This window comes from Amblyomma americanum, chromosome 3, assembly GCF_052857255.1.
Source record: "Amblyomma americanum isolate KBUSLIRL-KWMA chromosome 3, ASM5285725v1, whole genome shotgun sequence".
Classification (NCBI taxonomy): domain Eukaryota; kingdom Metazoa; phylum Arthropoda; class Arachnida; order Ixodida; family Ixodidae; genus Amblyomma; species Amblyomma americanum.
In genome coordinates this window covers 102,867,698-102,939,786 of record NC_135499.1, presented here as the reverse complement: position 1 = coordinate 102,939,786, position 72,089 = coordinate 102,867,698, and the positions used below count along the sequence as shown (strand labels likewise).

Sequence of the window (72,089 nt, the reverse complement as noted above, 5' to 3'; positions counted from 1 at the left end):
AATAATAATCACTCTCACTAATCAGGGTGCATACCTCGACGCAGGTCAGTCGTACAGTCAGGTTTTTATGACAAAAGGTTTCAGGTGATGGATTTGATGGTTGTGTAAAGGGAAGTCAGGCTTTTAATTCAACACATGAATGAGACTAGAAGGTTGGCTCAGGTACGTTCATATCCTCTTTTGAACAATAAGGCTCACTAGCCTATCTTTCGAGTGGCCGCTGTATTTCAAAAAACTTTTCATTCACTTGAGTCATGAAAGAAAAGTCACTTACTGCTTCATTGTTCACAAGAAAAAAATAATAAACGTGGGTAAGTCACCTCTCTGTTGCCTTGCCTGATGCAGAGCTGCAGATTCACAGCAAGCGATCTGTGGATTGTGTTTACAGTCGAAGATGCAATATACTAATTACGTGATGTTCGGATGGTACATTTCTAACGTTGTTTACTTCATCTGCGCGCGAACGACACCGCCGCATAGAGGTTGTTTCACCTAAGATTTTACACAATCTTCAAAGGTAAGCTCCTGGAGTTCAAGAGCGCTTTTTTCGGCATAGCAATGTCAGCGATTTACGGCATCCGAATACAGCTAACACGTGCTAACTAGAAAGCTGGTTAACTGATATTGAATAGTTAACCTCTTCAGTGCACGTAACTCGTCGAAATTGCCGGAGTTTGTTGTTGAAATTACTTAAGGCGGGCTACACGCCTCTCTATTATTAAGGAGCGTTGTAGTTATAGTGAAAATGTATCTATTCAATATCAGATAAGCAGCCTGGTGGAAGCACGTCTTAGCTGTATATTGATGTACTACACCGCTGAAAATGCTATGTCTAAAAAATGCGATTCTCTAACGATTCTCTAACTCAAAAATCCTATTTTTGGAAATTGTATCAAAGTCTTAGGTGAAACAGCCTGTATAATTATTGTATCAGCCGCCGCGGTGGCTCAGTGGTTCTGGGGCTAGGCTGCTGACACGAAAGACGCTGCTTCGCTTCTGGTCGAATTTTGATGGAGGCGAAATTCTAGAGGCCCGTTAAAGAGTGCACGTCAAACAACCGCAGGTGGTCAAAATTTGCACAGCCGCCTTCATTACGGCGTCCCTCATAGCCTGAGCCTCTTTGGGATGTTAACCCCTCTTAAAAATATAAAACAGTAATTACTGTTTCGTTCCTCTGAATAGTTTTTCTAATGCGTTAATGATTTTTATCAACACTCCCATTCTATACTTTCAGGATCTTCGGAGCTATGGTAGGCCTAATTGATTTCTTTGTATTCAAGACTCATCAGATAAGTTCGAGACTGCGTTCTTCGGTTAATACACATGTAATAGTCGTGAAGTGTAGCATTGCGAGGAGGTAATTCATCCACGAAAATGCGCATTTTTGGGCCGCTAACGCTGTATTCTCTATGAGAAAATAGAGATGAAGGCCTGCAATCAATAATTTTTCAACACAATTGTTACTATGAACCAGAAATAAAGGTACAGAAGTTTTTATTAGGCAGGCCAGTCATGATACTCCACATTATAAAGCATTTATTATGAATTAACGTGTTTGTTCATAATTTTAATTTATGGTAGCAAAAAGTTCCCCATTTCAAATTATTCTCCTATTGCAAACTTCGGTTGGGAGCGGTTTTAATAATCGTAAATACACACATATTGGGCTTAGGTACGAACTAAGAGGGTGGTATACAATCAGCATCTCTGTCGTTGGCTGAGTGCGAGGGTACAAATACCCTCCCGTATTTTTTTGCTATGTTTTTATAACACGAAGAATCAAGCAGTAGCAAATGTAAAATTGTACTATAGCTCAGGAACAGTTAGATTATTCTCCTGAAGAATTCATAGAAGAGCAAAAATTGAAGTCTATATTACAAAAATCTTATTCAGCGATAAAGGATTATCGCTTATTGTATGACTCGCAGCAAACCAGTCTGATTAACTCAGAATTGCTGTACAGTTTATGGGGCGCACCTCGCAAAAAAAAAACGGTTTCTTTGCGTATCAGCAAGTTCTTGTTTTACATACTGCGTGCTTCAAAGGCGCACAAAATGTGTGATGGTAGAAACTTTGCCTGCATACACAACACATTTTTGCTCGGTTGCGACTTAAACTGCATAGAATACACCGAGTCGCAAAAACGCCTTCAGTGATTGCACACAGGAAAACGGAATGCTCGAAAGAAGTTAAATTACTATCCGCTAGTTAATAGAATAAGCTACGCAAGAAAAACAAAAGCTAAGCTTAAGGTTGAAATACCCAAAGGGAAGTATATAGATAAAAATAGTTTTGCGAACCTTCAGGTTTTGCAGAAGTAGTGAGATGTCATGTAATCGGTAAAATAAAAAATAGGCGAATGTGAAATTTTGAGTGCCGATAATAAAAACCGACAGCTGGGGCTGCCTTTGTCGCTTTTATTATCGGCACTCAAAATTTCACCTTCATGAAAACCTTCTTTCGCAAACGAGAAAAATGGAAGTGGACCTGGAAGAGCACCAATGGTGAGAATAAAAATGAACTAGACTTCATATTATGCGCTCAACCTGGCATCGTTCAGGATGTTCCCGTCCTCTGAAAGGCGCGCTGTAGCGACCACATAATATCAAGGTCTCGAATTAGCTTAGACTTGAAGAGAGAAGGGAACAATCTAGTGAAGAGGAAGTCCATTAACGAGTTAGCCATAAGAGGGAAAGTACAGGAATTTAAGGTAGCGCTGCAGAACAGATATCCGGCTTTAACTGAGGAAGACTATCTTGATGTTCATAGATTGAACGAAAAACTGACAGCCATCATTACGAAGAGCGCAGTAGAAGTAGGCAGGGGGATATATCGACAGGATACCGGAAAGCTATCTCAGGTGACGAAAGATCTGATTCAGGTACGCCAAAGCATGAGGGCGTCTAACCGCACTGGCAGAATATAACTGACAGAGCTATCGAAGTTAGTTAATAAGCGGAAGGTAGCCGACATAAGGAAGGAACGGAGGTAGCCTAAAAACAGTGAAGAGGACACTAGGCATAGGGTTAAACCAGACGTATGCGTTAAGAGACAAGCAGAGCAATGTCATTAGCAACATAGATAAAAGAGTTAACGTAGCCCAAGTGTTCTACACAAATCTGTACAGTAGCCAATGTAATCAGAGCGTTAATGAGAAAGTCACTAGTGCACAGCAATGGGTCATCCCGCCAGTAACGAAAGAGGAAGTAAAAAAAGCCTTACGAGCAATGGAAGGGGGAAAAGCGGCTGGGAAGGATCAGGTAACAGCAGATCTGTTGAAGGATGGAGGGGACATAGTGCTAGAAAAAGTAGCCACCGTGTATACGCAAGGCCTCATTACCTCGACCGTACCAAAAGATTGGAAGAATGCAAACATTATCTTAATTCTTAAGAAGGGAGACGCCAAGGATTGAAAAATTACTTACCGATCAGCTTACTATCCGTTCCCTACAAAGTATTTACTAAGATAATCGCTAATATAGTCAGGGCTACATGAGACTTTATTCAACCGAATGATCAGACAGGCTTTCGTAAAGAATATTCCGCAGTAGATCATATTCACACTATCAATCACACTATCAATCTCCTGAAAAGAAGAGTTCGGAGAAGAAATTTCACTCTGTCTAGAAATAGCAGGGTTAGAAAACAAACCTTCCAGGAATCACCAGCCTCATTAATTAGATGAAGATCTGGTCATGAAAAAATTCTGACCTTCAACTCCAAAGTTCTTCTCTGCTTGTTAAAGACTGAAAAACTGGTCTGTGAATGTTGCAGCATGGGAAAGGCAAGAAGCATTGCCGCGGCGCTTGGCATATACGCTGAAGAGAATGAATGCTTAACATATTCCTTGAAAGTAGTTAGCTAACACGGCTTTTCCCTCTGCGCTGAGCGTCCAGGGGTGAAATTGTAAGAGGTGCAAATAAACATTACGCTCTAACATTATGCATGGACATGGTGAATGCTACCGCTTTACATCTAAACTCGGCATGAATCCTTCTCTTTATTTCTTTCTCTTTTTTTTTTGTTCCTACAGCTGAGCTTCATCATGAAGACCTGCCTGTGGCTCACCCTTCTCTCTGTCATTGCCGTTGCTTGTGAGTATGCTAGGATTTTTGTGGGATTCCGAAAATTCCAATTTTTGCTGTAGAGGTCTTGCAAATTATCCTGACTATCTAGTAATGATGAAAATTAAACAATTATACGCAGTGATCATTTAGTGTGGAAGCTTTGCTTTTTTTATTATAAGGCTACCATGCACGTGATAATCATTTGAGCGACCCGAAAACCGGATTGCATACACATGCAGATTGATAAATTAAACAGAAACAACCGCCAAAATTTAAAACGTTAGGAAACGTGCAAATTCTAGGATGCTCGCCATTATAACAACTTGTTCTATATTTACTATACTGTTATGGCGTAAAAGCTTCTAATGAATGAAAAGGGACGACATATTTTTGGACGTTTGAGTCATACAATAATTGGCATGCTTCGCAACGAAGGTGCGCCGTCAGATGATTTAGAAAAACTTTAGACGCTCTTTGTAATCGCGAATGACGCTTTATTTATCCATGCATCCAGCATGGACTAATGACTGTGTAAATTGTGGTACTTAGCTGTTAAGACTGAATACATAGAGGAGGGAAAATAGTTTGCATTACGTCCTCATATGCAGTCAACAGCCCAAAAAGCATATATCTTATTTCCGACGGCACTCAGGCCTAGATATGCTGAAAATATATGGAAATAACCTACGCGCAGTTTGTAACCTCTTTTTAAGTACTTAAGAAATTCCTGTTTTCATGCAGTATTCGATAGTTCAAAAGCATGCGGCAATATTGTAATTTACTCTCTAAAGCTATCACCAAATCAGATTGAAAAAGTGCTTAATATGAATTTTCAAAACTTCTGCTGTGCTTAGCGATGTCGTAATTGTTTACAATAAAATGTCTTTTTTTCTCATATTTCTCTCATGGCTCATGAAGATGGAGCTACAGTGAATTAAACAGTTAAAGTACACTAGTTATTATAACAGATGGTAGAATTTCTATTCTTAGTATTCATACACTAAATATCGGAACTATTGTCTTTTTCCCTCCAATCAACAGAGTCCCGCAAGTGGACCTGCAAAAACCCTTTCTATCTAAAGGTGAGAAATCCGGCGGTCTAAACCGAGCCGTCAAAATTTCACTAGCGTATAAATCATCTTCAACTGGGAAAGAAACATTGACTTGGCTGCACGATTAATTGGGAGTGCGATCATATCTCGAGCGCGGTTAGGTTGGCACCAAAGTGATCATACGGAATTAAACTGAAAAGCCTTTCCGGACATATCAGTGCTGCTAGTTTTAATAAAAAAATAAGCGCATACAATAACGCTATACAAAGAACACTGCCATTGATGTTATTTCTATTGAAAAACCCAAATAACACAGAATATAGGAACCCTGTTGGTGCCACGTGGGCATCTGGGACTGCGGGAAACCTCTCTATTATCTTCGTTTGCCTCCCATGGGAAATATTTGGGCCATCCCAAATTTGGCTCGCCCTTGATGATTATACCTGCGTCCCATATTAGTTTTTAGAAGGGCTAACTTCGGTTCAAATTTTATATGAAGCTTGAATGGGTCACTTGTAGTGTACTGCAGGACAAACGCAACGAAGATGTGGGGTTTATACCGAACAAATCTGGGATATCCCAAGTTTAGCTCCACGTAAAAAAGTGATATAAGATCTTCAGGGGCATTGGTGGCGCTGGAAACCGGGGAGGCCTGCTTGATGCCCACAAAGGCCACTTGTGGGCTACTGAGGGCATATACAGCGCAAATGTGGGCTTTATGCAGTAAGAACTTTAGTTAGCGAAATGAGGCTGGCCAAATCGAAAAAACAGCAGGTTCCGTATGACCAGGTGGGGGGGGGGGGGGGGGCGGAGGTTGTTCCTACGTGGTGCCCAATCGCTCCCATATGGGTTTCATGTGGGAGGATTCCACGAAAGTTCTTGGCTTTATGCAAGAATAATCGGGGCTTGGCATAGCTGGGCTGTCCGAACAAAACCGCTATAGGTTCGAAAGTTACCACAGAACCCGGATCGGTCCCATTAGGCAATGCGAGCGAGTAGCCCCATAAAATACCCACCTCAGCACCCAAAGGATAATCTTAGGGATGTTCAAGCGTGGCTTGCTCCTGAAGAACCCGCATCGGTTCCCTTCGGAATTCGAAGGGCTTTCGACTCTCCACGTGGGTCTGAAAGGGGCTCGATCGGGGTCATCTGTTGGCAGCTAACGCGAGGCCCATCTGGGCACCAGTTGCAGAATCCGCATGTTTCCCACATGACCGGCCAGTGTTTTGCCGCACAAGGGCTGCCAACATGGGTCTCCAGACAGACCTTTTTAAGAACCGTATTGCGATGCTTGGGAATGCTTGTTTCTGAAGGCAATGCCGGCATTCGTTTCAGAAACTAGCCTATTTTCAGGTAGCACCAACACGCGTGGGAACTGTCAGTTTCCAAAAAGAACACCTTTGGATGGCATCTCTGCACTATTCTAAAAAATGCCTTCCTGAGGAGAGAATGCTTCGAAATAAATAGAAACTGTGCTTGTCACTGATGCATACAGAGTAATCGATTGTTGAGTGGCACGACGTGTTCTTTCTGATATTGGAGCCAACTTCACAGCTACGTGGTAGTTTCTTTTTCTTCTCTATTCCCCGATATTTTCCGTGGTGTTAAACGTGAATAACCGGATATTGCTTGTCATTGTTCAGATTGGACAATCGATCTAATTGTGTAGAAAAACAGGCTATTCTGAACGGGGATCATCCTAAATGCCTTATGCGCCTGCACGAACACAATCACGTAGTTGTGTGTTCTCTTTTTTGTTCGAAAAGGAGTACTTATGAACTTTCAGTTTTTATTAACTCCGAATCAGTATCACAGGATGCCCGTTCGGGAGTATCAGTTCATCTCTAGCGCAGAGAGGTGTTCTTTACGTTGGAATATACATATTTGCAGCGGTATCTGTAGGCATGAAGTAACTGTGCCTAACGAGAGCGTGTATGTGCGGTAAATTGTCTTGACATCACGTTTGTTCTCTGTCTTAAGCTTTCATTGTCCTGCTATTTTATTATAATATACACATCGACCATTTCCATTTTCCTCTTTTGCTTACCGCTCGATCTTCACTTTGTGACTAAGGATTAGAATGGAAGACGCACTGTTCCTTCTGCGACATTCCCGCGGCTGGTCAAATTCGTTTTTAGGCCTATTTTCTAGTGGAATATTGCGATAGTTTCATGTTGACATTGGAAATATTCTGTTCCGACTCACATTGATATTACATTTTTTAAAACAGAAAACGTTGCTGACCCGTTCAACTGAAACGAATTATTTCGGTAGAGAAATCCGCAATGAAAGTAAATATATACCCATACCTAAGCCCCATGTCCTAATGAATCATCGAGCGCGTAATGACTTTTCGCGGTATCTGTTTCCAGACTGAGTAATTCGCTTGTGCAGAAGAAAAGCTGCCTTCAACGGAATTGCAAATAAATATAAAGGTAATGGTAACTTTTCCTCCAGAGGACGCAGCTGCAGTGATGCTGAAGGCTGGAAAAAGTCTTGAGAGTGTCGGCCGGCTGCTCCAGGGTGATGCATCCCTGACTAAGGAAGAGCAGGAAGAGGTTCTTCACGTCTTACGTGCTCTGACAAATGGGGAAGCTGTCCTGAACGGTGAAGACGCTGAGTACTTCTGGTCACATATCATCCGTGGCGTCATCTCGGGAGCCACCTCTCTCGGAATCATGGAGTTGATCAACAAGCTGGGATAGGCGAAGTTAGTCGGAAATGCCCCAGTCTGTCCCAACCATGTTATTTTGACATAAATATAGAATTGCACTCAATGCTTCGAACCTGTTGAGAGTTCCGCTAAATATACGGCTGTTTTGCCAAAAATGTTTTCATGTGGATTTCTCTCGTGTCTCCAGGTAAATGTTTTTTAATGTGAATTCTAGTCAATGAGAAAAGAGAGAGGTACTTATGAGCATTGACCTCCAAAAACTTGCGTCATGCCGGGTTTACAGGATCTCTCTTAGCCCTGCCGCGTTGCCGCATGGTAAAGGCCAGACATAAACATGAAATGAGCTGTCAGTTGAAGAAACCATGTCAACCATGACGTTATTCAATCGCAGATACGCCGGAGCTTTACTGTCCCCCTTCTTGTTTAACATATCAGTCTCCGACATTTGCTAGACGAGATAGCAGAATTGAACTAAAGCATCTATGCAGATGATATCAATTTATGGGTTAGTGAATTTGCCACCTTCATGTCAAGATCAAAATTAAGAAATTTAATAGAGGTGGTAGACATAATTATCAAATACGCCAAAAAAAAGGACTAGAGTGCACAGCACTCAAGACACAACTTCTAATATTGGAGATGTGCCGTGCGGCTGACGATCAGGATAACAGTGGGTAGGCAGGAGGTCCCGAAAGTCAGTGAAATCAGGATATTAGGATACTTCATCCAGGAAAGAGGAAAAAACACAAACACACTAAAGAAACTATAAGTGGGAGCCAAGATGGTCGCAGGTTTAGTGAGAAGAATTTCGCTGAAGAGGCATGGCATGAAGGAGAGTAGCCTTCCCCGAGTCAAGCAAGTTTTCGTAATGAACAGAATTAGGTACGCCACCCCATATATGAAACTCAAACAAGTAGAATTTCAAAAACTAGAGAATAATCAGACTGCACCAAAAAAGCACTCTAAACCTGCTGAAAAAATCAACTCATAGACTAGAGAAGTTGGGAGTTCATTATTGATGAAGCGAAATTAGAGAAAGAGTAAGAACAGCACAGATGAAGATGCTGAGTGGCACCGGAGCAGGCAGGGCCATCCTAGGGCCATCCTAGCACCGGTCGCAGAAAACAAGAAAGTCAGCCTGGACTCCAGGCGGAAAGAAATACTCATTATCCCCCTTATACCTTAAACATGCGCCTGGAATTTAATTAGGAAAGACGAAATGGAAACGTCCGAGCCCTAGAAAAAACATTAGAGCAAATGCCGGCACAAGACGTCCCCCACGTGGATGCCACAGTAGGCAAGGACGGAGCCGCCGTAGCAGTAGTTGTAGACGGGGAGGGCAATCCAGTCATCACCGTATCGAGCGACACGCAAGACATTGGAATCGCAGTCGTTGCAGCAGCGCTAGCCTGTAGAGAAACTCGCGCAAGAGAGATAATCAGCGACAACAAAACAGTACTACGCAACTACTGCCAAGGCCGCTTCTCGAAGGAGCCAGAATGCCTCCAGAGAGGTCTGGATAGTTAGGGAACCAGGACATTAATATGGCCACCGGCCCATCAAAACATCAGAGGGAACGAAGCAGCGCACAGCCTTGCCGGAGAAACTTTTCTCCTGGCAACGATGGAGCTACCAGCATGAGAAAACCTAAGAGAAGCGCCGGTCACATAACGAGAAATCACGGAAGGCTACAGACTCAACACACGGAAATTACTATCCCCTCACAAATTGCCTTCACCAAAGGAAGCAATGGCCTGGAGGAAGACACAAACGAGCTCCTACTTTTCGCCAGTAATCTTAGGCATATGCAATTCGCGCCTTCCCTTCAAATCAATTTTCAGAGAACACTTCTCTACCGCGGCGGCTGCGTTTTTATGGAGGAAAAACGCTAAGGCGCCCGTGTGCTGTGCGATGTCAGTGCACGTTAAAGATCCCCAGGTGGTCGAAATTATTCCGGAGCCCTCCACTACGGCACCTCTCTCTTCCTTTCTTCTTTCACTTCCTCCCTTACCCTTCCCTTATGGCGCGGTTCAGGTGTCCAACGATATATGAGACAGATACTGCGCCATTTCCTTTCCCCCTAAAAACCAATTAAAAAAAAAAAAACGTAGAAGACATGCAGGGTATGCAATTGCTGTGCTGCTAAATATACTTTGGTGCACATCACTATAGAATGTGGCAGCTTCCCAGAGGCTGCGGATTTCAACCATTAAACAGCCAGAGACGATTTGCTGCGAAGCGACGATCCGGCTACGCAGAAAAAAATCATCAGCCCGGCGGCCGAGGCTGTGACCGACCCACGGTACCGTCCTCAGCTCGGTAGCCCAACCCCAGGGCCCTCGGCTTAGGCTGAGGCCCATGGGGGGGAGGGGCAAGCTACTAATTTTTGGATAAATTACGTTTATTGACTGAGTGACGCCGCAGCCACGCACTCGCTCTGTCTGATAGCCTGCGCTGCCTGTCAGCAGGTTTTTTCGCTTCGCCTCCATCAAAACACGGCCGCTGCGGTCGGGTTCTTGTGGCAGAAACACGGCACTGAAGCTATAGGCCGCCGGCGTACATTGTATTCATTGGAGATGGCGTTAACAACGTTCTACACTTCGATGATTTCCAGGAAAGGAATGGCGCATAACTGCATTCCTGGTTGAGTGGACGCCTCAATCACGCTTTGAGGTACATGACGGAGAGGGGAGAGAGATGTGAGCTGCATTGCATGCGTTACCGCTCACAACGTCACAACGTTGTGACAGACACGCGGCGCTTCAGCAATAGGCCGTAGCGTTTATTGCAGCTTTCGCTTGCATAACCACGGTTAGCTGAGCATCGTCGAAAAAACGACAGCGGGTGTCATCGGAAATTTGAGCCAACATTGAACAATTGCTCTTAATCTTTAGAAAGAATTTCACTCATTTCAAATTATTTGGAACAGCTACACTTTCATTCACACGACAAATTGAATGCAGGCATATCTGGTCTGTTGATCCAAACCTTGCACAACTCGCACACCTATTTAGCGAGTGCGAGTGGTCGAAATTCTCTGGAAATAAGTGATAGGAAATGACCTTGGTTTAATTCGCGGTGACTTTGCTGCTTCAAAGCGAAGCTTTTCTAGATAATGAGGCCGGAATACTCCTTGAGAGTTTGTAACTCATTTTCCTCTTAATCCCTTATTTTTGCTTCTGCTTATCAGTTCTATTCCGTATCCATCAACTTCTAACTAGGTATTTGGGTATTTGCTCACATCTAAACATAAAGAAATCAGTTCCTCTTCCCAGGTACGTGTGGAAAGACGAGCCAATATTTTCGGAATCCGCAATGCCAAGCAATCTGATATAATCCAGAGGACCTCATTGGACAAAATTTTATTTACATATGTACACAATCCAAGGTTACCGGATACATTGACATTAACAAGTAGACATGACGCTAAGCATGTAAGGCGAGCCATTTAAAGAGGTACGATAAGCATTTTTGAGCAAATAACAGGAAGTGCTTGTGAGCGAATTAGGACAGTAGAGAATACCTATTCACATCACAGAAGAGTGAAACAGAAGAGTAACACAGCAATAATCTGACACGCGAAAAAAAAGGGACCTTAGCGCCAGTTTGCGATAAAGACCAGAAGAAGACGATCGTTTTTGACGGAAATGAATGGGCACGACCACTGCCGGAGGAAGTCTTCGTCTCCCAAGAAAATAGCTCCACTGACAAGAAGCTGATCAGCTCCCTTCGAAGACGGCCAAGTATTGGCCACTCAGCGCGGCGTCGAAAGCCACCAGCGACCGCGGTGCATCGACTGCGCCATAAAATAAAAAGACCCGAAACAATTAACAAGAGAGCAAAACGGCCGATGGGGAAGCGGCCGCGGGAGAAAAAGCTCGAAATGCCCTGCCCACGGAATCCCGCATGAACCGCGCGACAAAAGATACGCGCTACCAGGCAGGTTACTGTAGCGTGGCGATTAGATTCCGGAAGCGGGCAATTCGGACAGGTATAGAGCCTAACACCCCACTGCTTTAGCCGATCGCAAGTAGGCAGCACTGCCCGACCAAGTTTCCAGACAAAGTCTCCTAGATGGTCTGAGAGAGTTGTCGACGCTATGCACGCATATAGAACGCGGCGCATCGGTGAGCGGCGAGCCGCCTGCACAACAGGCAACAACAGCGAGCCCATAATATCAGCCACACGGCCTGCAACGATGCTGACATCAGGTGCTACTGCGCTTGCATTTCAGGAAAAGGCCACTGACGCAGCATAGAAAGCGGTACGCTGCTCTGATTGAGGTCCATGATTAACAGGGGCCGATAGATTCATAAACCGCAAAGAAAGGCCCAAAATGTACCGCGCTAGGGTTCGCGCTGGAGACTCGTCGCCCACGAAGTCACAAAATGCTATTCAAAGTTTACAACTAGGTCGTGATGGAGAAACTTGGAAAGGCAAAACCGCCTCTCTTCCGTGGTTGTCCAAGAACAGCACGAGCCACAAGCTCGGTTCCACCTGACCAAAAAAAGAAAAGAATTGTAGTCTGCAACCATCTTATGACGCACAGGGGTGGTTTACCGATGTGGCAAAGGTACCAGAAGGCAACCAGCAGGACCGACCGAACCAGGTAGAGCCTCTTAAGCAGAGGCAGGTCAAACGTCTGTGCCGTCCGCACACGAGCTGTAATGCCCTCTACGACCGAAGACCACATACCATCCCATATTCCAGCACAGTCGAAGGTCACGCCTAAAATGGGCAGCGGCTCACACCACTTCAAAGGTATTGCAGATGTAATACGTCTCGGAGGAGACCGCACAAAAAGTAATGACTATTTGAATAATTAAGAGCAGCCCCCGACAAGGAGGCGTACTCACGAAAAACTTTTAAAGCTTCGAGCAAGGTGCGTTGATCAGCTATGTAGAGTGTGATGTCACCTGCATAAGAAGTGAGAGGTACTGCCTCACTGCCTGGCAACGTAAGACCTCTTATAAGAGAGTGGTGACTGACTGCTAGGAGGAAAGGCTCTAAAATGCTAAGACAAACAAAAGGGGCAGGCCGGACCACCTTGACGGACGCCGCGGCCAAAATTAATGCGGTACTTTCCCAGCCGTCGAGGAACGGAGTGCTTGATATGTCTCTGTACATCTCTTTAATGAGAAGCACGAAAGAAGGTGGGAAACCGAAAACATCCGGTGTACCGTAAATATACTCATGCTCTAAAAAGTCGGACGCCTTCTCTTGAACAACGGAAACAAGAAGACCCTGTGTGCGCCGCCTTATAGTATACTCTAGGATATCTCTCGTCACGGAAGATAAAATATGTATTACACGACCAGGGATGGAGCAAACCTCCCGGCAGGAAATGAAGGACGGGAGAAGAGACCGAAAAAAACGAGTAATTTTGCTAATACTTTTATAATCTGAATTTAGTATGGTGATAGGGCGGCAACCTTCCGGACATGTCGAGGCAGGAGACTTTTTAGGAATCAGGATAGTGCGGCTTCGTTTAAATGAATCGGGAAAGACATGCCGAGTGAAACAGAGTTTTAACACTTGCGCGAAAATAGGGCCGACAATATGCCAGAATGGTAAATAGAACTCCACAGGTATACCATATGGCCCAGGCGCTGAACCTCGTTTCATGGAATCTAACGCCTCCTTGATTTCACCTTGTGTCCGCGGAGCCATAAGGCCACCATGAAGTTAAGTGGCAACCTGCTGCAAGCCAGCAAAAAAATAGGTGTGCGGAAACGTCATCGCCATCAACCATAAAGAGCGACTGTGCAATATTCCGGAATTGGACGAAAAACGAACTGATCTTTCTGCCAACTGATTGGGCCACAGGCCTGGTGGAAGATGTATAAGCAGGGGCTCCTTGAGGGGTCCACAGCTCCTGGCGTGAAAACCGAAGCCCCTCAGGATAAGCAGTTGGAAAGCGTCGACTACGCCATGCCGCCACTGTCAAAGAGGATGACCCTAAAAGACGCTAGAGACGCTCCCACAGCTCCTCTTTCCATGCGCACATAAGCGACGATGGGGACGGGGTGCGCTGAGCTATACGCAGCTTCGCCGTCACTACACGCACCTCAGCTGAGACGCGAGCCCTAAGGGCTCGACCACAAGCGGCGCAATGGAGACGCCACTGCTCCTTCGGACGGTCTCAGGTACCAGGCACGGCTTCAACAACAAAATAACGCAATGCCCGCGTTATTCTTTCTGTCGTCGTGAAGGATGCGTACTTCCAAACTCAATGGTCTGTGAGGAGACACTGCAGCCGCCGGAACCCCGAGTGAGAGATGAAATGGGCGATGGTCTGATATGTGTACCGGCGAGGATGGCAGCGTCATTTCTTTAGCAACACACACTGTCGTCGAAAGGCCCGTTGGTACATACGCCCTGTCTAACCTGCTGGAACACAATCCGCGACGCTAATTCCACACAAAGACACCGCCATACAGGAGCTCATATGCGCCTGTGAGCACAAACTGATTGACTAGGGGGCGCAACTCGCGCGCTGTTGGGTCTCAGGTAGCAGCATCCCACCACTGCCACCAATTGTTGGGATTAAGGTAGCGTTACTGGGCTGGAGAAGAGACGAGGACGATCGGAGGAAAAAAATTGGGAAAACTTTGTACAAGGACTATCTACATAATGTACAAGTAGGGCAATTGAGAGTGCTTCTCAGTAAAGAGAGCATCTTAGCAGTCGGGAGTCTCTGGTATCTCTCAAGAGGGGGGCTCTCTCTGGTACCAAACCAGCAGCTCCTTTAATACTCTTCGTATTCCCCAGATCCCTAGCTGGGGAATACAGTTCGCAGAATGATGTCCAATCACACGATGGCACTGATGGTACCACCCCCGGCTGGGCGGTCCTGATGTTCCCTCGCAGCTCGGTCGAGGGAAAGGAAACAGGTCCCGGTCACGTTGTCGTCCCCGCGGACTCCAGGCGCGCGTGCGCACGGTTATCTGGACCGCGCCCATGTGTAACTGGAAGGCGCCTGCGTGACACAGGTATGCAGACTGTCTCCCAGCAGGGGTTGAAAGAACTTGTACTGATGGCTGGAATGCGGAACCTCTGTCGAAGGCGCGGCACTCGGGCAATTGTTCAATCCCAGCGTGAATTTAAGAGAGCAACACTGATCCTGTACTTCGTCGCCTGATGACCGGAACGAATTCGTGGGGACGCTATGGTCGTCGCGGCTTCCGGCATTCCTGTTCGAGCACGTGGGGACACTATTATCGTCGCTGCTTCCGGCATTCCTGCAGCCCCGTCTCCCCCAGAGGGGTCACCCACCCTCGCGGTGGTCCTCAAGGATTCCTCCCCATGTCCAAATTCGCCGAACTCAACAGCAGGAACGAAGCGAGAGCACAACAGCGCATTGCAGCCTGGTCAGCCCCTACTAGGGCCCTGCACATTAGCGCCCGTATCGAGCGCGGAATTGAAATCGCCCAACACCACAATGTTACGTCGTCCAAAAAATTACACATCTATATCTTTAAAGAATGAGTTTTACCAAATTAGAATGCGCAGGCGCATAGATGCCAAGAGTTCTCAGGCGAAGTGTGTTAAACATGCAGTCGAACACCAGGAGGCGTCCAAGCGCATCGTAGGCATCATGATGGTCGCGCACGAGGATGCGGTTCAAAACAAGAACGCCAACGCCGCTGAAAGCGTGCTGGCGTACGGAAAGAAAGCATCGGTGCCAAACCTACGGTTAAATTGCAACGTGTCACTGAGGCGAAAGGGATTGCTTTCTTGCAGGCAAAGGATATCCCCGCCAGCATGAACGAGCGAAAGCGACCACCTCGTCCTGCTTCATAACATTATGGAACCCTTGCACGTTAAGAGTAATGATGTTAAGTGTAGTCATTTTGGAAATAAAAAACAAGACTAGGAGCTGTGATGTCTGTTTAATACAATCCGCGTCGCGATCGGCGCCAAACCACGTCACTTTTTCCGTAGGGTCGGACCAGAGGAGGCACGAGGCGTTCTTGACCGACCAGCAGAATTGTTCGAGTCCGTAGTCGATGCATGCGGACGCTTTAAGCTCAAACTGAAAGCGACCATCTCGACATTCGAAGACAGGGTACTAGATGTGCTAGCGGTCTATACTACGTACCAACATGTAATCAACTTCTCTGCGAAACACAATCTCTATTGATGCCACGTACGATGGTCAGCAGTACGCCATAGGTATGCATATATACATATGCCACGATGAAAAACTTCCTCGACCGCTGGTATCACAAGAAAGGAGTTGAAGTACACTTGAAGAAACTTTTATTCACCAACGGTTCCGAACGGTGGACCGTTCTTTATCAGGGTAAAATAATTCTGACCCTGACCCTGGGTAAGATAACTCTAACCCTGAATTATCTTACCCTGATGAAGAACGGTCCACCGTTCGAAACTATTGGTGAATAAAGGTTTCAAGTGTACTTAAACTCTTTTCTTATATATATATATATATATATATATATATATATATATATATATATATATATATATATATATATATATATATATATATATATACATATTAAAGAAGCCAACAGTCACCGAAACGAAGGTGCATAGGGGAATGTTTTTATTTTTTTTATATATATCTAGTGCCAATCAATTAGTTTTTTTTTAAAGAAAATTTCTTATAAAGCAGCAGAAAAAACAACCATGCCGCCGGTGGGATCCGAACCCACGACCTCCGAATATCGCGTCCGGTGCTCTTACCAACTGAGCTACGGCGACGGCCGTCCAATCTGCTGCTTTCGTGGGTATTTATGTTTTGTGTGTAAGCGAACCTTGAGAGTGTTCACCAGCGCCATCCTCGTCCATAGCGGTGGACGTAGCACGTCCTGTAATACCGCAAGTGTGACGTAGAACGTCATCTAACGACGAGGGCGGAAACTGTGCGAGAGCCCTCTTATGCTACCTATGGCATCAAGACTGCCAGAACCGAGACCCCCGTTAAGCTATTAGCAGAGAAGGCAAATGAAGTGAGGGGCTCGTTTGACAAACATATTAAAGAAGCCAACAGTCACCGAAACGAAGGTGCATAGGGGAATGTTTTTATTTTTTTTATATATATCTAGTGCCAATCAATTAGTTTTTTTTAAAGAAAATTTCTTATAAGGCAGCAGAAAAAACAACCATGCCGCCGGTGGGATCCGAGCCCACGACCTCCGAATATCGCGTCCGGTGCTCTTACCAACTGAGCTACGGCGACGGCCGTCCAATCTGCTGCTTTCGTGGGTATTTATGTTTTGTGTGTAAGCGAACCTTGAGAGTGTTCACCAGCGCCATCCTCGTCCATAGCGGTGGACGTAGCACGTCCTGTAATACCGCAAGTGTGACGTAGAACGTCATCTAACGACGAGGGCGGAAACTGTGCGAGAGCCCTCTTATGCTACCTATGGCATCAAGACTGCCAGAACCGAGACCCCCGTTAAGCTATTAGCAGAGAAGGCAAATGAAGTGAGGGGCTCGTTTGACAAACATATTAAAGAAGCCAACAGTCACCGAAACGAAGGTGCATAGGGGAATGTTTTTATTTTTTTTATATATATCTAGTGCCAATCAATTAGTTTTTTTTTAAAGAAAATTTCTTATAAAGCAGCAGAAAAAACAACCATGCCGCCGGTGGGATCCGAACCCACGACCTCCGAATATCGCGTCCGGTGCTCTTACCAACTGAGCTACGGCGACGGCCGTCCAATCTGCTGCTTTCGTGGGTATTTATGTTTTGTGTGTAAGCGAACCTTGAGAGTGTTCACCAGCGCCATCCTCGTCCATAGCGGTGGACGTAGCACGTCCTGTAATACCGCAAGTGTGACGTAGAACGTCATCTAACGACGAGGGCGGAAACTGTGCGAGAGCCCTCTTATGCTACCTATGGCATCAAGACTGCCAGAACCGAGACCCCCGTTAAGCTATTAGCAGAGAAGGCAAATGAAGTGAGGGGCTCGTTTGACAAACATATTAAAGAAGCCAACAGTCACCGAAACGAAGGTGCATAGGGGAATGTTTTTATTTTTTTTATATATATCTAGTGCCAATCAATTAGTTTTTTTTAAAGAAAATTTCTTATAAAGCAGCAGAAAAAAACAACCATGCCGCCGGTGGGATCCGAACCCACGACCTCCGAATATCGCGTCCGGTGCTCTTACCAACTGAGCTACGGCGACGGCCGTCCAATCTGCTGCTTTCGTGGGTATTTATGTTTTGTGTGTAAGCGAACCTTGAGAGTGTTCACCAGCGCCATCCTCGTCCATAGCGGTGGACGTAGCACGTCCTGTAATACCGCAAGTGTGACGTAGAACGTCATCTAACGACGAGGGCGGAAACTGTGCGAGAGCCCTCTTATGCTACCTATGGCATCAAGACTGCCAGAACCGAGACCCCCGTTAAGCTATTAGCAGAGAAGGCAAATGAAGTGAGGGGCTCGTTTGACAAACATATTAAAGAAGCCAACAGTCACCGAAACGAAGGTGCATAGGGGAATGTTTTTATTTTTTTTATATATATCTAGTGCCAATCAATTAGTTTTTTTTTAAAGAAAATTTCTTATAAAGCAGCAGAAAAAACAACCATGCCGCCGGTGGGATCCGAACCCACGACCTCCGAATATCGCGTCCGGTGCTCTTACCAACTGAGCTACGGCGACGGCCGTCCAATCTGCTGCTTTCGTGGGTATTTATGTTTTGTGTGTAAGCGAACCTTGAGAGTGTTCACCAGCGCCATCCTCGTCCATAGCGGTGGACGTAGCACGTCCTGTAATACCGCAAGTGTGACGTAGAACGTCATCTAACGACGAGGGCGGAAACTGTGCGAGAGCCCTCTTATGCTACCTATGGCATCAAGACTGCCAGAACCGAGACCCCCGTTAAGCTATTAGCAGAGAAGGCAAATGAAGTGAGGGGCTCGTTTGACAAACATATTAAAGAAGCCAACAGTCACCGAAACGAAGGTGCATAGGGGAATGTTTTTATTTTTTTTATATATATCTAGTGCCAATCAATTAGTTTTTTTTAAAGAAAATTTCTTATAAAGCAGCAGAAAAAACAACCATGCCGCCGGTGGGATCCGAACCCACGACCTCCGAATATCGCGTCCGGTGCTCTTACCAACTGAGCTACGGCGACGGCCGTCCAATCTGCTGCTTTCGTGGGTATTTATGTTTTGTGTGTAAGCGAACCTTGAGAGTGTTCACCAGCGCCATCCTCGTCCATAGCGGTGGACGTAGCACGTCCTGTAATACCGCAAGTGTGACGTAGAACGTCATCTAACGACGAGGGCGGAAACTGTGCGAGAGCGAGAGCAGCGGATTGGACGGCCGTCGCCGTAGCTCAGTTGGTAAGAGCACCGGACGCGATATTCGGAGGTCGTGGGTTCGGATCCCACCGGCGGCATGGTTGTTTTTTCTGCTGCTTTATAAGAAATTTTCTTTAAAAAAACTAATTGATTGGCACTAGATATATATAAAAAAATAAAAACATTCCCCTATGCACCTTCGTTTCGGTGACTGTTGGCTTCTTTAATATGTTTGTCAAACGAGCCCCTCACTTCATTTGCCTTCTCTGCTAATAGCTTAACGGGGGTCTCGGTTCTGGCAGTCTTGATGCCATAGGTAGCATAAGAGGGCTCTCGCACAGTTTCCGCCCTCGTCGTTAGATGACGTTCTACGTCACACTTGCGGTATTACAGGACGTGCTACGTCCACCGCTATGGACGAGGATGGCGCTGGTGAACACTCTCAAGGTTCGCTTACACACAAAACATAAATACCCACGAAAGCAGCAGATTGGACGGCCGTCGCCGTAGCTCAGTTGGTAAGAGCACCGGACGCGATATTCGGAGGTCGTGGGTTCGGATCCCACCGGCGGCATGGTTGTTTTTTCTGCTGCTTTATAAGAAATTTTCTTTAAAAAAAACTAATTGATTGGCACTAGATATATATAAAAAAAATAAAAACATTCCCCTATGCACCTTCGTTTCGGTGACTGTTGGCTTCTTTAATATGTTTGTCAAACGAGCCCCTCACTTCATTTGCCTTCTCTGCTAATAGCTTAACGGGGGTCTCGGTTCTGGCAGTCTTGATGCCATAGGTAGCATAAGAGGGCTCTCGCACAGTTTCCGCCCTCGTCGTTAGATGACGTTCTACGTCACACTTGCGGTATTACAGGACGTGCTACGTCCACCGCTATGGACGAGGATGGCGCTGGTGAACACTCTCAAGGTTCGCTTACACACAAAACATAAATACCCACGAAAGCAGCAGATTGGACGGCCGTCGCCGTAGCTCAGTTGGTAAGAGCACCGGACGCGATATTCGGAGGTCGTGGGTTCGGATCCCACCGGCGGCATGGTTGTTTTTTCTGCTGCTTTATAAGAAATTTTCTTTAAAAAAAACTAATTGATTGGCACTAGATATATATAAAAAAAAAATAAAAACATTCCCCTATGCACCTTCGTTTCGGTGACTGTTGGCTTCTTTAATATGTTTGTCAAACGAGCCCCTCACTTCATTTGCCTTCTCTGCTAATATATATATATATATATATATATATATATATATATATATATATATATATATATATATATATATTAGCAGACAAGTTAAAGGAAATGAGGGGCCCGTTTGACAAATTTATGAAGGGGGCCAACAGTCACCGAAACCAAGGTGCATAGGGGAACGTTATTTTTTTTTTTAATGTGTTATGCTTATGAGTGGGATAATAATACTTAGATTAATAAATTGCTTAAAGAAAATTATTTATAAAGCAGCAGAAAAAACAACCATGCCGCCGGTGGGATCCGAACCCACGACCTCCGAATATCGCGTCCGGTGCTCTTACCAACTGAGCTGCTTTATAAGTAATTTTCTTTAAGCAATTTATTAATCTAAGTATTATTATCCCACTCATAAGCATAACACATTAAAAAAAAAAAAAATAACGTTCCCCTATGCACCTTGGTTTCGGTGACTGTTGGCCCCCCTTCATAAATTTGTCAAACGGGCCCCTCATTTCCTTTAACTTGTCTGCTAATAGCTTAACGAGGGTCTCGGTTCTGGCAGTCTTGATGCCATAGGTAGCATAAGAGGGCTCTCGCACAGTTTCCGCCCTCACCGTTAGTTGACGTTCTACGTCACGCTCGCGGTATTACAGGACGTGCTACGTCCGCCGCTATGGTCGAGGGTGGCGCTGGTGAACCCTCTCAAGGCTCGCTTACACCTAGTAAACATAAATACCCACGACAGCAGCAGATTGGACAGCCGTCGCCGTAGCTCAGTTGGTAAGAGCACCGGACGCGATATTCGGAGGTCGTGGGTTCGGATCCCACCGGCGGCATGGTTGTTTTTTCTGCTGCTTTATAAGTAATTTTCTTTAAGCAATTTATTAATCTAAGTATTATTATCCCACTCATAAGCATAACACATTAAAAAAAAAAAATAACGTTCCCCTATGCACCTTGGTTTCGGTGACTGTTGGCCCCCTTCATAAATATATATATATATATATATATATATATATATATATATATATATATATATATATATATATATATATATATATATATAATATATATATATATATACTATATATATATATATATTTTTATTTGCGAAAACATGAGGTACTTGACTGCTTAAAATAATATACATCGAAGTATATGCTTTATATAAGGAAACATTTTCATTTTACTCGACATTTCGATCGGAGGACTCTTGGAAAAGATCAGTCCTCCGATCGAGACGTCGAGTGAAATAAAAATGTTTAATTAAATGATACGTATACTTCGATATATATATATATAATATAGACACAAACCATCAATACCCACGAAAGCAGCAGATTGGACAGCCGTCAACGTAGCTCAGTTGGTAGAGCACCCGGACGCGATTTCGAGCTCGTGGGTATGTTTCTCAAGAAATTATATATAGCAGTATTACATTTTCAACAAACAAAAAAGGTGCAGGCGCCGAATTGGCCTTGTATACGAAAGTTTACCGCTGTTTTTTGAACACAGCTAAAAAAACCGTATTTAAATATTTATTCCTCTTTAGAGTTGATGAAAAAGGGAAAGTCATGAGTGAAAAAGGCCCGGGAACCGCAATAGAGAATGAACACAGCTAAGCATTCCTATTTGAGAAACAAGCAGGCGATATTTCGAACTTCAGAAAAAGAAAATGCTTTTATTTAGCAAAATAAAATGCCACAGTGCCAATTGACTCCAAATGAAAAAGAAATATGCAAGAATAGTCCGCTTAAACCATAGTTGCATGCATTAATAGAATTATGGATTTGTGACATGAAGCTTTAAAATGCTTTTATTAGCAAAATAAAATGTCCTCCCGTACACTGCCAGTTGACTGCAGATGAAAAAGAGTTATGCAAGGACAATCAGCATAAAGCATAGTTGCATGCTTTAATAGAATTATGTATTTGTGACACGAAGCTTTAAAAGCTCTGCGTCATGTCCATTCTCTCCTTCGTTCTAGGGGCGTATTTCAGTTATCTACCTGCACGTCCGGTCGTGTGTCGGACAGCGACATTTTCTCTCAGCTGTTCTACAAATATTCGTCTAGCTCCTCCTTTTCATCTGTTAATGAAGGTACTAACAGAATGTCTGCCTCCCCTCCTTGGCCTTATTCCTGCGCATAAGCATATTATCCGGCTGGCACAGTGCATGTAAATGGCCAATATTAATGCATGCCGTTCATGGTGTGCGTTTACGAGAAGCTAAAAAAGTCGACAACTGACATTATTGCATGAAGGCAAGATATACAAAAATGCAGATAGTGAGTATAAAAAGAGAGCAGAGACGCGACTCTACACAGCGGCTGCTGCGAAGAACTCTGGTGAGTAGAACGCTGTTGCTAGGAGTTATAGCATAGCGGACTGTATTTCCTTTCAGAAATTGGTCAAAAGGCCGCTCAAAAATGTTCCTCTCCAAATGAGCTACTGCCTTAGTGTTTTATTGTGGCCACTATATTTCTGTTCCTCTGTTTTTCCTTTTTGGATCGCTGCTATACGACTTGAAGGTTTCCCTCTTATTGGCCCGTTTATTGTTCTTTTCTGATAATATTAGGTTCATTTGTCTTCGGGTATTTGCGTTTTGTTTTCTCGATATTTTAAAACAAAGGTAAAATTAGTGTTTGAGTAGATTTCGAAGAATGTGTTCTGTGTATACTGCTACGGGCCCTGTAAAGCCAAGTTGCTTTAATTTGGTCGAGATATAGATTTTTAAAAAGATGTTTTTGTTGCACCTTGTGCGCAGCCAAAGGAGGAGCTTGTTAATAAATGTGCCCGTTAGTGGAAGCAATTTAAAGTCCTCTGTGTCCTATGGTGGTTATGTATAGGAAAGGAAGTAAATGGTGCTCTTTAAGAGATCATGTTATACTACGCTGGAAAGACTGTCGATAATAAAAATTAAATCGGCTAATAAACCGCACTGCACAAGTGGCAACCAACTTACGACATTTAGAATTTCAATCGAATATACTTCATGCGATGGCAAAGTATTATAAATCATATAATACAATAAATCACAGATGTGATAAATTAACCCAAATATATTGCTTCAAATTGAGTAAAACCAGACGATACTTAGTGTTTTTCTGCACAGTTAATCGAATGGAATTAATAAAAGCATTTATTTAGAGATGTATTATTTTCATTTATTTCTAGTAGTACGAGAATATTCGTTTCTAATCTGCAGTGCATCTCCTGAAAGAAAAAGTTTGGACAAGAAATTTCATTCTGGCTAAATTGCAGGGTTAGAAAACAGACATTCCGGGAGTCACGAGCTTCATTTATTAGTTGGAGGTCTGGTCCTGAATAAATTCCGACCTTCAACTCCAATGTTCTTCCCTGCTTGTTAAAGATTGCAAGACTATTCTCTGAAGGTTACAGCATGGGAGAAGCAAGAAACAGTGCCGCGGCACTTGGCATGAACGCTGAAGAGAGCGAATGCTTAACATTTTGCATGATAGAAGTTAGCTAACACGGCTTTTCCCACTGCACTGAGCGTCCAGCGACGAATTTGTCACAGGTGCAAATAAACATTACGCTCTAACATTGCATGCGCATGGTAAATGCAACCTTTTTATATCTAACCTCGGTATGCATCCTTCTCGCTGATTCTTTTTTTTTGTTGGTCCCTACAGTTTAGCTTCATCATGAAGACCTGCATGTGGCTCACCCTGCTCTCTGTCATTTTCGTTGCTTGTGAGTATGGAATCATTTTTGGGCGATTCCGAAAATTGCTATTTTTGCTGCACTTGTCATGCGACTAATTCTTACCATCTAGTAATGATGAGAATGACACAAACATTTATCCGCAATGAACGTTTACTGTGGAAACTTTGCTTTTTTTCATTAGAAGGCTACACTGCATCTTAGAAACATTTAAGCGTCCGCAAAGGCGGATTACATACATATGCAGATTGATAAATTGACCAGAAACAAACGCCAAATGTTACATCCGTGCAAATTTTAGGATAATCGGTATTAGAAGAAGTTGTTCTATAATTAGTATACTGTTCTGGCGTAAAAGTTTCTAATGAATACAAAGGGACGACATATTGTTTCGATGTTTGCGTCGTATTAAGATATGCATACTTCGGAGCGAAGGTGCGCCGTCAGATGAGTGAGTAAAGCTATACACGCTCTTTGTAATCACCACTGATGCTTTATTTTACTATTCTTTAGCATGGGTTAATGACCGTTTAAATTGTGGAACTCAACTGTTATGACTGAATACATATATGAGGGGGAACAGTGTGGCCTTTCGTCCTCATATTCAGTCAACAGCACAAAGAGCATATACCTTATTTCCGACGGCACTCAGGGCTAGATATGCTGAAAATATGTGGAAATAACCAACGCTCTGTGAATAAGCTCTCTTTGTGTACTTAAAAAAATTTTTGTTTCATGCAGTATTGGCTAGTTCAAAATCAAGCAGGAATTTTGGAATTTACCTTATAAAGCTATTATCAAATCAGATTGGAATTCTGGCTAATATGAATTTTCAAAACTTCTTCAATGCTTAGCGATATCGTAAATGCTTACAATAGCAATGTCTTTTTTCTCATATTTCTTTCATGGGTCATGAAGATGGAGCGACAGAGTAAGTACACTAGTTATTATAACAGATGGTAGAATTTCTATTCTTAGTATTCATAAAATATTTTCGGGAACTATTTTCTTTTTCCCTCCAATCAAAAGAGCCCCGCAAGTGGACCTCCAAAAACCCGTGCTCTCTAAAGGTGAGAAATCCGGCGGTCGAAACCGAGCCGTCAAAATTTCGCTAGCGTATAAATCATCTTAACTGACAAATAAACATTGACTTGGATGACGGAATAATTGGGAGTACGCTCAATTCTCTAGCCTTGTAGGTTAGCACCAAAGTGATTATATGGAATTAAATTGAACAGCCTTTCTGGACATATCAGTGCTGCTAATTTTAATGAAAAAATAAGCGCATACAAGCACGGTTTAGAAAGAACACTGCCATTGATGTTATTTCTAATAAACAATCCAAATAACACACAATATTAGAACCCTGTGGTGTCATGTGAGCATCTGAGACTGGGGGAACCGTCTCGTATCTTCGTTTTCCTCCCATGGGAAATATTAAGGCGATACAAAATTGGGCTCGCCCTTGATGATTACACATGCGTCCGTATAAGTCTCTAGAAGGGCTAATTTTGGCTCAAATTTTATATGAAGCCTAAATGGGTCACTTGTAGTGTACTGCAGGACAAACGCAACAAAAATTTAGGATTTATACCGAAAATATCTGGGCTATCTCAAGTTCAGCTGCACGTACAAAAGTGATATAAGACACGCATGAGCCTTTGTGGGGCTGGAAATCGGGCAGGTCTGCTTGATGCCCACTAAGGCCTCTTGTGGGCTACTAAGGGCATATACAGCGCAAATGTGGCTTTATGCATTAAGCTCTTCCGTTAGCAAAATGAGGCTAGCCGGGACTAAAAAAAACAGCAGGTCCTGTACCACCCGGTGGGGTTAGTGCCCACGTGGTGCCCAAACCGCTCCGATGTGGTAAACATGTGGGCAGATTCCACGAACGTTCGTTACGTTATGCAAGAAGAAACGGGGCTAGTTTAGCCGGGCTGTCCGCAGAAATGCACTGTAGATCTGAAAGGAACCACAGAACCCTCATCGGTCCCATTACGCAATGCGAGCGAGTAGCCCATAAAATACCCACCTCCACCCCACAGGAAAAACTTAGGGCATGTTCATATTTGGCTTGCGCCTGATGAACCCGCATCGGTTCAGTTCAACATTAGAAGGGCTTTAGGCTGTCCACGTTAGTCTGGAAAGCGCTCGATCGAGGTCATCAGTGGGCACCTAACGCGTGCCCATCTGGGCACCAGTTGCAGAACCCGCATGTTTCCCACATGACCGGCCAGTGTTTGCCGCACAAAGGCTGCCAACATGGGTCTCGAAATAGACCTTAAGAACCGCTTTTCGATGCTTGAGAATGCTTATTTCTGAAGGCAATACCGGCGTTCTTTTCAGAAACTAGCCTATTTGCAGGTGGCACCAACACGCGAGAGAACTGTCAGTTTCCAAAAAGAACACATTTAATTAACATGTCTGCACTATTCTAAAGATGCCTTTCTGTGGGGAGAATGCTTGGAAATAAAGAGAAACTTTGCTTGTCACTGATGCATTGAGAGTAATCGATTGTAGAGCGGTCACGACGTGTTCTTTCTGATATTGGAGCCAACTTCACAGTTACGTGGTGGTTTCTTTGTCTTCTCTATTCCCCGATATTTCCCGTGGTATTAAACGTGTATAACCGGATATTCCTTGTCGTTGTTCACATCGGACAATCCCTGTAATTTTGAACGAGAAGATGGGATATTCTGAACGGGGATCATCTGGAATGCCTTATGCACCTGCACAAGCACAATCACATTAGTTTTGTGTTCTCTTTTTCACCCGGAAAGGTCCACTTAAGTACTTACCGTTTTTATGAACTCCATATCTTTATCACAGGAGGCCCTATCGAGAGTATCAGTTCATCTCGAGCGCAGCCGAGATGATCTTTAAGTTGGAGTATAATATTTACAACGATGACTGCACGCCTGGAGTAACTGTGCCTAACGAATGTGTCTAATTGCGGTAAATTCTATTGGCATCACCTTTGTGCTCTCTCTTAAGCTTTCATTGTCCTGCTATTTTATTATAGTATCCTCATCGACCATTTTCATTTTACTCTTTTGCTTACCGCTCTACCTTTCCTTTATGGCTAAAGTTAAAAATGGATGACGCACTGTTCCTTCTGGCAACATTCCCGCGGCTGGTCAAATTCGTGTTTAGGCCTATTTTCTAGAGGAATATTGCGATAGTTCAATATAGACATTGAAAATATTCCGTTTCGACTCGTATTGATAATACATTTTTTAAACAGAAAACGTTGCTGACCCGTTCAACTGAAACGAATTATTTCGTTAAAGAAAATAGCAATCAGTAAATATATACCCATACCTAAGCCCCAAGTCTTAATGAATCATCGAGCGCGTGATGACTTTTCGCTGTATCTGTGTCCAGATTGAGTAATTCGCTTGTGCAGAAAAAAAAGGTGCCTTGAACGGAATTGCAAATAAATATAAAAGTAATGGTTACTTTCCCTCTAAAGGACGAAGCTGCAGTGATGCTGAAGGCTGGAAAAAGTCTGGAGTGTGTAGGCCGGCTCCTCCAAGGTGATGCATTCCTGACCAAGGAAGAGCCGGAAGAGGTGCTCCAGGTCTTAAGTGCTCTGAAAAATGGGGAAGCGGCCCTGAGCGGTGAAGACGCTGAGTACTTCTGACCAATTATCATCCGTGGCGTCATCTCGGGAGCCACCTCTCTCGGAATCATGGAGTTGATCGACAAGCGGCGATAGGCGAAATTAGTCGGAAATGCCCAAGTCTGTCCCAACCATGTTATTTTGACATAGAATTAGAACTGCACTCAATGCATGGAACCTGTTGAGACTTCCGCTAATTATACGGCTGTTTTTGCCAAAAATGTATGCATCCGGATTTTTCTGTTGTCCCGAGTTATATGGTTTTTTTATTGTGAACCGGCACACGCAAATGCTCCTTATTCGTAAGGTATCAACGTGCCAACCAGTGGCACTAATCGTATTTTCCATCTCATTTTGTACTATACGGCCAAAAATAATGAGCGCTCAAGCTTTCATAGGCTAATCTTTTAAAGTGATTTTAAAAAGTCAACCTTTTTAATTTTACCGGCGCAAAAAACCGCCTTGCGCATACGGATAGGTTGTTGACTCTTTTTTATTAACCGTTTTGCTACATTGGGATAACACTGAAGTATTTTTCTTCTAGTTTTCCTTCCTTCTGATTCAGCTACCGTTCACGCTCCTGCTAGCAAGTGTACAGAAACAGAAGCGCTGTTGATAAGCCAAAGTAAATGCGGTCTTCCTGTCACATTCTGGTGCGAAATCAAGGCCGGGACTCGGAATGTTGGTGTTCTCGTTTTCATTAGGAACGCGTTGAATACAGGCTCAGAAAAGTGCTGTCCCATTGTAGTCAGACTTGGTGTTTCTCTACACGCTCTGTTGGGAGGGCATGTTTAATATCGGCACTCCAAATTTCACCTTGGCTTATTTTTTTATTTTACCCATTATATGACCTCTCACTAGTTGTGTAAAATTTGTTCCTTGCAAGGGTATTTTTTAGATATATCCTTCCCTTTCGGCATTGCACCCCTTTAAGTTTCACTTTTGTTCGTCTTGCGTAGCGGATTCTAATACTTGCCAACATGTATCCTAATTCTATGTAAAAGAATTATCTTTCTTGATGCCCCGTTAGCTGGGCAGACACAGCTGATAGGTACGTATATACAGGCTGTTTCTCCCGAGCCTTTGCAGAATTTTTTAAGTATAGGCTTCTTGAGCAAGTTGAACGCTTCTTTGCGGCATAGCATTGTCAGCGATTTAGTACATCGGAATACCGAAAAGGCAGTTTAGCTAGCTGGATGTTTAACTAATATATAATGGTAAACTTTACAGCTATTACTGTTTGCCTTCTTACTTACTGGGAAGTGTGTAGGCCACCGCAATTAATATTCATATTATCTTTAGAATTACGAAAATGCGGTTACCTTCGGCGCTGTGGCCGTTTAAATTTTGGTTATTTCGAAACGTTACGTGCACTGGAGAGGTTGCTTTGAATGTAATATTATCTAAAGCACATGTATTTTGGCTCTATATGGGGAAAATTTCTTGGGTCACAGCGCCGAGGGTAAACGATATTTCGGCGCGTTAAAACTTTATATAGATATTACTTACGGTCAGCAACGTGCCTCTCAGTAATCAAGGAGCATAGCGATAACAGTTAAAAGTTTAATATTTATTATTAGTTAACTAGCCTACTAGTTAGCAGGTCTTAGATGTATTCTGATGTAATACGCCGCTGATAATGTTCTGCCGAAAAGACCGTTCTTATAACTCGAAAAGCCTAATTTTAAAAATTATTTAAAATCTTAGGTGAAACAGCTTGCATATGTTTGGACCCACAAACTCTTCCGCGTCAAAAATAAGCCATCGCACAGCTCCCAGTTTTAGCCTCTGTAATGAATAATTATATTTTTATATGTGCCCTGGAACGAAAACTCTTCTGTTAGGTTAATGATGTCATCATTCAGCACCAAGTGCATTATCCACCTGATCTCTTATTTGAGGTAATCTTGTACCTTCCCGAGAGGCTGCTTTCGTAATGTTTGGGGAGGGTTGTTTCCAGGTAGACCTCCAAAATCCACTTTTCAGCGGTTTGCTATGCACACTAAATGTGCCTACAAATTTAAATTCTTTCGAGCATTCCGTTCTCCTCTGTGCAATCACTGAGAGTTTTTGCATCTAGTTTGATTCTATGCTGTTCCGGTTGCAACCAAACAAAACTTTGTTTTGTATATGCAGGAATATGTTTTCCCCCACACATTTTGTGCGCATTTCAATCCCGTAGTATTTAAAACAAAAAATTGCAAATAAAAAAAGCGTTTTTTTTTTTTGAGGTGCGGCCATCAACTGTAGAACTATTCTGAGCGAAGCAGATAGGTTTGCTACGCCTCATAAATTTAGCGATGATCCTCCATCGCAGAATAAGTTTTCTAGTAATATAGACTTGAATTATTGCTCTTCTGAGAATTCTTCAGGAGAATAATCTAACTAGTCCTCAGCTAGAGTATAACAATCTTACGTTTGCAACTGCTTTACGCTTCGTGTTCTAAAAACATACCAAAAAATACGGAAGGGCATATGTACGCTCTCATTCAGCCGACGGCAGAGATGCTGTATGTATACCCACCTCTTGGTCCGTACCTAGGTTCAATATGTGTGTATTCATGTTTATTGAAACCGCTCTCACGCGATGTTTGCAACGGGAGAATGAATTAAAAGAGGCCATTTTTGTAGCTACACTTTACAATTCATGAAAAATTAAATTCTTTATAATGTGCAGTATAGATACTAGCCTGCTTAATAAAATATCTGTACCATTATTTGTGGAAAATAATACTAGTCCTGTAGAAAAGTTATCAATTGAAGGCCTTCAACTCTTTTTTTTCAAGCAGAATATAGCGTTAACGTCCCAAAAATGCGCATTTACGTGGACCAACTAGCGCCTCGCGATGTTTCACTTCAATACTTTTTGATATGTATTAACCGAAAAACGCATTCATGAATTGATAAACCTTGAATAGAAAGAAATGAATTAAGCATATCATAGCGCAGAAGAGCCGGAAAATATAAAGTAGTGGTGTTGATAAAGATTGTTAACGCATTAAAAAACTAGGCGGAGGAACGATAGAGTAAGTACCTTTCTGATAATTCTAAGGAGGATTAACTTCCCACAGCGGCTCAGGCTATGAGGGATGCCGTAGTGAAGGTGACTGCGGAAATTTGGACCACCTGGGGTTGTTTAACGTGCACTCTTCAACGGACTTCTAGAATTTGGCCTCCATCGAAATTCGACCAGAAACGAACCAGCACCTTTCGGGTCAGCAGCCGAGCCCCATAACCACTGAGCCTCCGCGGCAGCAGGTACAATAATTATACAGGGTGTTTCACCTAAGTCTTTTCCACAATTCTCACAAATAGGCTTTTTGAGTTAGAGAAGCGTTAGAGAAGCGCTTTTTATGCATAGCATTTTCAGCGGTGTTGTACATCAAGATACAGCTAAGACGTTCTTCTAGCCGGAGGCTTAACTAATATTGAATAGTTAAATTTTACCTGTTACTATTACGCTCCTTTATAATAGAGAGGCGTTTAGCCCGCTGTAATTTCTACAACAAACGCCGACAATTTCGACGCGTTACGTGCACTTGAGATATTATCTATTCAATATCTGTTAACCAGCTTTCTAGCTAGCCCGTGTTAGCTGTATTCGGATGCACTACATCGCTGACAATGCTATGCAGAAAAAACCACTCTTCAACATCCAAAAGCTTACCTATGAAGATTGTGTAAAATCCTTTGCGAAACAACCTGTATGCGCCGGAATCGTTCGCGCCCAGATGCAACAAGCAACGTTGAAAATGTATCATCAGAACATAACGTAATCAGTATATTGCATCTTCGACTGTAAACACAATCCGCAGATCGCTTGCGATGACTCTGCAGATCTGAATCAGGTAAGGTAGGAAAGAGGTGAGTTACTCACGTTTATTGTTTTGTTCTTGTGAACAGTGAAGCACTAAGTGCCTTCCCTTTCATGCCTCAAGTGAATCTAAAGATTATTTGAACTACAGCGGCCACTCGAAAGATAGGCCAGTGAGCCCTATTGTTCAAAAGAGCATATGAACGTACCTGAGCCAACCTTATAGTCTCATTCATGTGTTGAATTAAAAGCTTGACTTCCCTTTACGCAAAGATCAAGTCCATCACCTGAAACCTTTTGCCAAGAAAACCAGCCAGTACGACTGACCTGCGCCGAGGTATACACACTGATTAGTGAGACTGATTAATATCTTTGCTGACATGCCTACGAAATTTATAAAAACTGTAGCTTTGATGACTTGAAACTTAAACTACTTGAATTGAACCGCGTGTGTCCATAGTAATTTTAAGAGTAGGCTAGCCCGAGAGGGCAGTGTACAGAACGGGAACTCAAGATTTCCTTTAGTAATGCAGGCTCCAATTTACAGTAGCGTGGCTTTTTGGGCTTGTTGGTACATAGTTCTAATACACTGTAGCGCAGCAAAAGACGAGTACACAAGAGACGAGAGACGAACACCACGAGGAGAATAAAATTTGTTGGAAGTTAGCGCTCGTGGTGTTCGTCTCTCGTCTCTTGTGTCCTCGTCTTTTGCTGCGCTGCAGTGTATTGGTCCAATTTACAGGTATGCTCTCACAAACGTGGCCATGTAAATTGTGAAAGCAGTGATGGTGACAATGAATTATTTGAAGCACGCATACTTCCAGTTTTCGAGATTGCATCCCCCATTTCACGATACCAGGCACTGAGTTTTAACTAAGGAGCACAGACAAGAGATGTGCTCTAGAGTACAATACGGGAGGCGTCAACTAAGTTTAGTAGTTAGAGACCTAGGACAGTCCGGCAACATTTTCAATCGGCCGAAGCAAAAACAACGAGCCCTGGTGCCTTATTTCATCAATTTCAGTTCGTTGAATATGAAGGGCAACGTTCGGGATGTGCAGAAGTTGTGTCCAGCGTGCCTCAAGGCACATTATTAGCTCCATTTCTTTTTCTTCTCTTCGTAAAACGACATGGCAGACAACATCGACTGTACGGTCTGTATGTTCGCAGACAATTGTATCATATACAAAGAAATAAGTCACTACGAAGATCAATTAATTCTTAACAACTCACTAGTGCAAGTTTCCGAATGGTGCAAACACTGGCAAACGACCCTTAACTTAGATTAAAGTGTCTCTATGACGGTAACCAGGAAAAATATCCTGTAATGTTCACATATGACATTGATGGTTTAGGTTTATCGGGATTAACGTCCCAAAGCGACTCAGGCTATGAGAGACGCCGTAGTGAAGGGCTACCGAAATTTCGACCACCTGGGGTTGTTTAACGTGCACTGACATCGCACAGTACACGGGCGTCTAGAATTTCACCTCCATCGAAATTCGACCGCCGCGGCCGGGATCGAACCCGCGTCTTTCGAGCCGGCAGCCGAGCGCCGTAACCACTCAGCCACCGCGGCGGCTACTTATGACATTGAGAACCAGAAAAATAAATAAAGTTGAAGAACATTAGCACTTAGCAATTTTGATCTCATCGGATTTGGAATGGATTAGGCATGTTTGTAAATAACATCTAGGGCACTTTTTGTGCTCTATTCGTTGAAGCGTCCCTTAACATCTACTGCACCTGCCACCAAAATATTAGCGTATACCTCACTTGTTCGTTCAGTTCTAAAATATAGCATAATTTGTTGGTTTCTGTCGACTAACCACTGCATTGATCAATTAGAAGCGTTCAGCGAAAGGCCATTAGATTCATCTATAACAAGTACCGCCGTAACGATTCTCCTACAGCACTGTTAAGCAAAGCTGGTCTTCCAACAATACAAAATAGGGCCGAATTCATGAGGCTAAAGTTTCTTTATTACTTTTAAATGATGCTTTCAAAATAGTTAAAAATAAGTACTTGTCATTTTCTAAATTATTAAACTCGAGAACAAAGCATACTAAGCACATTACCGAGTACAGATTTCATAGTCACACATTCAAATCTTCGTTCTTTCCACAAGCCATCAGAGATTGGAATGCGTTGCCGAATGGTGTGGTCTGTAATTTGTTTGGTGCTTTTTTGGAAGGACTGTGAAATCTTGAATCGGAATAAGTGCACTTATTTGTAAATGTTTGTTTTTATTTTTTTTCTGCGCACATGATTTATCGGATTGTATTGCATTGCCTTGTTCTTTTTTTCAAGTTATTTTTCAAGCATTTATTACTATTTTCATTCCTGCACTAACCTGGCCGTAAAGGTTTTTTTATGTGTTTATTTAATATATCCCAGTCCTGCGAAAGAGTCCGCAATAAGGCTAGTAGTATGTTGTAAATAAATAAAATAAATGAATAATATATTTTGGTTATCCGTGCCCTCTTTCATTTTATTTTTGTTTTTCATGTAACCTCCACCGAATTGTCAAACTGATACCGAAGTTGGGAGCTTTGTCAAGCCTGGTGAGCGGCTTCTACGCTAGCACAAGAGCTCCCACTTGCCGATTTCTCCATTGTGAGCCTGTGCATCCATCCGACCAGCAGGTGACGGTTGATATCGTGATTCTTCGCGAGAGGTTTCCTGGAAAGAGAAAGCTGTGTCACGCAATCACCATTGGCGGCAGCACCTGTATCGCAGGACGGTGTCGCATCGCCTAACCACTGCACCACTTCACCAGAACTGTTAACAGGATTCCGAGCGGTTTACTTACCTAAAATAGAGAATGACCAATTCCGCATTTATGGACATTAACCTATTAACGATTCGCGTCATAACCTTAATGCGGAGCTTATGTGCCCTCTCCAATTTCGTTGTGCTAGCACCAACGCCACCAACACACCAATATTGGCAATCTTTTCCTGAAGGCTCCTTGACCTTCAAAACATATCTTCGACCCGGAACCGAAAGAAAAACCGAAGTGCGAGCACACCTAGTTCCCATTTGGCCTAAGGATGGGAAGATGTTCGTTTTTTTTTCTATCTCCTCACCTATTCTACATTACTGCATAAAACTCAAGTTTACTGGAGATCAATGGCGGCAGCGAATTTTTTTCACGGTCATTGGAAACTAAATGCAATCGCACGAGTAAGTACTTCTATGAGCATAGGTATATATTGATGTCATGCAAATACATCAGTCCGGTAGCCCTACGTACGTTTAAGAGCTGTCGTTCAGTGCGCACTCACGTAGCCCGTGAGACAGCGAGACTTTGCTGTTGCACACTCCGGTTTCATTAGTATTCAGCAGCAGTCATTAGTAGCCATTAGTCTTAGTTTTGTTAGTCCTTTTTCATTAGTCTTCTATCTACCTATTGGAATTAGAACCGCCCCGCGTCTAGTGTCTTCGCATAGGAGCCGCCGCCGTGGCTCAGTGGTTATGGCACTCGGCTTCTGACCCGAAAGACGAGGGTTCGATCCCGGCCACGGCGGTTGAATTTCGATAATGGCCAGTGTACTGTGCAATGTCAGTGCACATTAAAGCACCCCAGGTGGTCGAAATTTCTGGTGCCCTTCATTACAGCGTCTCTCATAGCCTGAGTTGCTTTGGCACGTTAAACCCCCATAAACCATAAACCATCTTCAAACAGGCATCTTGCGTGGTTGTCATACTCGTTGTAAATGGCGGATACGCAAGCGCTTCGTGAAACTTGACCTCGACAAGTTAAATTTGGCCCAAAGTGTTGAAATTCGAATCAACGCATGAATGCGGGAAATACGGCCCCCGCGATGTTGCGCGTAAGATAATGCTAAATGTCTGACGATCTGAAATCTGCCTGTTTTGCGAACTAGTGTTAGTAGCCTCTATACAGAGCGAAAGCACTTTTCTGATAAGTAAATAGCGAGCAAGTCATGGCGAAGTTTCTATGCTCTTGGTTTAGCAGGTTTGTGCCAAATGAAACAAAAAAATTAATTAAAAACAAATTTCTTCGACTGAAATTCAAAGCCACGGCGGCCCGAACAGATAAGATTCGCTGACGGCTGCGTAGGAACACAAGAATATCGCCGCAGCTGAACACGCGTTCGTGTTGAACTGCAAAGCGCATTCGCTCTGCGCGTTACGCATCATCATCTTCAAGAATTATTACTGCTATCAAAGTAATCTTCGTGATTTGAGCTTTGTGGCGGGAGTGACGAAGAGATACGCTGCATGCCTTATCTTGGACAACACACGGCACTAGAGCAATATGCTTTGGCGTTGACAACATTGCTGCAGAAACGTGGCACTGGAGCACATGCCGCCGGAATGCATTAAGTAAAATGGAATTGATGATGAAAAAATTGATGATGTCCTACATCTCTTAGGCCAAGATACACGTAGAGAAAGCGCGGCTACATCTCGTTTGGAAGAGTTAATATATGAAAGGCGCGCCTTCACTGCATGCGCCTTTATTCATGAATAAACCTTGAGTCGTCAAGCACCGCCACTTCTCACACTCAATAGTTTACACAGTTCAAAAAGAATCCAAAGCTTCGACAACCCTCCGGTGCTTCATATAGCACGGGAGTCCTTTGTCCCCTGCGCTGCTGAAAAACCAAGTCACACCAACTTGCCCAAGATCCACAGTATCATCATTACTCTTAACGTGCAGGGGTTCCGAAATTTTATGACGCAGGACGAGGTGGTCGCTTTTGCTCGTTCATCGGGCTGTGATATCCTCTGCCCTCAAGAAAGCAATCCTTTTCGCCTCAGTGACGCGTTGCAATTTAACGGTAGGTTTGGCATCGATTCTTTGTTTTCCGTACGCCAGCACGCTTTCTAGCGGCGTTGGCGTTCTTGTTTTGAACCGCATCCTCCTGCGAGACCATCATGTTACCTACGATGCGCTTGGACGCGTCCTGGTGTTCGACTGCACGTTTGACGCACTTCGCATGAGAATTCTTGGCATCTATGTAACTGCGCATTCTAATTTGGTAAACTCATTCTTTAAAGATCAAGATGTGTATTTTCTTGGACGACGTAACATTGTGGTGTTGGGCAATTTCAACTGCGCGCTAGATACGGGCGCTGATGTGCAGGGCCCTAGTAGGGGCTGACCAGGCTGCAATGCGCTGTTGTGCTCGCGCTTCCTTCCTGCTGTTGAGTTCGGCGAATTTGGACATGGGGAAGAATCCCTGAGGTCCACCGCGAGGGAGGGTGATCCCTCTAGGGTAGAAGTGGGCGCAGGAATTCCAGAAGCAGCGACAATAATATCATCCCCACGTGTTCGAACAGGAATGCCGGAAGCAGCGACGACCACAGCGTCCCCACGTATTCGTTCCGGTCACCAGGCGACGAAGTACAGGATCAGTGTTGCCCTCTTCAGTCACGCTGCGATTGAACAATTGCCAGAGTGTCGAGCCTTCGACAGAGGTTCCACGTTCTGGTCATCAGTACAAGATCTTTCTACCCCTGCTGGGAGACAGTCTGCATTCCTGTGTCACGCAGGCGCCTTCCGGGTCAACATGGGCGTGGTCCGGACACACGTGCGCGCGCGCGCTTGGAGACCGCGGGGACGACAACGTGACCGAGTCTTGTTCCCTTTCCCTCGACCTAGCTGCAAGAGAACATCAGGACCGCCCTGCCGTGGGTGGTATCATCAGTGCCAGCGTGTGATTAGACATCATTCTTCGAACTGTATTCCGCAGCTAGAGATCTGGGGAATACGAAGAGTATTTAAGGAGCTGCTGGTTTGGTACCAGAGAGAGCCCCCCTCCTGAGAGATACCAGAGACTCTCGAATGCTAAGAAGCTCTGTTTACTTAGAAGCACTCTCAATTGCCCTACTTGTACATTGTGTAAATAGCCCTTGTAAAAAGTTTTCCAAGTTTTCTTCCTCCGATCGTCCTCGTCTCTTCTCCAGCCCAGTCACGCTGCCTTAATCCCAACAATTGGTAGCAGCGGTGGGATGCTGCTACCAGAGACCCAACAGCGCGCGAGTTGCGCCACCTAGTCAACCAGTTTGTGCTCACAGGCTCTTATGAGCTCCTGTAGGGCGGTGTCTTTGTGTGGACTTATCGTCGCGGATTATCTTCCAGCAGGTTAGAAAGGGCGTATGTACCAACGGGCCTTTCGACGACAGTGTGTGCTGCTAACGCAACGACGCTGCCATCCTCGCCGGTACACATATCAGACCATCGCCCCTTTCATCTCTCACTCGGTGTTCCGGCGGCTGCAGTGTCTCCTCAGAGACCATGGAGTTTATATGTGCGCATCCTTCACGACGACAGAAAGAGAGAAAGAATAACGCGGGCCTTGCGTTATTTTATTGTTGGCGCCGTGCCTGGAAACTGAGACCGTCCGAAGGAGCAGTGGCGTCGCCATTGCGCCGCTTGTGGTCGAGCCCTTAGGGCTCGCACTCAGCAGAGGTGCGTGTAGTGACGGCGACGCTGTGTATAGCTCAGCGCACCCCGTCGCCATCGTCGCTTAAGTGCGCATGGAAAGAGGAGCTGTGGGAGCGTCTCCAGCGTCTTTTAGGATCATCCTCTTTGACAGCGGTGGAATGGCGTAGTCGACGCAGTCCAACTGCTCATCCTGAGGTGCTTCGGTTTTCACGCCAAGATCTGTGGTTCCCTCAAGGAGCGACTGCTTTTACATCTTCCACCAGTGCTGTGGCCCAGCCAGTTGGCAGAAATTTCAGTTCATTTTTCGTCCATTTCCGGGATATTGCTCAGTCGCTCCTTATGGTTGATGGCGATGACGTTTCCGCACACCCATTTCTTTTCCAGGCTTGCAGCAGGTTGCTGCTGAACTTCACGATATCCTTATGGCTCCGCCAACACAAGGTGAAATCAAGGAGGCGTTAAATTTCATAAAACGAGGCTGAGCGCCTGGGCCATATGGTATGCCTGTGGAGTTCTATTTACAATTCTGGCTTAATGTAGGCCGTATTTTCACGCAAGTGTTAAAACTCTGTTTCACTCGGCATGTCTTTTCCGATTCATTTAAACGAAGCCGCATTGTCCTGATTCCTAAAAAGTCTCTTGCCTCAGCATGTCCGGCAGATTGGCGCCGTATCACCATACTAAACTCAGATTATCAAAGTATTCGCAAAATAATCGTTTCCCGTATACGGTCTCTTTTCCCGTCCTTCATTTCCTGCCAGCAGGTTTGCTCTATCCCTGGTCGTGTAATACATATTTTATCTTCCGTAACGCAAGATATCCTAGAGTATACTATACGACGGCGCGCACAGGGTCGTCTTGTTTCCGTCGTTCAAGAGAAGGCGTCCGACTTTTTAGAGCATGAGTATATTTACGGTACACCGAATTTTTTTGGTTTCCCACCTTCTTTCGTGCTTCTCATTAAAGAGATGTACAGGGACATATGAAACACACTGTTCCTCGATGGCTGGGAAAGTACCGCATTAATTTTGGCCGCGGCGTCCGTCAAGGTGGTCCGTCCTCCCCCTTTTGATTGTCTTAGCATTTTAGAGCCTTTCCTCCTGGCAGTCAATCACCACTCTCTTATAAGAGGTCTTACGTTGCCAGGCAGTGAGGCACTACGTCTCACTTCATATGCAGGTGACATCACACTCTACTTAGCTGATGAACGCACCTTGCTCGAGGCTTTAAATGTTTTTCGTGAGTACGCCTCCTTGTCGGGGGCTGCTCTTAATTTTTCAAATAGTCATTACTTTTATTGCGAAGCAATACTACTTTAGGTCGCACTTCAGCCCGTTCAGTGGCGAGGCGGTGGTAGGCACCAATGACCTTCAGCGTGACCTCGCTGCGTGACGTCACACCACGTGACCGAGAGTGACGTCACACCAGCTGTGTAAAAACGGGGCCCCATCTCACGCCGTCGCGAGGAGAGGCGGTAGCCACCAACGGCGGCCTAACTCCCGCTCCTCTCACCAGGGGCGCTACGGTCAGAGTGACGTCACACCAGCTGTATAAAACAGCTCCGCTCCTCTCGCCAAGGCAGTCATACAGCCAGATGTTACGATGGTGCCTACGAACAAGGCAGCTCGGCAGAATGCAAAGAGGAAGCATCAGCGAGCTACGGAGACGGAAGAAGAACGAGAAGAACGCCTTTCTAAGCGGAGTGCCCAGTATGCAGCTCAGCGACAACGTGCAACCTCCTCTGTGGAAACAGCAGAAGCAAAGGAAGAAATTATGAGTTTGTCCGACAGTGAGTCTCCTTCTACTAGTTCAGAACGCTGGAACGCGACTAAAGGGCAGAGGTGTGTCCAAGAAACCGCGGAACAGCGGCAGCAGTGGCTCGAGAAGTAACGTGCGTTTCGAGAGAAGGAAAACGAAAAGCGAAGAAAACAGCGTGCAGAAGAAACACCCCAGCCGAGACAAGAGAGTTCGAAGAAAAGACAGGAGAAATCTCTCACCAAGGCTGGCCCTGCTTCGCAATCACCAGGCTTAACCAAGCTAAGCCACGGCCATTTTTTTTTGTGGGGTCTCCTCAGTGACGTACTACATGTGCAATACCTTTGCAGTGGTGGGCGCAGATGCGCACTTTATGCGTGACCTACGACAGTGCTAGAATATGGGATGGGATGAGGTCTTCGGTCGTAGAGGGCATTACAGCTCGTGTGCGGACGGCACAGACGTTTGACCTGCTTCTGCTTAAGAGGCGCTACCTGGTTCAGTCGTTCCTGCTGGGTTCCTTCTGGTACCTTTGCCACATGGTTAAACCACCTCTGCGCGTCATAAGGTGGGTACAGACTACAATTTGTTTTTTTTTTGGTCAGGCTGAACCAAGCTTGTGGCTCGTGCTGTTCTTGGACAACCACGGGAGAGAGGCGGTTTTGCCTTTCCAAATTCGTCCATCACGTCCTCGTTGTTAGCTTTGAATAGCATGTGTATTTTGGTGGGGAACGCGTCTCCAACGTGAACCCTAGCGCGGTACGTTTTGGGCCCTTCTTTACGCTTTTTGATCTCTCGGCCGCTTTTAATCATGAACCTCAATCAGAGCAGCCTACCGCTTTCTATGCTGCGTCAGTGGCCTTTTTCTGACATGTAAGCGCAGTAGCACCTGATGTCAACATCGTTGCAGACCGTGTGGTTGACATTATGGGCTCACTGTTGTTGCCTGTTTTCCAGGCGGCTCGGCGCGCATCCATGCGCCGCGTTCAATGGGCGTGCATAGCGTCGACGCCTCTCCCAGACCATCTACGCGACTTTGTTTCGAAACTCGGTTTGGTCCTGCTGCCGACCTGTGATCGGCTAGAGCGGTGGGTTGTTTTACGGTCCTGTACCTGTGCGAAATGCCCGCTTCCGGAATATAATCGCCACGCTACAGTCACCTTCGAGGTAGCGCGTGTCTTTTGTCGCGCGGTTCATGCGGGATTCCGTGGGCAGGACATTTCGAGCTTTGTCTCCCGCGGCCGCTTCCCCAGCGGCCGTATTGCTCCCTTGTTAATTGTGTCGGTTCTTTCTAGTTTATGGCGCAGTCGATGCACCGCGGTCGCTGGTGGCTTTCGACGCCACGCTGAGTGGCCAATACTTGGCCGTCTTCGAAGGGAGCTGATCAGCTTCTTGTCAGTGGAGCTATTTTCTTGGGAGACGAAGACTTCCTCCGGCAGTGGTCGTGCCCATTCATTTCCGTCAACAACGATCGTCTTGTTCTGGTCCTTAGAGCAAACAGGCGCTAAGGTCCGTTTTTTTTTTCGCGTGTCAGAATATTGCTGTGTTACTCTTCTGTTTCACTCTTCTGTGATGTGAATAGGCATGCCGTACTGTCTTAAATCGCTCACAAGCAGTTCCAGTTAGTAGCTAAATGATGCATATCGTACCTCTTTAATTGGCGCGCCTTACATGCTTAGCTTCATGTCTACTTGTTAATGTCAATGTATCCGGGAACCTTGGATTGTGTACATACGTAAATAAAATTTTGTCCAATGAGGTCTTTTGGATTATATCAGACTGCTTGGCATTGCGGATGTCAAAAATATTGGCTCGTCTTTCCCCATGTACCAGGAAAGAGGAACCGATTTGTTTATGTTTAGGTGTGAAAAAATACCCAAATACCTAATTAGAAGTTGATGGATACAAAATAGAACTGATGGGCAGAAGCAAAAATAAGGGATTTAGAGGAAAATGAGTTACAAACTGTCAAGAAGTTTTCCGGCCTCATTATCTAGAAAAGCATCGCTTTGGAGCAGCAAATTCACCGCGAATTATACCAAGGTCATTTCCTATAACACATTTCCAGAGAATTTGGACCACTCGCACTCCCAGAATAGGTGTGCGAGTGGTCCAAGATTTGGATCACCAGACCAAATATGCCTGTATTCAGTTTGTCGTGTGAATGAAAGTGTGGCTGTTCCAAATAATTTGAAATGACTAAAATTCTTTCGAAAGATTTTGAGCAATTTTTCAATCTTGGCACAAATTTCCGATGACACCCGCTGTCGTTTTTTCGACGATGCTCAGCTAACCCTGGTTATGCAAGCGAAAGCTGCAATAAACGCTACGGCCTATTGCGGAGTGCCGCGTGTCTGTCACAACGTTGTGACGTTGTGAGCGGTAACGCATGCAATGCAGCTCACAACTCTCTCCCCTCGACGCCATGTACCTCAAAGCGTGATTGAGGCCTCCACTCAACCAGGAATGCAGTTATGCGCCATTCCTTTCCTGGAAATCATCAAAGTGTAGAAAGTTATTAACGCCATTACCAATGAACACAATGTACGCCGGAGGCCTATAGCTTCAGTGCCGCGTTTCTGCCACAAGAAACCGACCGCACCGGCCGTGTTTCGATGGAGGCGAAGCAGAAACACCGGCTGACAGGCAGCGCAGGCTATCAGACAGAGCGAGTGTGCTGCTGCGGCGTCGCTCAGTCAATAAACTTTATTTAGCCAAAAGTTAGTAGCTTGCCCCCCCCCCCCCATCCCCCCTTTCCCCCCCCCCCCCCATGGGCCTCAGCCTAAGCCGAGGCCCTGGGGTTGGGCTGCCGAGCTGAGGACGGTGCCGTGGGTCGGTCACAGCCTCGGCCGCCGGGCTGATGATTTTTTTTTTCTGCGTATCCGGATCGTCGCTTCGCTGCATATCGTCCCAGGCTGTTTTATGATTGAAATCCACAGCCTCTGGAGAGCTGCCACATTCTATAGTGATGTGCGCCAAAGTACATTTAGCAGCACAGCAATTGCATACCCTGCATGTCTTCTACGTTGCGCTGATTGCATATACCTAAGATTACTGGCGAAAAGTAGGAGCTCGCTTGTGTCTTCCTCCAGGCCATTGCTTCCTTTGGTGAGGCCGATTTGTGGGAGGATAGTAATTTCCGTGTATTGAGTCTGTAGCCTTCCGTGATTTCTCGTTATGTGACCGGTGCTTCTCTTAGGTTTTCTCATGTTGGTAGCTCTATCGTTTCCCGGAGAAAAAGTCGCTCCGGCAATGATGTGCGCTGCTTCGTTCCCACTGATGTTTTTATGGGCCGGTGGCCATAATAATGCCCTGGTTCTCTAACTATCCAGACCTCTAAGGAGGCATTCTGGCTCCTTGGAGATGCGGCCTTTGCTATAGTTGCGTAGTACTGTTTTGCTGTCGCTGATTATCTCTCTCTTGCGCGAGATTGTCTACAGGCTAGCGCTGCTGCAACGACTGCGATTCCGATGTCTTGCGTGTCGCTCGATGCAGTGTTGACTGGATTGCCCTCTCCGTCTACAACTACAGCTACGGCGGCTCCGTCTTTGCCTACTGTGGCATCCACGTGGGGGACGTCTTGTGCCGGCATTTACTGTAATATTTTTTCTGGGGCTCTGACCTTTTGATTTCGTCTTTCATAATAAATTCTAGGCGCATGTTTTAGGTATAAGGGGGATAATGAGTATTTCTTTCCGCCTAGTGTCCAGGCTGACTTTCTTAGTTTCTGCGACCGGTGCTAGGCGTACCATCCCTAGGATGGCCCTGCCTGCTTCGGTGCCACTCATCGCCATCTGTGCTGTTCTTACTCTTTCTCTAATTTTGCTCCATCAATCAAGGACCGCCAATTCTCTAGTCAATGAGTTGAAGTTTTCACCAGGTTTAGAGCGCTTTTTTGGAGCAGTCTGACTATTCTCTAGCTTTTGAAATTCTACTTGTTTGAGTTTCATATATGGGGTGGCATACCTAATTCTGCTAATTACGAAAGCTTGCTTGACTCGGAGAAGGTTACTCTCCTTCATGGCATGCCTCTTCAGCGAAATTCTTCTCATTAAACCTGCGACCTTCTTGGCTTCCGCTTATTGTTTCTTTAGGGTGTTTGTGTTTTTCCCTCTTTCGTGGATGAAGAATCCTAGTATCCTAACTTCACTGACTTTCGGGACCTCCTGCCTACCCACAGCTAGCCTGATCGTCAGCCGCGCGGCACATCTACCTTTGTCATATATTAGAAGTTATGACTTGAGTGGTGTGCACTCTAGTTCTTTTTTTTGGCGTATTCGATAATTATGTCTGCCGCCTCTATTATTTTTTTTAAATTTTGATCTTGACATGAAGGTGTAAAATTCACTAACCCATAAATTGATATCATCTGCATAGATGCTTTAGATCAATTCTGCTATCTCGTATAGCAAAATTCGGAGACTGATATGTTAAACAAGAAAGGGGACAGTACGGCTCCAGCATAGCTGCGATTGAATAACGTCATGGTTGACATGGTTTCTTCAATTCTCAGCTTATTTTATGTTTGTACCTGGCCTTTACCATGCGGCAACGCGGCAGGGCTAAGACAGGTCCTGTAAACCCGGCATGACGCAAGTTATTGGATGTCAATGCTCATAAGCACCTCTCTCTTTTCTCATTGAGTAGAATTCACATAAAAAAAACATTTACCTGGAGACACGAGAGAAATCCACATGAAAACATTTTTGGCAAAACAGCCGTATATTTAGCGGAACTCTCAACAGGTTCGAAGCATTGAGTGCAGTTCTATATTTATGTCAAAATAACATGGTTGGGACAGACTGGGGCATTTCCGACTAACTTCGCCTATCCCAGCTTGTTGATCAACTCCATGATTCCGAGAGAGGTGGCCCCCGAGATGACGCCACGGATGATATGTGACCAGAAGTACTCAGCGGCTTCACCGTTCAGGACAGCTTCCCCATTTGTCATAGCACGTAAGACGTGAAGAACCTCTTCCTGCTCTTCCTTAGTCAGGGATGCATCACCCTGGAGCAGCCGGCCGACACTCTCAAGACTTTTTCCAGCCTTCAGCATCACTGCAGCTGCGTCCTCTGGAGGAAAAGTTACCATTACCATTATATTTATTTGCAATTCCGTTCAAGGCACCTTTTCTTCTGCACAAGCGAATTACTCAGTCTGGAAACAGATACCGCGAAAAGTCATTACGGGCTTGATGATTCATTAGGACATGGGGCTTAGGTATGGGTATATATTTACTTTCATTGCGGATTTCTCTATCGAAATAATTCGTTTCAGTTGAACGGGTCAGCAACGTTTTCTGTTTAAAAAAATGTAATATCAATGTGAGTCGGAACAGAATATTTTCAATGTCTACATTGAACTATCGCAATATTCCACTAGAAAATAGGCCTAAAAACGAATTTGACCAGCCGCGGGAATGTCGCAGAAGGAACAGTGTGTCATCCATTCTAATCCTTAGTCACAAAGTGAAGATGGAGCGGTAAGCAAAAGATTAAAATGAAAATGATCGATGTGTATATTATAATAAAATAGCAGGACAATGAAAGCCTAAGACAGAGTACAAACGTGATGTCAAGACAATTTACCGCACATACACGCACTCGTTAGGCATAGTTACTTCATGCCTACAGTTATCGCTGCAAATATGTATATTCCAACGTAAAAAACACCTCTCAGCGCTAGAGATGAACTGGTACTCCCGAATGGGCATCCCGAAAGGGCATACTGATTCGGAGTTAGTAAAAACTGAAAGTTCATAAGTACTCCTTTTCGAACAAAAAAGAGAACACACAACTACGTGATTGTGTTCGTGCAGGCGCATAAGGCATTTAGGATGATCCCCGTTCATAATAGCCTGTTTTTCTACACAATTAGATCGATTGTCCAATCTGAACAATGACAAGCAATATCCGGTTATGCACGTTTAACACCACGGAAAATATCGGGGAATAGAGAAGAAAAAGAAACCACCACGTAGCTGTGAAGTTGGCTCTAGTATCAGAAAGAACACGTCGTGCTACTCCACAATCGATTACTCTGTATGCATCAGTGACAAGCACAGTTTCTATTTATTTCCAAGCATTCTCTCCTCAGGAAGGCATTCTTTTAAATAGTGCAGAGATGCCATCCAAAGGTATTCTTTTTGGAAACTGACAGTTCCCACGCGTGTTGGTGCTACCTGAAAATAGGCTAGTTTCTGAAACGAACGCCGGTATTGCCTTCGGAAACAAGCATTCCCAAGCATCGCAAAACGGTTCTTAAAAAGGTCTGTCTCGAGACCCATGTTGGCAGCACTTGTGCGGCAAAACACCTGCCGGTCATGTGGGAAACATGCGGATTTTGCAAGTGGTGCCCAGATGGGCCTCGCGTTAGCTGCCCACAGATGACCCCGATCGAGCCCCATTCAGACCCACGTGGACAGTCGAAAGCCCTTCGAATTCCGAAGGGAACCGATGCGGGTTCCTCAGGAGCAAGCCACGCTTGAACAGTTAGCCCTTATAAAGACTAATATGGGACGCAGGTATAATCATCAAGGGCGAGCAAAATTTGGGATGGCCCAAATATTTCCCATGGGAGGCAAACGAAGATAATAGAGAAGTTTCCCGCAGTCCCAGATGCCCACGTGGCACCAACAGGGTTCCTATATTCTGTGTTATTTGGGTTGTTTAATAGAAATAACATCAATGGCAGTGTTCTTTCTATAGCGTGCTTGCATGCGCTTATTTTCTCATTAAAACTAGCAGCACTGATATGTCCAGAAAGGCTGTTCAGTTTAACTCCGTATGATCACTTTGGTGCCAACCTAACCGCGCTCGAGATATGAGCGTACTCCCAATTAATCGTGCAGCCAAGTCAATGTTTCTTTCCCAGTTGAAGATGATTTTTACGCTAGTGAAATTTTGAGGGCTCGGTTTGGACCGCCGGATTTCTCACCTCTAGAGAGAAAGGGTTTTTGCAGGTCCACTTGCGCGGCTCTGTTGATTGGAGGGAAAAAGAAAAGAGTTCCCATAAATATTTTATGAATACTAAGAATACAAACTCTACCGTCTGTTATAACAACTAGTGTACTTACTCTGTAGCTCCATCTTCATGAGCCATGAGAGAAATATGAGAAAAAAAAGACATTTTATTGTAAGCAATTACAAGTTGGCTAAGCACTGTAGAAGTTTTGAAAATTCATATTAGGCTTATTTTCAATCTGATTTAGTGATAGCTTTAAAGAGTAAATTAGAAAATTGCTGCATGCTTTCGATCTAGCGATTACTGCGTCAAAACAGGAATTTTTTAAGTACTTAAAAAGAGCTTATAAACAGAGCGTAGGTTATTTCCATATATTTTCAGCATATCTAGGCCTGAGTGCCGTCGTAAATAAGGTATATATGCTTTTTGTGCTGTTGACTGCAGATGAGGACGTAATGCCAAACTATTTTCCCTCCTCTTTGTATTCAGTCTAAACAGGTAAGTTCCGCAATTTACACAGCCATTACTCCAAGCTGGATGCATGGATAAATAAAGCATCAGCTGCGAATACAAAGAGCATATAAAGTTTTTCTCAATCATCTGACGGCGCATCTTCGTTGCGAAGCATGGAAATTTTTGTATGACTCAAACGTCCAAAAATATGTCGTCCCCTTTCATTCATTAAAAGCCTTTAAACCAGAACAGTATAGTAAATATAGAACAAGTTGTTCTAATGCCGAGCATCCTAGAATTTGCACTGTTTCCTGACGTTTCAAATATTGACGTTTGTTTCTGTTTAATTTATCAATCTGCATATGTATGCAATTCGGCTTTCGGGTCGCTCAAATATTTCTAACATGCATTGTGGCCTTATAATAAAAAAAGTAAAGCTTCCACACTAAATGATCAACAGCGTATAAATGTTAGTTTCATCCTCATCATTCTAGATAGTAAGGATAATTCGCACGACCACTACAGCAAAAATGGGAATTTTCGAAATCCCACAAAAATCTTGGCATACTCACAAGCAACGGCAAAGAGGGAGAGAAGGGTGAGCCACAGACAGGTATTCATGATGAAGCTGAGCTGTAGGAACCAAAAAAAAAACCGAAAGAAGTAGAGAGAAGGATGCATGCCGAGTTTAGAAGTAAAAAGGTTACATTCACCATGCCCATGCATAATGTTAGAGCATAATGTTTGTTTGCACCTCTTACAAATTCGCCCTTTGACGCTCAGTGCAGTAGGAAAAGCCGTGTTACCTAACTCTTTTCAAGGAATATGTTAAGCATTCATTCTCTTCAGCGTACATGCCAAGTGTCGCGGCAATGTTTCTTGATTCTCCCATGCTGTAACATTCACAGACCACTTTTTCAGTCTTTGACAAGCAGGGAAGAACTTCGGGGTTGAAGGTCAGAATTGTTTCATGACCAGATCTTCAACTAATAAATGAGGCTGGTGATTCCTGGAAGGTTTGTTTTCTAACCCTGCTATTTCTAGACAGACTGAAATTTCTTCTCCGAACTCTTCTTTTCAGGAGATGCACTGCAGATTATAAACGAATATCTTCATACCACTAGAAATACATGAAAATATTACAACTAGAAATAAATTTTTATATTAATTCTATCGGATGCTCTCTGCAAAAAAACACTAAGAGTCTTCTGTTTGTACTCTAATTGCAGCCATTAAATTGCGTTCATTTTTTGCTTGCGTAATTAATTGTGTTCTTTGAATTATAATATTGTGCAATCGCGTGATGTATATTGGATTGAAAGCATAAATGTCGTAAGTTGGTCTCCACCTGTGCAGCGGCGGTGGTTAGCCGATTTAATTTTTGTGCTCGGCTGTTTTTCCAGCATAGTATACTATGATCCTCTTAATCAGCACTGTTTAATATTTTCTATATTTAACCACGCTAGGAAACTCAGGACTCTTAATTGTTTCCACTAATAGGCAAATCTATTAACAACCTCCTCCTTTTACTGCGCATCAGGTTCAATTTAAAACATCTTTTTAAAGATATATATCTCGACCAAATAAAGCAATTGTGTTTACGGGGAACGTAGCAGTATACACCAAACGCATTCTTCCAAATCGAATGAAAAACAAATCGTAGCTTTGCTTTAAAACATCGAGAAAGCAAATCGCAAATATCCGAAGATAAATAAACTGGATAATGGCAGAATATAATATATAACTGGCAATAAGAGGGAAGACTTCAAATGCTATAGCATCGATCCAAAGAGTAACAGATATGCAGTGGCCACATCAGAGTACTCAGGCACTACCTGCGGGGCTCATTTGGGGAGGAACCTGTTTGAGCGGCCTTTTGACGAATTTCTGAAAGGAAATAAAGTCTGCTATGCTGTAACTGCTAGCAACAGTAAAGCGTTCTACTCACCAGAGTTTTACGTAGCAGCCGCTGTGTAGTGTCGCGTCTCTCCTCTCTTTTTATACTCAGTTGCTGAGGATTTGTATATGTTGCCTTCGTGCGATGATGTCAGTTGTCGACTTTTTTATCTTGGCGTGAACGCACGCCACGAACGGCATGCATTATTATCGGCCAATTACATGCGCTTTGGCAGCCGGATAATATTCTTATGCACAGACAGAAGGAGAGAGAAGAGGGGCTCACATTCCGTGAGTGACCTCATTAAGAGATGAAAAGGAGGGACTAGACGGAAAAATGTAGAACAGCTGCGAGAAAATGTCGCTGTCCGACGCACGACCAGACGCGCTGGTAGATAACTGAAATACGCGCCTAGAGGGAACGAGACAATGGACATGACGTAGATCTTTAAAAGCTTCGAGTCACAAATACGTATTTCTATTTATGCATGCAACTATGCTTTATGCTGACTATCCTTGCATATTTCTTTTTCATCTGCAGTCAACTAGCAGTGTACGATAGGGCACTTTATTTTGCTGCATTAAAGCATATCTGCTTTCTGAATTTCGGAATATTTCCTCCTTGTTTTTCAAGTAGGACTGCTTGTGTTGTTCAATCTCTTTTGTGTTTCCCGCGCCTTTTTCTGTCATGACTTTACATCTCTGTCCAACTCTAAACAGGAATAAATATTTAAATGAAGCTTTTTGGTGTTCTTTTTAAACAACCGCGGTAAACTTTCGTTTAAAAGGCCAATTTCGCTCATATACTTTTTTTTGTCTCTTGAAAATGTAACAGGGCTATCAAAAATTTCTTGAGGAACATGTTGGCTAAAGTTTTTCTTACTCATTACCTACATATTCTCTATTTCTCAGTACAGCGTGATTTAACATTATTCCATTCGTTACTGCTGCAAAGGTATTCAATAAAAGTCGTTCACTAGTCAAGACGGCCACAGGGTGTCGCTGTCTTCGAATTTAAAATTTGAATCGATCGCAAGGTGCGCTGCATACTTGGTGCTTTTTCGACTCCAAACACTGGATCAAAAACTATATATCTGTTGTGTAAAATTTAATTTATTTCCTTTGTGCAAGTGCAGCATAGTTTCGAAATAAAGCAACGGTTGCAGTTCTCTATTGGTATCGTTTAACTATTGTTTGCTGCGGATGGCTGGAGCCTAAAAAATCGATACAAAGCCATAAGATCGTTTTGCTTACGTTACGCAACCAACGAGTATGGAATGCCTGAACACGCATAATTAATCAGATTTGTGAACAAAATTTCTACCAGGAGAGTCGGAGTGTCTCTCGCTGATTTTCATATCTTAAATAAACACTGATAGGTCGTTTAGAACGCACCTATTCTTCTTTTAGAAGTGTGTTGATACCATGCTCCAATAGTTCGATATTACAATATGCAGTCACTACTGTCTGTATGATGATGACCCGAAATAACTAATACAGTCCTTCAGTGGACCCTAGAGTTCACAGAACAAGTAATATCCAAGCTGATGGGCAAATAATTTTGAAATAAGAATATCGATGGCTTATTTTGTCTCTATCATAAAAAAACCCTACAGAACAGCAAAAAAAAAGAATTGGGAGTTCAAGGGCAGTGGCAAATTTCCGCAGGAAAGTTAAAAAAGTTTATTTTAAACGCACATTCGCAAACAGCGCGCACATCTAATAAAGAAGTCAAAAACGGCACTTTAGATAGGAATATCAAAAGAGCAAGCACCCCATGGTAAAGATTAGGAATAGGTAGTTGACTCACGCGCGCACTCTTGTATATAAAGATAATAAACTGACTCCCCTTTCAAACTTTCTTAATTTTTAAACAAAATCCTTCTTTTGTTGAACAAATGTGAGAATGTTGTTATCGGCATACTTGCATCTGAGAGAAACATATTTGTTTCATTTTAAGGACAATTGAAAATAAGTGGCAGAGGCCCTACCTTACCTGCAAAGCAATAGACACGTACGGTATTCGCCGTTCTTTTACATGGCATGTGCTCTTCTATAATAGTACAGCTAGTTGAGAGGCATTTCTGCTTCTGTTGAGATAACGGAAATACTAGAGAAACGTATACTTCAATGGCAAGTTCTTTATGAACACAAATTATTCACATATCATAGGATTGCAAAGTAGCAATCAACGCATGCTCACATTCTTCATCAGAACGTCTGTAGCATGCTGCTAGTTAATATCAAAAATATCTCATCGTTTTCAAGTTGCACGAATCACCTCTCGGTGCGAGCGCTGGACAAGAGATTTAAAAGAAAGCCCTGGTTGGATTTGAATACTTAAAACATTCCCCACAATAATCCACATTTTCCTCAAAATTTAAAGCAATTTCCAAAAAAAAACTGAATTTGAATACTAAATAAATTGGTTTTTGGGAAAACAAAATGCACAGTGTCTGCCTCACTTATCGGCGGACATGTGAAACGCGTCGTAATGAAACGGATAAAGGAGGGACGGAGATAAGAAAGGAAGAGGTGCCATAGTGAAGGGCTCCGGAATAATTGCTACCACCTGGGGGCGAATTTGCGTTTCGCGTCCATCAAAACGCCGACGTCGCGGTCGGGTTAGAACCCGGGTACTCCGGCCAGCAGCCGAGCGCAATAAGCACTTGGCCACAGCGGCGGGTTACCTGTATGCTCCCTAGATACTATTGGCTATAAGCTTTTTCTTTTATTCCGGCAACTTCTCCTCTGTTGATAGTCGATGCTTCTGTTATCGAATCCCAATTATGCTTGTCTGGGACTGGTGTCAAAGGATTGTAATGTCAAGGCACCTGGGGCTGCAAATAGCAGTAGTGTGGATTCCTTAGCGACACCACCCATTTTATAGAGGCAACAGTGACTTTCAAATCCTGTCGACTAAATCGTGACAAAAATAAAATAAAAATGAGACATACACAGTGGGCACTATATATATATATATATGTGTGTGTGATTACTGGAACCAATAGAAGAACGTTTTGACAATAACTAACAACATGCTACAGACGTCCTGAGGAAGGGTGTGAGCATATACTGATTGCTACTTTGCAATCGTATGATATGTAAATAAATTGTGTTCATAGAGAACTTAGAATTAAAATATGTGCTTCTCGAGTATTTCTGGGTATCTCCAAAAAAGCAGAAATTCTTCTCAACTAGCTGTACTATTGTAGAAGAACACACGCAATGTAAAATAGCAGCGCATACCGTAGGTGTTTATTGCTTTGTTGGTAAGGTAAGGCCTCAGGCACTTTTCCTTTTATTTGTCTTTCTAATAGAAAAATTTTTTTCCCTGAGATGCAAATATGGCGATAAAAAAATTTTCACTTTTGGTTCATCAAAGCAAGGATTTTGTTTAAAAATTTAGACAATTTGAAAGGAGAGTCAGTTTATTATTTTCATATACAAGAATGAAGAGATGCGTAAGTTAACAATCTATTCCTTAGTACCATTCTTGATACCTTTAGTAGAAGTGCGCCCTGGTTATGAATGCGCATTTAAAATAAACTTTTTTACCTTGCTCTCCAGCGGAAATTCCCTGCTGCCCTTGCAGTCTGATTAATTTTTTTTTGCTGTTCTGTTGGTTCTTTTTAATGATAGGCAAAAGACATTCATTTTATTATTCCAAAAATAATTGGCAAACCAGCTTGGAAATTAGTTTTTCTGTGAACTGTAGGGGCCACGAAAGGAATGTATCAGTGCTTGTAAGTCATAGTCATGCAGGCAGTCGGGACTGTATATTGTAATTTCACACTATTTAAGCGCGGTTTCAACGCACTTATAGAACAAGGATCACGCGCTCAAAATGACCTGGCGTTGCTTATTTGAGATATGAAAAACAGCGAGAGACAATCCGACTCTCCTGGTAGAAATTTTGATCACAAGTCCGATTAATAATGTGTGTTCAGGCATTAGATACTTTGGTTGCGTCTCGTAAGCAAAACGTTCTTATAGATTTGTATGGACTTTCTAGGCTCCAGCCGTCCACTGCAAATAATAATTAAACGATACCAATACAGAACTGTAAAATTTGATTTTATTTCGAAACCATGCTGAACTGGTACCTAAAAAAATAAAACAAATTCTACACACCAGCTATCTAGGGTTTGATCTAGTGTTTGGTGAGGAAAAAGCACCGAGTGTGCAGCACACCGTGCCAACGGTTCACATTTTAAATTCAAAGGCTGTGACATCAGGTGGCCGTCTTGATTAGTGAGCGATTTTTATACATTTCCAGTTTAGCAGTAACGGATGGCGTAGCGTTGAATCGCGCTGTACTGAGGCATAGGCAATGTGTAGGTAACGAGTAATAACAATTTTAGCCAACATATTCCTCGTGAAATTATCGATAGCCCTGATATATTTTCAAGAGACAAAAAACGTATAGGCATTAAAATGGCCTTGTAATCGAAAGTTTTCCACTTTTACTTGAGAAGAACTACAAAAAACTTCATTTAAGTATTCCTGTTTACAGTGTAAGAAAATTACAAAGGTGTGAGGAAAAATGCGTGGGAAACGCAAAATAGGTCTAACACGCCAAGAATTTTTCGTTCAAAAGCAAGCAGTAAGTAACACGAACTTCAGAAAAAGAAATGCTTTCGTTTAGCAAAATACAATGCCCTATCGCAAACTGCCGGCTGCTGCAAATGGAAAAGAAATATGGAAGGACAGCCAGCATACAGCATAGTTGCATGCAAGTATAGAAATATGTATTTGTGACATGAAGCTTTAAAAGCTCTGCGCCGTGCTCATTGTCCCCTTCACTTTAGGCGCGTATATCAGATATCAACCACAGCGTCTGGTCGTGCATCAAACAGCGCATTTTTTTTCAGCTGTTTTACAATTTTCTGTCTAGTTCCTTCTTTTCATCACCTAATGAGGTCACTCACGGAATGTCAGCTCCTCTTCCCTCTCCTTCTGTCTGCGCATGAGCATATTATCTGGCTGGCACAGTGCGTGTACATGGCCGAAATTATTGTATGCCTTTCGTGACATGTGTCCACGCTAAGATAAAAGGTCGACAACTTAAGTCATCGCAAGAAGCTAAGACATACACATCCTCTGATAATGAGTATAAAACAGACCAGACAGCGACACTACACAGGGGCTGCTCCGACGAACTGGGGTGAGTAGAACGTTTTACTTTTGCTAGCAGTTACATCATAGCGGACTTTATTTCCTTTCAGAAATTGGTCAAAAGGTCACTCAGAAGTGTTCCTCCTAAAATGAGCCCCGAAACTACAGCTTTAGTGTTATAAGGTGGCCACTGCATTTTTATGCATCTTTGAATCGCTGCTATCGGACTTGAAGTCTTTGCTCTTATTGGCCAGTTATATGTTTTGTTCTGTAATTATCCAGTTGAATTGTCTTCGGATGATTGCGTTTTGTTCTCTCGATATTTTAAAACAAAGCCACGATAAGTGTTTCAGTCGATTTAGAAGGATCTGTTTGGTGTGTACTGCTACGCGCCCCGCAAAGCTCAATTGCTTTTACTTGGTGAGATATATACTTTTAAATAGATGTTTTCGGTTGCACTTCATGCGCAGTAAATGGAGAAGATTCTTAATAAATTTGGCTTTTAGTGGAAACAGTTTAGAGCCCTGAGTTTTCGAGCGTGGTTAAGCATGGAAAAGGAAGTAAATGGTGCTCATTAAGAGGATCATATTATACTTCGGTGGAAAACAGTTGAGAACAAGAATTAAATCCACTCGAAAACAGTTGCTGCACAAGTGGCTATCAACATACGAATTTTAGGCTTTCAATCTAATGTACATCTGGCGATGGCACAATATTACAAGTAGAAGAATACAATAAATTATGCAAGTAGAAAATGAACGCCAATATATTGCTGCAACTACAGTAAAAACAGAAGTCACTCAATGTTTTTGTGAAGAGGGCATCGGAGTATTTATTTATAGTTGTATTATTTTAATTTCTGTCTAGTAGCATGAGGATATTCGTTTCTAATCTGTAGTGCATCTCATGAAAAGAAGAGTTCGGAGAAGAAATTTCAGTCTGGCTAGAAATTGCAGGGTTAAAAAACAGACCTTCCAGGAATCACGAGCTTCATTTATTAGTTGACGATGGGGACGTGAAAAAATCCCGACTTTCAACTCGAGAGTTCTGCCCTGCTTGTTAAAGATTCCAAGGATGCTCTCTGAATGTTACAGAATAGCAGAATCACGAAACATGGCGGCGGCACTTAACATGTATGCTGGAGAGACTGAATGCTTAACATATTGCTTGAAAGTAATTAGCTAACACGGCTTTCCTACTGAACTGAGCCTCCAGCGACGACTTTGTAAGTGGTGCAAATAGGCATTATTCTCAAACATTGCATGGGAATGGTAAATGCAACGTCTTTATATGTAAACTAGGCACGCATCTTTCTCTCTATTTCTTTCTGTTGTATTTCTGGTTCCTACAGCATAGCTTCATCATGAAGACCTGCCTGTGGCTCACCCTGCTCTCTCTCATTGCCGTTGCTTGTGAGTATGCCGTCATAATTGTGGGATTCTGAAAATTCCAATTTTTTCTGTACTAATCGTGCCAATTACCTTACTATCTTGTAATGATGAGAATGAAACTAACATTTATACGCGATGATTGTATAGTGTGGAAACTTTGTTTTTTTATTATACCGCTACAATGCATGTTTGAAACGTTTAAGCGAATGCAAAGCCGGATTGCATACATATGCGGATTGATAAATTAACCAGAAAGAAATGTAATTACAACGTCAGGAAACGTGAAAAATCTTGGATAGTCGGTATTAGAAGAACTGGTTCTATATTTAGTATACTCCTCTGGCATTAAGGGCTTTTAAGGAATGCAAGAGGACAACATATTTTTTTCGATGTTTGAATCATACTAAAATTTGCATGCTTTTGAACGAAGGTGCGCCGTCCGATGATTGAGTAAAGCTTTAGAAGCTCTTTGTAGCCACCTCTCATGCTTTATTTATCTATGCATTTAGCATGGAGTAATGACTGTTTGAATTCTGGTACTTACCTGCTATGACTGAATAGAGAGAGGAAGGAAAATAGTTTGGCCTTCTGTCCTGATCTCCAGTCAATAGCACAAAGAGCATATACGTTATTTCCGACGACAATCAGGCGTAGGTATGCAGAAAATATTTATTTGGAAATAACGTAAGCTCTATGAATAAGCTCTTTTTAGGCACTTAAAAAATTCGTGTTTTTAGCTGTATTGCCTAGTTCAAAAGCATGCAGCAATTTTGTGATTTCTTCTATAAAGCTATGACTACTTCACATTGGAAATGTGCCTATTGTATGTTTCCAGAACTTTAACAAAGATGAGAGATGTCGTAATTGATAACAATTACAATATGTTTCTTTCTCATATTTCTTTCATGCACCATGAAGATGGAGCAACAGTGTAAGTAAAGTCGTTATTATTACAAACGGTAGAATTTCTATTCTTTGTATTCAGGAAATAAATATCGGAACAATTTTCTTTTTTTTCACTCCAATCAACAGAGCCCCGCGAGTGGACCTGCAAAAAACAGTTTTCTCTAAAGGTGAGAAATCAGGCTGTCGAAAACGAGCCGTCAAATTTTCACTACTGTTTAAATCTTCGTCAACTGACAAAAAAAAACAACCTTGACGTGGCTGACGCAATAACTGGCACCACGCTCATATGTAGAGCCTTGTAGGTTTCGACCAAAGTGATTATTCGTGATTGAACTGAGCAGCCGTTCAGGAACAATAAGTGCTGCCAATTTTAATAAAAATATAAGCGCACAAAAGCAGGCTATAGAAAGAACACTGGCGCTGATGTTATTTCTATTAAACACCCCAACTCACACGCATTATGGGGCTCCAGTGGGTCTCATGTGGGTGTATGGGTGTGGGGGATCCCTTCTAGTATCTTTGTTTGCCTCATATGGTAAATATTTAGGCAATCCCAAATTGCGCTTGACCTTGATGACTACACATGTGTCCTATTTTAGGCTTTGCAAGGGCTAACTTTGCTCAAATTTTGTATGCCTTTTAGGTGTACTCAATGGCAAACACAACGCATATGTAGGACTTATGACTAGAACTTCTGGGCTATCCCTAGTACAGCAGCACATACAAAAGTGTTATAAGACCGTCAAGGGCCTTGGTAAGACTGCAATGCGGGCAGATCTGCTTGATGCCCAGAAAAGCCTCCTGTGGGCTACTGAGCGCATATACAGCTCAGCTGTGGGATTTATGCAGTAAGAGCTTGAATTACTCAAATGAGGCTGGACGCAACAGAATCAGTAGATCCCTTAAGGCCGCGGGAGGGGGGGGGGGGTGGAGCACGTGGTTCCCCAAACGACTCCGATGTGGGATTCATGTGGGGAGATGCTACGAAAGTTCGCGGCTTGATGCAAGACGAATCGGGGCTAGGCTTAGCAGGGCTGTCCGCACAAAAGCGCTGTAGGCCTGAAAGGAACCACAGAATCCGCTTCAGTCACATTACGCAATGCGAACGGGTAGCCCCGTAAAATACGCTCCTCGACCCCACAGAAAAATATAAGTCATGTTGTCCAGGTGTGCTTTGACCCTCGTGAATCTTCATCGGTTCCCTGTCGGCGTTGGAGGCGCTTTCGGCTGTCCACGTGGGTCTGAAAAATGCTCTATCGGGGGTCATCTGTTGGCAGCTCACGCGTGGCCCGTCTGGGCACCAGTTGCAGATCCCGCATGTTTCCAACATGACCGGCCAGTGTGGGCCGCACATGGGATGCGCACATAGGCCTCGCGGCAGTCCTTCTTGAGACCCGTTTTGTGATGCTTGGGAATTCTTATTTTTTTACGGCATTACTGGCGCTCTTTTCACAAACTATCCTATTTACAGGTAGCACCAATACGCGTGGGAGCTGTCAGTTTGCAAGAAAGAACACATTTTGATATCATCTCTGGAATATTATAAAAGTGCCTTCCTTGGGGAAGAGTGCTTGAAAATAAAGAGAAGCTGTGCTGGTAATCGATTGTAGAGCGGTCACGACGTGTTCTTTCTCAGATAGGAGCCAACTTCCCAGTTACATAGTGCTTTTTTTTCTTCCCTATTCGCCGATAATGGCCGTGGTGTTAAACGTGTGCAACCAGATATTATTTTTTATGGTTCAAATTGGACAATCCTTTTAATTTTGAAGAAGATGGGTTATTCTGAACAGGGATCATCTTGGATGCCTTATGCACCTGCACGAACGCAATCACATTATTTGTGTGTTCTCTTTTTCGCTCGCAAAAGGTCCACTTAAGTACTTACCGTTTTTGTGAACTCCATATAAGTATCTCAAGAGGCCCTTTCGGGGCTATCAGTTCATCTCAAGCGCAGACGTGGTGGTCTTTAGGTTGGAGGATAATATTCGCAACGATGGCAGTACGCCTGGAGTAACTGTGCCTAACAAAAGTGAGATGTCTGGTAACGAATGTGAGAAGTGTGGTAAATTTTATTGACATCACCTTTGTACTCCGTCTTATAGTTTCCTTGTTCGGCTATTTTATTATAGTATCCATATCGGTCCTTTTCATTTTCCTTTTTTGTTTGCCACTCCGTCTTCACTTTGTGACTAAAGATTTTAAAGTATAACGCACGGTTCCTTCTGACGACATGCCCGCGGCAGTTCAAATTTATGTTTAGGCCTACGTTCTAAGGCAATGCTGCGATCGTTCTATATATGCATTGAAAATATTACGTTTCGCCTGATACAGATATTACATTTTTTAAACAGAAAAAGTTGCTGACCCGTTCAACTGAAATGAATTATTTCGTTAGAGAAATCCGCAGTGAAAGTAAATTTATACCCATACGTAAGCCCCAAGTCTTAGTGAATAATCCAGCGCGTGATTACTTTTCTCTGTATCTGTTTCCAGACTGAGTAATTCGCTTGTGGAGAAGAAAAGGTGCTTTGAACGAAATAGCAAATAAATATAAAGGTAATGGTTGCTTTCCGTCCAGAGGACGAAGCTGCAGTGATGCTGAAGGCTGGAAAAAGTCTGGAGAGTGTCGGCCGACTCATCCAGGGTGATGCATCTCTGACCAAGGAAGAGCAGGAAGAGGTGCTCCAGGTCTTAAGTGCTCTGACCAGTGGAGAAGCAGCCCTGAGCGGTGAAGACGCTGAGTACTTCTGGTCAAATATCATCAAGGGCGTCATCGAGGGAGCCGGCATTGTAGGAATCGTGGAGTTGATCAAGAAACTGGGATAGACGAGATCGCCAGAAATGCCCCAGTCTGTTCTAACCATGTTATTTTAACATCAAAATAGAACTCCATTCAATGCAGGGAACTGCTGAGAGTGTAACTAACTATACGACTGTTTGGCCAATAATGTATGCATGTGGATTTTTTCTCTTGTCTTCAGTTATATGTTTAGGCTGGTGAAACGGCTCACGCAAACGCTGGTGTCTCGGAAAATAACAACCTGCCAAACAGCTGCGCTAATAGTATCTTCCATCTGATTTTTTGCTGTACGGCCAAAATAATGATCGCGGGAGCATTTATAGGCTAAGCTTTTAAAGTGACTTTAAAAAGTCGATCTTGACAAGTTTGCCGGCTCAAAAACCGGATTTGGCTTAAAAGTAGGTTGTAGCCTCTTTTTAATTTGCTGTTTGTTACTTTGGGCTAACGGTGATGTAATATCTTTCATGATTGCCTTCCTTCTGATTCTGCTAACGTTCACGCCATATCATCTGCACAGAAAGTGCAGCGCTGTTGATAAGCCAATGTCACTACTGTCTTCCTTTCACAGTGTGGTGCGAAATCAAGGCCCGGACTCGGCATGTTCACGTTCTCGTTTTCATTAGGAAAATAATAAATAAACGCACAGAAAAGTGCTGTTCCATTGTAGTCCGAATCTGATTCTCTACACGCTCTGTTGGGAGGGTGCCTTTTATTCATCATCATCATCATCAACCTTACTACACCCACTGCAGGGCAAAAGCCTCTCCCATATCTCTCCAATTAACCTTGTCCTTTGCGAGATAGATCAGCGCTTTGTTTGCAAACTTGTTATCTCATCCGCCCACCTAACCTTCTGCCGCCCCTGCTACGCTTACTTTCTCTTGGAATCCACTCCGTTACCCTTAAGGACCAGCGATTTTCTTCACTTCGCCTTACATGCCCTGCCCAAGCCCATTTCTCCCTCTTGATTTCGACTAGGATATTACTAACCCGCGTTTGTTCCCTCACCCACTCTGCCCCCATCCGGTCACTTAACATTGCACCTATTTTTTTTCTTTCCATGGCTGGCTAAGTTGTTCTTAATCTAAGCTGAACCATTTTCGTTAGCCTCCACGTTTCTGCCCCGTAGATGAATACCGGTAAGATACAGCTGTTGTACACTTTTCTCTTGAGGGAAATTGATAAACTGCCACTCAAATCGGAGGGAACCTGCCATACGTGCTCCATCCCATTTTTATCCTTCTAGTTATTTCCTTCTCATGATCCGGATGAGCTGTCACTACCCTCCCTAAGTAGGCTCTGGCTGCCAGTGGTGAACTGCTGTTCCCTTGATATACTGTTAAACATTTCCTTGGTATTCTGCATGTTGATTTTTAGACCCAGCGTTCTCCTCTGCCTGTGTAACTCATTGATCATGATTTGCAATTCACCTCCTGAGAGACTCAGCAAGGCAATATCATCAGCGAATCGCAGATTATTTAGGTATTCTCTATTTACACTTATTCCCAGCTGTTCCCAATTCATGCCTCGGAATACCTCCAGTAAAAAGGCGATGAATATCATTGGCGAGATCGTGTCTCCTTGCCTGACGCCCGTCTTTATTGGAATTTTATTGCTTACTTTATGGAGGACTATAGTAGCTGTGCAGTTGCTATAAATATCTTTCAGTATTTTGACATAAGGCTTTTCTAACCCCTGATTACGCAATGCATGTATGTCTGCTGAGGTTTCCACTGAGTCGAATGCTTCCTCGCAATCAATGAAGGCTACATATATAGAGGTTGGTAATATCCTGCGCATTTCTCTATCTCTTTATTGATAGTGTGAATATGATCTACTGCGGAATATTCTTTACGAAAGCCTGTCTGATCATTTGGTTGAATAAAGTCTCAGGTAGCCCTGACTATATTAGCAATTATCTTTGTAAATACTTTGTAGCGAACAGATAGTAAGCTGATCGGTAAGTAATTTTTCAAGTCCTTGGCGTCTCCCTTCTTACGAATTAAGATATTGTTTGCATTCTTCCAATTTTTTGGTACGGTCGAGGTAATGAGGCATCGCGTATACAGGGTGCCTAGTTTTTCTAGCACCATGTCCCCACCACCCTTCAACAGATCTGCAGTTACCTGATCCTTCCCATCCGCTTTTCCCCTTTCCATTGCTCGTAAGGCTTTGTTTACTTCCTCTTTCATTACTGGCGGGATGACGCATTGCTCTGCACTAGTGTCTTTCTCATTAACGCTCTGATTACATTGGCTACTGTACAGATTTGTGTAGAACTCTTGGGCTACGCTAACTCTTTTATCTATGTTGCTAATGACATTGCTCGGCTTGTCTCCTAATGCATACGTCTTGTTTAACCCTATGCCTAGTGTCCTTTTCACTGTTTTTAGGCTATCTCCGTTCTTTATAGCATGCTCGATTCTCTCTTAAATAAACTTCCTGATGTAGGCTACCTTGCGTTTATTTAATAACTTCGATAGCTCTGTCAGTTCTCATCTGCCGGTGCGGTTAGACGCCCTCATGCTTTGGCGTACCTGAATCAGATCTTTCGTCACCTGAGATAGCTTTCCGGTATCATGTCGAAATATCCTCCTGCCTACTTTTACTGCGCACTCCCTAATGATGGCTGTCAGATTTTCGTTCAGTCTATGAACATCAAGATCGTCTTCCTCAGTTAAAGCCGAATATCTGTTCTGCAGCGCTACCTTAAATTCCTTTACTTTCCCTCTTATGGCTAACTCGTTAATGGACTTCCTCTTCACTAGATTGTTCCCTTCGCTCTTCAAGTCTAAGCTAATTCGAGACCTTGATATTCTGTGGTCGCTACAGCGCGTCTTTCAGAGGACGGGAACATCCTGAAAGATGCCAGGTTGAGCGCATAATATCAAGTCTATTTCATTTTTATTCTCACGATTGGTGACCTTCCAGGTCCACTTCTGGTTTTCTCGGTTGCGGAAGACGGTATTCATGAAGGTGAAATTTTGAGTGCTGATAATAGAGGCAACACGGGCAGCTCCAGTTGTCACCTTTTATTATCGGCACTCAAAATTTCACATTCGCCTATTTTTTATTTTACCGATTACATGACCTCTCACTACTTCTGCAAAATCTGAAGGTTCGCAAAACTTTATATATATATATATATATATATATATATATATATATATATATATATATATATATATATATATATATATATATATATATATATATATATATATACTTCCCTTTAGGCATTTCACCCCTTAAGCTTAGTTATTGTTTTTCTTGCGTAGCTTTTTCTATTAACTAGCGGATAGTAATTTAACTTCTTTCGAGCATTCCGTTTTCCTCTGTGCAATCACTGAAGGCGTTTTTGCGACTGGGTGTATTCTATGCAGTTCAAGTCGCAACCGATCAAAAATGTGTTGTGTATGCAGGCAAATTTTCTACCATTACACATTTTGTGCGCCTTTGAAGCCCGCAGTATGTAAAACAAGAACTTGCTGATACACAAAGAAACCGTTTTTATTTTGCGAGGTGCACCCCATAAACTGTAGAGCAATTCTGAGCGAATCAGACTGGTTTTCCACGCGTCATACTTTAAGCGATAATCCTCTATAGCTGAATAACGTTTATTTGTAATATAGGCTTCAATTGTTGCTCTTCTATGAATTCTCCAGGAGAAAAATCTCACCGTTCCTGAGCTATAGTACAACAATTTTTCATTTGCTACTGCTGGATGCTTCGTGTTATAAAAACATAGCAAAAAATACGGGAGGGTATTTGTACCCTCTCATTTAGCCAACGACAGAGATGCTGATTGTATACCCCCCTCTCAGTTCGTACCTGAGCCTAATATGTGTGTATTCACGATTATTAAAACCGCTCCCTACCGAAGTTTGCAATAGCAGAATGATTTGAAAAGGGGCATTTTTTGCTACCATACATTAAAATCAGGAACAAACACGTTAATTTAAAATAAATGCTTTATAGTGTGGATTATCGTGACTGGCCTGCCAAATAAAAATTTCTGTACCTTTATTTCTGGTTCATAATACCAATTGTGTTGAAAAATTATTAATTTCAGGCCTTCAACTCTATTTTCTCATAGAGAATACAACGTTAGCGGCCCAAAAATGCGCATTGTCGTGGATGAATTACCTCCTCGCAATGCTACACTTCACGACTATTACATGTGTATTAACCGAAGAACGCAGTCTCGAACTTATCTGATGAGTCTTGAATACAAAGAAATCAATTAAGCATATCATAGCTCCGAAGTGCCTGAAAGTATAGAATGGGAGTGTTGATAAAAATCATTAACGCATTAGAAAAACTATTCAGAGGAACGAAACAGTAATTACTGTTTTATATTTTTAAGAGGGGTTAACATCCCAAAGAGGCTAAGGCTATGAGGGACGCCGTAATGTAGGCGGCTGTGCAAATTTTGACCACCTGCGGTTGTCTGACGTGCACTCTTTAACGGGCCTCTAGAATTTCGCCTTCTTCAAAATTCGACCAGAAGCGAAGCAGCGTATTTCGTGTCAGCAGCCGAGCCCCATAACCACTGAGCCACCGCGGCGGCTGATACAATAATTATACAGGCTGTTTCACTGAAGACTTTGATACAATTTACAAAAATAGGATTTTTGAGTTAGAGAATCGTTAGAAAAGCGCATTTTTTAGACATAGCATTTTCAGCGGTGTAGTACATCAATATACAGCTAAGACGTGCTTCCACCAGGCAGCTTATCTGATATTGAATAGAAACATTTACACTATAACTACAACGCTCCTTAATAAAGTAATTTCAACAACAAACTACGGCAATTTCGACGAGTTACGTGCACTGAAGAGGTTAACTATTCAATATCAGTTAAGCAACTCACTAGTTAGTACGTGTTAGCCGAATTCGGATGCACTAAATCGCTGACAATGCTATGCCGAAAAAAGCGCTCTTCAAACTCCAGGAGCTTACCTTTGAAGATTTTGTAAAATCTTAGGTGAAACAACCTGTATGCGGCGGTGTCGTTCGCGCGGAGATGAAGTAAAAAACGTTATAAATGTATCATCAGAACACAACGTAATCAGTATATTGCATCTTCGACTGTAAACACAATCCGCAGATCGCTTGCTTTGAATCTGCAGCTCTGCATCAGGCAAGGCAACAGAGAGGTGACTTACCCACGTTTATTATTTTTTTTCTTGTGAACAATGAAGCAGTAAGGGACTTTTCTTTCATGCCTCAAGTGAATGCAAAGTTTTTTTGAAATACAGCGGCCACTCGAAAGATAGGCCAGTGAGCCCTATTGTTCAAAAGAGCATATGAACGTACCTGAGCCAACCTTCTAGTCTCATTCATGTGTTGAATTAAAAGCTTGACTTTCCTGTACGCAAACATCAAATCCATTGCCTGAAACCTTTTTCCGTAAAAACCAGACTGTACGACTGACCTGCGCCGAGGTATGCACCCTGATCAGTTAGAGTGATTAATATTTTTTTGCGGATGTGCCTACGAGACGTATAAGAACTATTTCTCGGATGACTTGAAACTTATAATACTTCAAACAAACCGCGAGAGCCGAAAGTTCTTTTCGGAGTAGGCTAGCCAGAGAGAGCAGTGAAACAAATGGCAACTCAAGATTAACTTGTGTAAGCAGGTTTCAATTTATCGGTATACATTTGCAAACGTAGACCATGTAAATTTCTAAAACAGTGATGGTGACAACGAATTATTTGAAGCACGCAAACTTCCAATTTTCTAGTCTTGATCCCAAACTTTACGATACCAGGCACGGAGTTATTGACTAAATAACACAGACAAGAGATATGCTCTCGAGTACAATATTTCGTAGGTGTAAACTAAGTTGAGCATTTTGACACCTATGACTGTCCGGCAATATTTGCAATCTTACGAAGCGAAGACTACGAGCAGCTGTGCGTTATCACAATGACATTATATTTTATTGCTTTTCCGTGCCCTCTTTCTCTTTATTTTTGTTTTTCATGTAGCATCTACCGGATTTTTAATCTGATACCGAAGTTGGGAGATTTGTTAATCTCCGTGAGCGGCATTCTACGGTAGCACAAAAGCTCCCACTTGCCGATTTCCCGGTTGTGAGCCTCTCCGTCCATCCAGCCAGCAGGTGGCGGTTGATATCGGGATTCTTCGCGAGAGGTTTCCTGTCATGAGAAAGCTGTGTCACGCAAGCACCACTGGTGGCAGCACCTGCTTCGCAGGACGGTGTCGCATCGCCTAACCACCGCACCACTGCGGCAGAACTGATAAGAGGTTTCTGAGCGATCTACGTACCTTAAGGGGAGAATGACCAATTCCACACTTATGAGAATTAGCCTATTAACGATTCGTGTCATAACCTTAATGCGGAGCTTATGTGCCCCCTCCAGTTTTGATGTGCTAGCACCAATGCCACCAACATACCAATATCGGCAATGTTTTCCTGAAGGCTCCTTGACCATCAAAAACTAGCTTTGACCTGAAACCGAAAGGAGAACTGTAGTGCTAGCACACCTTGTTCCCATTTGGCCAAAGGACGGAAAATTGTTCGTTTTTTCCCCATCTCCTCAGCTATCTACATATTCGGACTAAATCTCAACTTTACTGGAGATCAATGGTGGCCGCGAAGTTTTTTCACGGTCATTGGAAACTAAATGCAATCTCAGGAGTAAGTATTACTATGAGAATAGGTATATATTTATGTCATGCAAATACGTCCATCCGGTGGCCCTACGAATGTTTCAGAGTTGTCGTTAAGTGTTTCACGAAGCCCATGAGAGAGAGCGACTTCGCTATCTCCCACTCCAGAGTATAGTTCCTTTTTAATTAGTCTTCTGTCTACCTACTGTACTTAGAACCGGCCCGCTTCTAGTGCCTTCGCACAGGCACCTTACGTTGTTGTCATTCTTGAAGTAAATTGCGGATAGGCACCTAAGCGGTTTGTGAAGCTTGACTTGGACAAGCTAACATTTGACCCAAAGTGTTGAAGTTAGAATCAACACATGAATGCGCGAAATACGGTCCCCTCGATGTCGCGCGTAAGATAATGCTAAATACCTGACGACCTGAAATCAGCTTCCTTTTTGCCCTAGAGTTAATAGGCTCAACAACAGGGTGAAGGCAGCACTCCGATAGGTAAATCGCGAGAAAGTTCTTGCGATGTTTCTATGCTTGTGGTCTTGCGGGCTTGTACCAAATGAAATAAATTAATTAATTAATAAAACTGCGACTGCAATTCGAAGTCACAGCGGCCCGAACAGATAAGATTCGCTGACGGCTGCGTAAGAATACTAGGCTATCGCCGCTGCTGAACACACCTCGTGTTAATCTGCAACGCACATTCGCGCTCTGCGTTGAACATCATCATCTTCAAGAATTAATGCTACTATCAATAATTTTCGCGCATTGATCTATATGGCGGTAGTGACGAAGAGATATACGCTGCATGCCTTATCGTGGACAACGTTGGAGTGGACACACGGTACTGGAGCAGTACGCGTAGGCCTTGACAACATTGCTGCACAAGCGCGGCCCTGGAGCATATGCCGCCGGCGTTCATTGAATAAAATGGATTTGAAGATGAAAAAACTGATGACGGCCTAGCCCTGTTAGGCCAGGATATAGGTAGCCAGAGCGCTGCTACATCTGGTTCGGAAGAGTTATTATATGAAAGGCGCGCATTCATTACATGCGCCTTTATTCAATATTAAACCTTCAGCAGTCGTGCACCGCCACTTCTCACGCTAGATAGTTTGTACAGTTCCAAAAGGCTCCAAAGCTTCCACAATCCTCCAGTGCTTGATATAGCGCGGGAGCCAATTAACGAAGCTTAAGCTTCACGTTCTTGGCATCCTGGTCAAACACAATACATTTTAGACCTTTAACGTGGAACTCTGGTTTGTCAATAAGCTTCTGTTTTCAGGAACTGCTCTCGCAAGTAACCATCCAAACGTGGCTCATTCGATACTGGTCAATACACAGAATTTCACGGAGGGCCACAATCTGCGCGAGCGCGTCTCGGAAGTCTGGAGCATGGTATGGGCGACCCTTGAGGTCAGCAAACAGAAAGACGTTGTTGAGGACAACATCACGGGCAGATAGTCAAGGGAGGACAACTTTGTATGAGTCAGTGGCAACGTCAGGTGTCGGGAGAGCTTGTCCAAGGGCCGAAGCGCTGTTTCCAGCTAGAAGCATTTCAACACGCAGCTGTTCAGAACGACTTCCTCTTGTTCCACTATTCACAAGTCGACCATTTGACCACGGGTCGTAATAATATGCTTTTGGCTGATTTAAACTGTGTTTGTAAGCAGTGTTAAATAAGCGTTATGACCCTAGTGCTGCTTTAATTACTTACTCATTTGGCATTTGAATACAACCTGTTGGATGTTGGGCAAGATAGGACACATAACGTTCCATTCACTCGTATTCACTGCTCCTCTCGTGCTCAGCTTGACAGGATTTATGTTTCAGCAGACATTTTTTCCAGCGTTTTTGGTTACTGGATGCGGCGCATATTCTTCAGTGATCACTGTATGGTGTCGCTTCAGATAGGAACGTACAGTCGGTGCCAACGTTTTTAGATCTAAAACGTTTCAGAGATCTAGAAACGTTTTTCGGTGCATACTCCATCGTCGATGGGAGCTGTGGGAGCTAAATAGCTGTCTGCTCTCAGAAGAAATGTTCAAACGTGATTTATCTACTTTCTTTAAAGACACGTGGTCACGCGGTGATCTCTCAGTTTTGCAAGAGTGGTACTTATTTAAAAACGAAACAAAAAAATTGCTATTGTAGCCTCAGCAAGAATCGCATTTTTAAAGAGACATCACTTTCGTGATCTTGGCTGTGCTTTGGATGACCTACTTGAATTATTGATTGTGGTTGACAGCGCTTAAAAACACGGACAGAAGACAGAAAACAAAAGAGGACGCCACAGGCGCTGATCTTCAACTTTATTCAAGACCCTCAGAAACACTGCATATATGCCCAAAACACAGGCGCCAAAAAGCGGCGAAAATGTTATGCACTCGTGGCCACAGCAATAATACGGCAAGTAGTGGTAAAACAAAAAAGGCTAGAAACCAAAGAACAGAACAGGGCAGGGTAAAACCAGAACAAGATGAGACAAAAATAACTTTCCCCAAGTCATTTAAGAAAAGGAAAAACCTCCGACATGTCGAATTGTGGGGCGGTTTGAGTAAAAGAATTTTCATGGACTGGTCCGGCAACATTGAACCAAAACATACACAAAAATAAAGGTCAAAAGTAGCGAAAATGAGAAAGGCGTAGTAGCAAAAAAAAACACAGTGAAAACACACTGGTGATCGGATACATAAATGAAAATTTAACAACACAGGTCAAGCCAACTACCCAGCTAAACAAAGAAGATGAAGTGCGCGGAATAAATAAAAGAATAAAAACGGGCTATAAATGCGCATGAGCAATAAAAGTACAGCCAGCAAATAACACTGCTAAAGGTATAAGATAAGATGCAGAAAAACCGAGAGAGAAAGGTAAAATATCAAGAAATGAAATTCAACAAAAAGTAAGAAGGCTAAAAGCATGAAAAAGTCAATAATAAAAGCTAAAAAGATAGAGTTGCAGAAAAAGATAATATTGTATCTCCTTTGAAAATCCAAGATTAAGTCAAACAAACCCAGAAAGAAAGGCTAACTCTATTTCCGACAGTGAAACCGAGGGAGCGCTTAGGCATTCCCCCTCGAGCCTCACAGCCTAGGTGGCTTCCACTATTACACGTGTCAGCTTCTTCCAGTGCTTTTTTTAAGAAAGTGGCTTTTTCGAAAATTGGGTGGAATGGCTTCTAAGGGCTACAGTTACGGAAGTGGACTAGCAGATTCCTGAGTGATGCTCCTATTAAGTTATTCTTGTGCTCCCTTAGCCTTTCATTGATGCATCGGCCTCTTTGGCCTATGGATACATTGCGACAAGACAAAGGAATTGAGTCAACGACGCCTTCCGCGAATGCCGTTAAGGGATTTCTGTTCCTTTTTTTTACTTAAAATCCGACAAAGCTGCGATCGGGGCTGGTTTGTTTCGTGCTTCTGGTTTCCTTCCAATTTTCTTAAGGTTGTATGAAAGTTTGTGCATGTAAGTAATGACAGCAATTTTGTTATAATGCTCACGCAATATAAAATATCTTCTTTGTTTAAGATATTTAAAATATAATCTGTGTTTAGCTTCGTTAATTTTTGGCCTCGCCTGTGTTGTTAAATTTTCTTTTGTGTACCCGATCGTCATTCTGTTTTCACTGCGTGTTTTTTTTTTTTTGCCACGACACCTTTCTCATTTTCGCTACGTTTGATCTTTCTCTGTACGTTTTGATTCAGTGTTATCGGATAAACTCTTGAAAATTCTTTCAGTCAAACCGCACCAATATTACACGTGCCAGAGGTTTTTCGTTCTTTAAATGACTTGGTGAAGTTATTTTTTGTCTCATCTTGTTCTTGGATTATCCTGCCCTGTTCTATTATTTTGTTTTTAGCCTTTGTTGTTTTACCACTTCTTGTCCATATCATTTCTGTTGCCAAGAATGCGTGAAATTTTCGCCGCCTTTTGGCGCCTGTGTTTTGGGTATATATGCAGTGTTTCGGTGGTTCGTGAATAAAGTTGAAGTTCAGCGCCTGTGACGTCGTCTTCCGTGTTTTCTGTCTTCTGTCCGTTTTTTTAAGCGCTGTCAATAACCATGGATCAGCACCAACTAGCCCAACAACTTGTCCTTCATGATAAAGAGGATAGCCACTGGTGTCTATGTAAAAGGTACCACTGTCGAAAATGGACAGCTTCAGCAGTATGTAAGCGAAAAATACAGAAGTGCCTTGATAACATCTAGGACCCGTAGGTTTCTGCATGAGCAACCATCTCGTGGGGTCATGAGTGATGAAAGGCAGATTACTCTACCTAAGCGAAATTCAGTATGATTGTTGCACGTATATCGGTGGTCCCGGTATTATTGAGGCTTTCTTTTACTATTATCGGAAGCTCTTTGGGCGTTGTGCGGGTACAAATGTGAGATGAGATTACAGTCGCTTATTCGAAGCCTTGCACCGAATTGACGATGAGCAGCGTGCTGTAGTGAAGGGGCGCCTATCAATTTCATCGAAATAAACCCGCCATTTCTGACCTGATGGCTGAGAAATGTCTTGGGCAGATGGCATGAATAGCGAGTTATATAAAACATTTTTTACCTGCCTAGCGTCTATACTGATGGGGGTTTTTCAGGCTTCTTTGTTCGTTTTTGCCCCCTCCCCCCATTCTATTCTGGGCATACTAAATAAATTCCAGAAAGCACAGATTCAAATCGGTTGAAGACACTTGAGAGATATTCTCCAATTTCACTTTGTAATGTAGGTTACAATCTTTTTGCAAAGATTCTTTGCAATCGTCTGCAGTTAGTCGACGCTCGCTTAATAGGCACGCATCAGGTCGGCGCTATCAGAGGCCGCAGCATCCAAACTCATATTCATATTGCGCGTTCTGTAGTGGAGAAAGTGTAATATAAGGTCAGACAAGTAGCTCTAATTCAGATTGATGTTGCGAAGGGCTTTGATAAATTTCGTCACGAATTTTTGTTCGTGGTCTTAGAGCATGCAAATGTTAGAGATGCTTTGCTTAGGGGCATAAAACTGTGCTATAAGGAGTGTTATACAAGGCTAATTGTTAACCAAGAGCTAACCAAACCTATGCCATTTGATTTATCTGTTCGCCAAAGCTGTCGATTATTGCCTTTGTTGTTTGCCCTACATCTTGAACACCTTTGCCCTGGTATTAATAACTACACAACTATCCGTGGTTTCTCCTTGGCGCAATGTGAAATTAAGATATTAGCCTATACAATTAATGTCGCCCTCTCTTATTCTCACAAAAAGATCGTGCTTGAGGCATTACATTTGTCTAAACAGTTTTGTGAGGTATCAGGTGCGGCTTTTATTATATATAAATCCATGGGGTTTTGGTTGGGTCATTGGGGTACAACGCCAAGTCATTATGGTAGCATAAGCTTTAACTGCGACTCCCTTCACTACCTAGGGGTTTCTCTTCACCAAATTCGCAACCGTGGAGCCTACTGGGATTCACAGATAGTCTCCATGAGGCGACAAACACAGGCTTGGATGGGTTGGGAACTGTCTGTTTGTTCGGGCTCAAGTGTGCAACATTTCTTTATTTGCAAAATTTGCCTATATGTTGCAGGTTCTCCACAGCTAGGAGGAAGAAAGTGCCGGATAAGCACACAATATTTGTTACTTTCGTATGGCGTTCCCAGTGGGAACCCATGCGTCGCGATAACATATTTCATTCTCTAGAGTTTGCTCGAATCGGCCTTGTACACTTATTCGTTTATCACCTTGTTTTGCGTTTTTATTTTTTCAAATCCTGAGACCACTCTCTTTTTGTAGCTGTGCTTATAAGGTGTCTCAGTGATCATTTGCCTTTCTTATTCATACCGCATGAACAAACTCGTGAGGGGCCTTTCTAGGGACTCCTCAAGCAAGTTGCTGACACCTTCAATTTGTTCTTTGTGCGCATTTCTTTGGGCTACCTGTATAGCCTCTCCAGAAGGCAGATGACTCAGGCACTTACAGAGTATTTGTTTCCTTTACCACTGTATCGGCAACCTTTTCTAGAGTTCCTTGATACCAGTGTTTTAACATGTGTAAGATTAATGTACACCTCTTCTGCTGCAAAAACATTCTTCTTTAAACTGGACACGACTAACCTGCCTGTGAAGGCATGGCTTCATGCAAAGGAGAGGCTTGCGCCACGGTCGGTGAACTGCCGCATGTGCTGTACACAAGATAGAATTGACCTTTGTTTTATTATGTGCATTGATGCTGCGTTCTTCTTGAATATTACGACGAACAATTTAGAAGGACCATGATATAACACCCTACAGTATCCATTTTTTGCCTGTGGAGAAAAACTGTGTTGTGCTTATGATCTAGTTACGAAGCTGGGACT

The 72,089-nt window shown here is 43.3% G+C and overlaps 2 long non-coding RNA genes across 2 annotated transcripts; one reads left to right on the top strand and one right to left on the bottom strand.

Moving 5' to 3' along the window:
• Window positions 1–5,111: 5,111 nt before the first annotated feature.
• Window positions 5,112–7,950, top strand: LOC144123192 (uncharacterized). The gene is made up of 2 exons (XR_013313035.1): window positions 5,112–5,149; window positions 7,577–7,950. It is a non-coding gene; the product is annotated as an uncharacterized LOC144123192 (long non-coding RNA).
• A 36,332-nt stretch (window positions 7,951–44,282) lies between these two features.
• Window positions 44,283–46,560, bottom strand: LOC144123191 (uncharacterized). Its single transcript, XR_013313034.1, has 2 exons — window positions 46,523–46,560; window positions 44,283–44,658 (listed from the first exon to the last, which is right to left on the bottom strand). It is a non-coding gene; the product is annotated as an uncharacterized LOC144123191 (long non-coding RNA).
• Window positions 46,561–72,089: the final 25,529 nt, after the last annotated feature.